We start from the raw sequence: 66,941 nt of genomic DNA on the forward strand, positions 1-66,941 counted from the left end.
ATCTTTGGAGGAGCAGCATTTCCCTGACATTAGCCTCCTTTACCCTTTTCTGGGCTGGGCCTTCATTCCACTATGTGCCGGGCATTAGTCGTGGGGCTGAGGACACAGCAGCAGACAAAACAGATGGAAATCCCCGACCTCGTGATGCTGATATTCTTGTGGGGAAAACAGGCAATAAACACATAGGCAAATAAATAAGAGGAGTTCAGATGAGGACCAGTAACATGAAGACAGCAAGTCAGGAAGCCGCGGGTGGGCCAGGGGAAGACATGGTGTCGTGAACTTGGATGTCAGAGGAACCCCCCGCCTGCCCCAACCACGGAGCTGAGAGGGAAAGGAGGGAGCCACATGAAGATTTGAGGAAAGGTGTTCCTGGCAGAGGGAACAGCATGTGCAAAGTGTGAGTACAAAAGCCCTGAGGCTGGAATGAGCTTGTGCTCAGGGAACAGAGGAGGGCAGGGTGGCTGGAGTGGAGTGAGTAGAGGGGGAGGGGCGTGAGGAGGCTGCGGAGGAGACGGGGATGGAACAAAGGACAAGATTGGGTGGGCAGTGGTGGGAGGGGCAGAGAACTTCCTTACAGAGATTCATCCGGGTGCCAGCTCTGAGGGTGCAGGGAGGGAGGATCGAAAGGAGGAGAGAGGACGGGGGTCTCAGCCCAAATTTACCTCCCCTGCTCCACTTGACTTGTCTCGCCTTTCTCTTTTCCTTGGCACAGTGGAAGCTGTATGCCTTGGGAAAATGAGGCCCAGGCTTGGATCCACAGGCCCTTGGAATGACGGGGGCACACTCCTGCCCTCCTGGAGAGCTTGACGTGGGACAGAAGGAAGGGACAGACAGTGCTGAGAGAAAGGGACCTCACAGCCCCTGCCCTGCATCTAATTTGCTCTGTGACCTGGGGCTGGTCACTGCCCTTCTCTGGGCCTCCCTCTTCCCCTCTGTTTGAGGAGGGGGCTGGTCAGGTTCCACTGTCTCCCAGCTCTCTGTCCTTGGGCAAGCTACTTAACCTCCTTGTGCTGCAGTTTCCACATCTGCACAATGAGGATGGTCCAGTCCCCGGGACTATGGTGAGGAGTAAGGGTACAATGGCCAGGGTGCTCATAACTGCTAGGAATTCCTATTATTCCTATTATTTTACCATTCTACTGCTTTTGTTATTGTTCCTGTTAGCATTAAAGCAGATCTGTTCTGAGGCTCCTTCTGGCTTTCAGTGTGGCCTGCTTGTTGCCTAAACCTCTCCCCCTCGGCCATCGTGAGGGACAGAGTTCACCGACCTCATCTGCCTGGAGCAGGGGTGCGGACAGGGCTTGCTGTCCCTCTTGTGGAGGGACCCACCCCCTCTCTCCCTTGCAGCTTTCCTGGCCCGGCCCCCTTCAGCAGGGACCCAAGCTTTACTCCCTTGAAAAAGATGGTTTCCCGCAGGAGGAGAAGACAGGACCAGAAATCATCCCTGAGGCCTGAATGACTACTCAGGTAGAATTTTTTGAGAGCCTAGAGAGAGCAGGAGGGGGCAGGAAGGAGCTAGGGAGGACACGGAGATGAGCCCCAAAGCCAGCTGCCACCCCTGGTCTTCATCGGAGTCCAAGGGACCAGCCTTCCCCACATTCTTCGTGCTTCCCTGCCCCGCCCTGGCTTCTGTCCCATCCTCCCACTTCTTCCCTCACCTCTCCAGAGAAGATGTTCTTTCTCTCCCTCCATCCTGCCTCAGCCACTGGAGAGCAGCAACCTGGTCTCTTGATGCCCTACTTGATTAAAATGCAGAAGGCGCCTTGGTCCAAAAAATGTGGCTAGGCCCTAATCGCTCCCAGGCTTCTTGGCTGCGCAGCCCCTGGCTGCTGGCTGCCCTCATCCAAGACTGAACAGGACTTAGAGACAAAAGAGCAGAGGCCAGAGTGGTTCACAAGCCGGGCTTCAGGCTCCTGGTCCAGGGCTCAGGCCCAGTGGGAAGGGGTGTGAGAGGAGCGTGGGGTGGGCAGCTCATGGGGTCCCTCCCTGGGCTTCCATTCCTCTATCTGCAAAATGGGGATGATAATGGAAGAGTTCACACTTAGAACTGTGCCTGGCCCACTGTAAGCACTTGATAAATCCTCTGTAAGACTTTGGCCTTCAGACTCCCACTACCCCCTCACATGCCTTTCCCCCCACTGTCCCAGACTTTTATATTATGTGTGAAAAGCAAACCACGTCCATGGAGACCACTGTCAATTGGGCACTCGAGGCCACAGCCCAGGGGAGGAACCCCCAATGGTCCTCTTCCCAGCTCTATCCCAGCACTCAGCAGACCCAGGGGCTCAAAATGCCTTTGTCAATGTTGGCTAAGCCCACTCCGTGCGCTGGGCATTGAGATGCATGCTGTTCTTTGTTTTTTTTGTTCCCATAAAACAACTATTGTGAAAGAGGTTCTAAAAGGGCATCCAGCAAAGAGTTAAAATTGTGTCCGGCCAGTGGCTTGTGGCCCCTTCCTGCCCCTCCCTGGCCGCGCACAGGCAGTCCCGGCACCCTGCGCGCACGCTGCCCTCCCGCGCCCTTTGTCCACTGCCCAGTGGGATCCTGGCGGAGCCCGTCGGCGCAGCAGCTCTGCGTCAGGCTTTTTCATCACTGCAGAGTTGGCCACAGTGTGGCCGGGCCACCGGCTGTGGGGCCAGTGCTCCTGATGGACCTCTGGGCTGTGGCCCAGGTCCTTCTGTTTCTAACAGGGCTGCAGGGAAAGCCCTACGTCTGTGCCTCTTTGTCCACATGGGCACTCTCTCTAAGACAGACTCCTGGACATGAGCTGATGGATGGCACATGCTCTTTATGTGTGGGGGTGCCATCAGATCCCACGTCCCCGGAGGCTCTTCTAGACCTGCACGTTCACTGCCCCCACTGCCCCATCCCGGCAGTCCCCAGCCTGCTTGCCCCCTTCCTTTCCTTGTTCCTTTCGAGGCAACTAGAGGGCTGAGCATCCTCTCCTGGCCGTAGTGTTGCTGCTCGTCTCTTGGTCAGACAATCCTGGTTGAGATCAGCATTTATTTCTACCTGAGGGTTCACTATCACAGGCACCCATAGGAATTGGGGATCAGTGGGGAAGAGGTTTGGGTCCACAGAGGCAGTAGAGGGAGAGCCTTGGAGTGGGGGTTCTGGAGACAGATAGCTGGGGTTCGACTGATATGATATGCCCCTTGCTGATATGCCCCTTGCTGGCTGTGTGACTGGGCAAGTTACTCAACGTCTCTGAGCCTTAGCTGCATTATCAGAAAAGCCCAACCAATAGAATTATCTAGCTCAGATGGTGGCTGTGCAGTTTGGATGAATTAGTGCATACTCGGTGCTTCGAGCAGCGCTGGGCACATTAGCTGTTGATACTATTTGGGCCCCTACAGTATCGTAATGAAACCTGGAGGGGCATGAGAAGATAATCCCAGTGGTTGTTTATGGAGGGCAGACTGGGCCAAGCAATTTGCATGAACTGGCTTATTTAATCCTTCCAACTGGGAAAGCTGAAGCTCACAGAGGTAAAGGGACATGATGGCCTGAAACTGAAAACCCACCGCCCGCGGCTCCTGGGACCTTATTCAGGTCCCAGTAGGGAGGGTGGCTGGTGTGAGGGTGGCCCGGCCCGCCTGGGAAATGGGATTTCCAGAGCTGGAGCCGGGGCCATAGCACCAGTCTTGATGAGGAACAGATGCACACAGAGTCGGGGGCCCCACCCACCCCTCCTCTGCAGCCCCGGATGAGGGGCGGCGATAGCTTCCAGATGGGCCTGGCTCTGAGCAGCACCTCGAGCGATCCCATCTGGCTCCCCATGGGGCGGCGCTACGGGTCTCCCTCCTCCCTGGCTCTCAGCCCCTCTGGTCCTGGCAGATACTGACAAGGTACCTTGCTTTGGGCCAGGTGACCTGGGGAACATCTGTTTTGCTCAGAGCCTCAGTTTCCCCATCTGAGAAACCAGCATTCTCCATCAAGCTGACCCAGCAGAGCAGTTGCATACTGGGAAAGCTGAGGAGGTGCAGGAGAGGATTTCCCAAACTGTGGAGGGCTGTGCACACGGGACCGAATCTCCCAGATCAGGCACCCCTGGAAAGGTGGGGCTTTTTAAGTTGATTTTACTTTTGTATTTGTATTTGTTTTCAGACTCTGCAATACATAGCCATAGTACAAAATCTCAAAGGTACAAAAGGGAGAATAATGAAAAGTGAGTCTCTCTCCCACCCCTGTCTGCCAGACACCCGGACCCACCCCCTTCCCTGAGGCAACTCTTGTCACTAATTCCTTGTCAATCTGTCCAGAGATATTTTATATGCATACTGGAAATACACATTGGAATTTTTTACCCAATGATGGCAAACATCACACCCTATTCCGTACTCTTTTTGTTATTTAATAATACACTTTAGGGATCTTTCTACTTCACTCCATAAAGAGTGCTGCCTTCTTTCTGACGCCCGACCGAGATGAGAGCCAAACATCGGACACCTGCTCAGCATGGACACTGACCAATCAGGATGGATCCCAGCCGTGGCGCAGCGCGTGTTTGCATTGCACGAATGTGCCGACTCGTACTTCACCTGTCTTCGAGTGATGGCATGCGGGCTGTTTCCAATGTTTTACTTTTTTCAATCAGGGTTGCAAGGAATACCCATTTTGCACATTTGTAGGAGGATAGAAGGTAGGATGATTTTCTAGAAGTGAAATGGCATTCTACATCCATATGTTAAAAAAAATTATTTTAGCTCATATCTCACACCATACATAAGAATTAACTCGAAAAGGACCATAGAGCTAAATGTCAAACCGAAAACCGTAAAACATCCAGACAAAAACCTTAGATATCTTAGATAAGACACAAAAAGCCTGAACCATGAGAGACACAAGAAGTCTGAACCATGAAAGAAAAAAAAAAAGATACGTTTGACTTTATCGAAATGTAAAACTTCTTCTCTTCTCATGGCCCGGTTAAGAAAATGACAAGACAAGCCACGGATCGGGAGAAAATATTTGCAAAGGTCGTGCCTGATAAAAGACTCATGCCCAGAATATATATAAAGAACTTCCACTACTCAATAAGAAGACAAATAATCCAATAAGAAGTGAGCGAAAGATTTAAGAAGACACTTCAAAAAAGAGATACGGCTAATGAGCACAGGAAAAGACATTTAACAGTACCAGGAAAACAGCTGATAATAGCCAGCACCAGCGGAGGGTGCACAGCAAGCGGAACTTAGGAAACAATTTGGCAGTGGAGAAAGTTAAACATGTACTTACCACACGACCCAGCCATCATCCCACACCAGCGCATTGACCCGGTCCAAACGAAAACTGTGTCCACATAAAACAATCATACGCAGATGCTTAGAGCGGCTGTTCTTACAATCACCAAACACTGTAAACAGTTGTCCAGGAGATGAACGGATACGTGACGGAATACTAACTGGACAACAAAAAGAGAGGAAGTATTGATACACACAAAAATAGAGATGCATCTCAAAGGCATGGTGTGCGAGGAAAGAAGCCAGACTCAAAAGGCGTCATACTGTAGGATTCCACGTACAGGACTTTCCGGAAAAGGCAAAACCATATGGACAGAGAGCAAGCTGGTTGGTGTTCGCCGGGGGCACATTGGGGGCATGGGGGAGACCAAGTGCAAAAGGGTGTGATGGAAATTTTGGGGGTGACGGGATTGCTCTAGAGCATGATTGTGGGGGTGGGTACCCGGCGGTCCAGTTGACCTTGAACAACACAGGCTCAAACTGTCCAGGGCCACTCATACATGTGGGGTTTTTTGGTAAATACAGTACAACCCTATAAATGATTTTCTCTCCCTTATGATTTTGTTAGTAACATTTTATTTTCTCTAGCTTTATTGTAAGAATACAGTATACTCTATATACTGTCTATAATATACAAAGTAGGTGTTAACTGTTTTTCTTATCCGTAAGGCTTCTGGTCAACTGTAGGCTATTAGTAATTAAGGAGATTTTTTACTGCACCGGCATCATTGCCCTAAACCCCAAGTTCTTTGAGGTCAATTGTATATGTTTGTCAAAACACAATGAGCTCTACATCTTGAAGGGATGGGTTTTATCTACTGTAGTAAATTATATTTCAATAAGCCTTATATTTAAGAAAACTACATGTATGTCTGTACATATGATAACTATTTCCAAGTGCCCCACAGAGGTAGAGGATGTATGGGTCCATTTGTCCACCCTCGTAGTGTGAGAGTAAGGGCCAGGCTTTGAAGGACCAGCAGGGAGTGGGGGGATGGGGCTCAGTGACCAGATCGGAGGCTGTCTGCTGGGGCCTTGGGGGCAGGGGTTGCTGTTTGCCAGATAACACCAGATCTCACTCCGGCCCAGAGCCACCTTGGGGTCATTCATTCATCCCTTCAACAGTGGCTAGGTCCCAACCTTGTGCCAGACTGTGACTGGGCACTGGGACCCAGAGATGAGTCAGATCCAGGCCTCAGCCTCACAGGGCCCTGATCTGGGCAAGACACACATACAGAGTCAGGGACAACACAGTCATGTTGGCACAGAGCTCATGGAAGAGGCCCCTGGCCTGCCTGGGGGGCTGTCAAGGAAGTCTTGCCAGGAGGAGGCAGAATCAGAGCTGAAACCTCTAAGGTGGTTGGGTTTGCCAGGTGAAGAGGAGAAGAAGGGGGCTTCAGGTGGAGAGCACAGCTGTGTGAAGGAGGTGAGGAGTATGGTCAGGGTGAGGGAGTCCCCGGGGATGGTTTACACACTCTGCAACCATGGGCCTCTCGAGTGCAGCCAGTTTCCTCATTAGAAGAATGGGGCCATAACCTCAACCTCCCAAACTGGATGAGATGATTCAAGATAATGTGTATCAAGTAGCCAATGCACAGTTAGGTCTGCAACAATGACAGGAGGACGGGAGGGGGAAGAATATTTGGGGGCAGGGAGGAGGGGGCATCAGGAAAGTCTGGTGGCAGCCCCTTTGAAACTGGGTCAGACCCAAAAAGGAGGTCCTCATGCTCTCATCTTCCTCAAAGGAAACAAAGGTCTAGTATCAGTCCTTTCCTTATTCCTTAGTGTGAATTTTCACACCCCTCCTCCCACCAGTATTTCTTCTCGTTGAGATCTGCATTTTTTCCCCCATTTTTTCCTTTTTTTTTTTGCAGAGCTGGAACTCATGACCCTGAGATCAAGACCTGAGCTGAGATCAAGAGTCAGACACTTAATTGAGCCACCCAGATGCCCCTGCATTTTAAGCTGGGTCTCTGACCAGGGGATAAAATGTTTGTCTCTTGAGGTCAGCCCAACTCCCATTCCCACTTGCTACCTCCCAGCCAGAGTGGTAATTAGCTCTGGATGATGAAATGCAAGCAGAAGTCTGCTATGTGTGTGAGGTGGGGGTGAGGAGTGAGAGAGAGACGGGAGGGAGCAGGGAGTTTTCTGGGAAAGCTTTCTTGGCACATATATAGCCTCTTTATGCTGTTGCCTCTTTCTTCCTGCCTTGAATGTGTGTGCAGAGGCATCTATCTTGCAACCATGAGGAGAAGTTAAAGAGAATCACATTCCTGACATAACTGGATCACTGAACCAACACCAGCTGCCACCTACCTCCAGACTTTTATATTATGTGTGAAAAGCAAACCATTATTTGCAGGGGGTGATTTGTAAACATTGAACAGTTGGCATGACCATACATGTGTATGCTGGGTGCATATTCATCTTGCTTATTTGCTGACTCCTCTATGAGTTTGGGTTTTTCAGTGTTTACAGTCAAATCATTCTCCATTTAACAGAATCTTAAATAATTAGGGGCTTATTTTCCCCATGTAATGGAGGTTTCGAGGCCAGTGGCAACTGGTAACGTTTCAGTGGTTCAGCAAAGTTAGGGCTGGCAGCTTTACTCTCTTAGTCTTTCCCTCAAACTTGTCACCTCATGGACACAAGATGGTTGCTGCAGCTCCAGACATTGCATCTACATTTAAGGCAGGAGTTAAGTGAGGCAAGAAAGAATAGTTCCATCTACTTCCTCTTAAGCAGACCTCCACTGAGGCCTCATTGGCCAGAATTGTATCAGATGGCCACTTCTGCTACCCTGGAGGCTGGGAAAGCGAGCATCTGGGAAAGCCAAGAAGAAAATTGTGTTCAGTTAGCAAGGCAGAAGTATCTGTCACCCTAGTGTCAGGAGCAGGTGGAGAGAGATTGTAGAAGGTATCCTAGAATTCATTAATTTTTTAAACAGAAGTGTAATTTATATACAGTGAAATAGAATTTAACTGTACAGTTGGATGAGCCTAGACAAATGCATCCTCCAGTGGCACCACCAACTGAGACAAGTTATAGGACATTTTCATCACCTCCCACCAAATTCCCTTATGTCCTTGGAGAAGGAGAGATGGGGAGGTATTCGAGATGAAGAGCCTTTGCAAGTGGCCACAGGACTCAGGATGAGTGGTTCTTCTGTTTGAAGAAAGGAAACCCTGCTGGCAGGGGGCAGAGATACTGGGTGACAGGGTGGATAGGGAGCTAGTTGGGACAAGGGGCCTTCCTAGCGCAGAACGGAAAGTACAAGAAACTGTTAAAATGTGCAGGTTAAAACTCCAGCTCCCACCCCTGAGCTGTGTGACCTCAAGCAAGGGATGGAATCTCTCTGTGCCTCAGTTATCCCCTCTGTAAAATGGGCACACTGACGATCCCTTCTCTACAAGGCTATCTGCGGAGTGAACGGCTCCTGGCGCAGAGGAAGCACCCAGAACGTGAGGGATCTGGTACCCCCTCGACGCCTTCCTTCCTTCCCTCTTTCATTCATTCCACAAATATTGATTGACCAGCTGCTCTTCTGAGTGCGTGGGGGCTGGTGGTGCTCGAGGCTGATGCAGCCCCTGTGCATCGTCTGGTGCGGAAGACAAACACAGGTGAGGGGGCAAACATAAAGAGGTCAAGACTTAGACAAATAAGATCATTTTCTTTTATTCTTTGTTTTTCTCTTTCTCTCACGGCGTCTCATTCAGATGTGTCTGGAGTCCTGGAAACTTGACTAGCCTACCTTCTCCTACAAATGGACCTCGAGAGCTTGTTTGGAGCTTCTAGCAGGGGAGTGCAGCTACTCGTATACCCTTGATGGAAGAATGCTCTTCCTCCACCGGGGGTGGGGGGGTGGGGGGGTGGTCATCCTCTTAGACCCAGCAAGCAGCTTCCAGAGGGGAGGGGAGCGGTGAGGGAGGAAGGGGACACTGGCCCAGGCAGCTAGGTCAGCCAAATCAACCCTTGTGATCAAAGGGGTGACAGATGTCACAGCTGGATGGCCCTCTTATCCAAACAAGATCATTTTAAATCACAATGAAGCCTACAAAGGAACATTTAAACAGGCACTAAGCAGAGAATGCCTTGGAGCGGACACAGGCTATTTAGAAAAGATTGTTGGGGAAGCCTCTGTGAAAAGGTGACATTTGAACTAAGACTGAGAAGTAGAGAAGGAAGGGGGTGCCTGGGTGGCTCAGTCAGTTAAGCATCTGCCTTCAGCTCAGGGGGAGCCTGCTTCTCTCTCTCCCTCTGCTGCTCCCCCCTGCTTGTGCTGTCTCTCTCTCTCTGTCAAATAAATAAATAAATAAATAAATAAATAAAATCTTTAAAAAAAGTAGGAGAAGGAAGAAGCCATGTGGAGATCTAAATCTAGAGGGAGAGCATTCTGGGCAGAAGGTTAAGGATAGCAAGTGCAAAGGCCCTGAGGCCAGAATGAGATTGGTGAATTTCAGGAACAGATGAGGCCAGTGTAGCTGGAGGGGGCAAGGAGGACAGGTCAGAAGATAAGGTCAGAGAAGGAGTAGGGGCTGATTTGGTAGGACCTTGTGGCCATGAGGAGTATGGATTTTATTCTAGGAGTGGAGAAATACCTAAGAGGTAACGATGACTGTGACACAGCTGGAGGAAGGGAGCCATGTCTAATGCCAGGGTGAGTGAGCCACAGCGGGTTCAGGAGCAATCCGACTAGACCTACGAAACACCAGGTGGATGAGAGGGGGAAGGAGACAGGAGGGAAAACCATTTCTGCGGCACAAAACCATTTCTGTAAATAAAAACACGCAAACCCAAGGATTCACGCACGTGAAAGGACACAGGACGAACTTGTGAGAGGGGGTACCTGGGTGGGAGGGGAGGGGGGAGGAGCAGGGTGCATCAAGAGGGAAATTAAATAAAGCAAGAGAGGGGTTGGCCTGAATTGAGAATGGTTAACTCAACTCTCTAGACAGCCACAGTCTTAAAAAAAAGGGAAAAGGAGATCAAATGGGGATGGTAGAAAGCAGCCAGTGGGGTAGGGCCTTCCTCCAGTGAGCTAAAGTAAGCAGAGTGCTCTGAGTGGTGTCTGGCACACAGTAGGGCTTCATGGTTACCAGCCCTGCTGCAGGGGTGTCCAGCCCCGCTCCTCGGACGTCCTGGGCAGTGCTGCCCTCTCCTGGCCAAAAGAGTTAGAGCACCCAGGCCATTCCCCAGGGTATCAGACAAAGGGTATGAAAGGAGAGAGGAGGACTGAGTCGCACAAGGAAGGGAGGAACTCCCACGGGGAAGAAACTGGATCAGGCAAAGCCTCCTGGAGGAGGGGCATCTATGCTGCAAGACAGATATGATTTTTTTAAAAAGATTTTATTTATTTGAGAGAGAGCGAGCGCATGAGCAGGGGGTGGGGTGGGGAGGCAGAGGCAGAGGGAGAAATAGGATCCCTGTTCGGGTCTGGATCCCAAGACTCCGGGATCATGACCAGAGCCGAAGACAGATGCTTAACCCACTGAGCCATTCAGGGGCCCCTGGGCAAATATGATTTGGAGTCAAGGAGATTGATGAGCAAATGAAGGGATGGAGTGACAGTATCACAAGCTACGACTGCGAAGCCCTACTATGTGCCAGGGCTTTACATACCCCCTACCATTTCATCTTCCACCACCTCTGGAAATGAGTGTTATTGCCTTCTGCCGCATTTACAGTTGCAGAAAGGGAGACTCAGGGGGTGGGGGTGGGGAGTAAAAGTGACACGCCCGCCCCTGTGTTCTATATCCCCTATTTTGCCGTGGACCAAGCAACCCCCGTGAGCTCAGGCATGATTCACCCCTGCATCTTGGTGTCTGGACCATGTCTCAGCAGAACGTCACGCCAGGTTTGCATAGGGGGTAGACATGGAACCTGCGTGAACAGGAGAAAGCTCACTGTGGGACCCTGCACAGGGTCCCTGCTCTTTGTCAGCTAGGACACCCCACTTGGAGTCAAAAGTGGGCCTCCCTCCTCGAGCTCAGGGCCGTGTCTCCAAGACCCTTTCTGAAAAATGTTTCATTTTGGAGTTTATGCAAAGCCATTTGAATCTTTCTTAAGGGTCTTTAAAGTCCCGTTTGCAAAATGTCTCCAAAGTATTTCATTTTCATTTTTTGGACTTGGTAGTATTTTCCCATGTCTTAATAGTGAAAAAGAGCAAAAGAGGACAGCAAGTCTCCTTCCCCCTGCTCCAATCCCAGCCCCCACACAGACTGCACACGGTTCTGCAGCTTGCTTTTCTCCGTTAATCATGCATCTCGGAAAATGCTCCGTGTCTGTACACCAAACACTTTCTCGGGACCCCTTCTCAGCTGCGTGGTGTTCCATGGAGCTCCATGCGATTATATCTTAAACGGGTCTCCTACAGAGGTTTAGAATGTTGCCAGTTTTTTGTGATCAAAAACACCGGCCGCAGGGAACAGTTATGTGCCACACACACTTGTTCTGCACGTGGATGAGACTAATCAGAGAATTAAATCCTTGAAAGTGACTGGCTGAGCCTGGGAGGAGTGCATTTTCATTTTGATACATGTCATAACTCCTCTTCTATAGAGGTTGGGATATGTCCCCCCCCCCCCCCCGAAGGCAGGAGGGAGCACCAGCTCACCCACAGCCTGACCAAGTCCCCATGGCTTCAATATCTGGCTCTCTGCCACTCAAGTAGGCCAAACACGGTAGTTCTGTGTGATTTTATTGTCATTTAATTTGAGAGAGGTCGACTGTCTTTCCTGTTGTGTGCATAAGAGCCATTTGGAGTTCCTTTTCCATATGAAGCTTTTTCGCTGTCCGGGAGCAACCCCGAGCGGAGGAAGCAGATGCAGGTGCGCGGGCGCATCTCTTGCATGTTGCGCGTCTCCCTGGGAGGAGTGGGATGTGCTCCACGGGGGCCACGCAGGAAGCGGCCACCTGGTGGAGGGTGAGGTTTTGAGTTCCCACTCCTGCTTCCTTTCTCAGCCTTGGGTTCCTCGTCTGTTAACAGTAGGCAAAATAATAAAATCTACTTGGATGAATTTAAGTTTGTAATGTGAAATGCCCGATACAGTTCCAGGCTCCTACTTAGCGCTTAAGAAATGGTTGTTGAATGAATAAATGAAATAGATCTTACAGTAAAAACCTTTATTGAGCTCTTACTGTGTCTAAACTCTCATGTGTTATTAAAACTGAATTAAGGGACGCCTGGGTGGCTCAGTCAGTTAAGCGTCTGCCTTCGGCTCAGGTCATGATCCCAGGGTCCTGGGATCGAGTCCCACATCGGGCTCCCTGCTCCGCGGGGAGCCTGCTTCTCCCTCTGCCTCTGTCTCTCTCTCTGTCTCTCATGAATAAATAAATAAAATCTTTAAAAAAAAACTGAATTAAATCTCACAGAGACACCATGAGAGATACTCCTCTGATCCCCTTTTACAGATGAGGCACACAGAGACATACAGGACTTTGGCTAAGGGCTCAGAACTGGTCAGTGGTGGAGATGACATTTGTGCCCTTGCTGTGTGGCTCTTCCCTGCCTCTTCCCTGCCCTCCACCCTAGGAGAGGGTGCCATTATCAACCCCCATTCCAGTTGTCCATCGCTGTGAAACTAACCTCCCCAACCTAAGGGACATAAAGCAACACCCATTTTATTATGTGTGTGGGTTCTGAGGACCAGGAGTTCAGACAGGGCAGAGTGGGGCCAGCTTTTCTCCACTGGGCCGGAGCTAGGAAGACTCTGCAGCTGGGGGAGGCGGATTTGCTGTCCCTCCTCCGAGATCCTCTCCTCTGCGGGCAGCCTTACTGCACCTTGTAATTGACTTGAGTATAGACCGAAAGCTCCAGGGACAAGGCGGAGGTGTTTATCACCAGCACCCAGCACAGTCCCAAGCACACAGCAGCCCCTTTATGCATATTTACTGAATAGATAATGAGATGAGATGGGTGGATTTTGAATGGCTTTAACTTGAGCCTCAGTTTCCTCTTCTGTAAGTGAGCTTGCAGGCAGAGCTGCAGCAAAGCTTCAGGAGGTGAAGGATGTGACGAGGCCCACACGCAGGAGGAAGTCAGAAAGATGATCTATATGGAAGGGAGAAAAGCAAAGGAAATGAGCTACTGCCCCCAAAGCGCCTAGCCGGCTCAGTACATTTAAGACATTCTTATTATTGATCATCACGATCATTACTATTATTTTGTTATTACAAGAATGCGCATTTCCTGAGTCTGATGGACCACACAGGATGGTTTGAAATGTTCCTATAAGTGAAAAACGGACAAATATAACTCCACGAGTCACTGGGGGCCCGGAGCTGGGATGTCTTGGCAGAAGGTCAGGAACTGCTGCAGTCATGGTAACCGGCTGTGGGATGTGGGGCTCGGAGCCTCCTCCGAATCCATGTCCCCTCTGTGCCAGAGAGGGCCTGAGTCGTGGACCCTCGCTGCTGTAAATGCCACTCGGCAGAAGCCACCATCACAACGGTTGTCGTTCAGCCTGAGGCGGGAGGCAGCCTCCCCCTGTCATCCACCCCCACCGGCCCTGCTGGGAGAGAAGAGCCAGGAGCCCCCCTATTTCTGAAAAGTGCCTGGTTACCAGCCCGGCTGCTGCACCCGTCCTGGTTGGGCAGTGCCCTCTAGGGACAGGAGGTGGGAAGCACATGCAGGGCGGGGCGTGCAAGCGTCAGGCAGAAATGGGGACAGAGCAAGCTCTGGGGTGGGGTGTCTGCCTGCGGAGGGGGACCTCACGTGGCCCCTGGAGCCGGAGTGGGAGGCGGGGGGAGGGTTGAGCAGGGAGCTCTCAGCGCACGCCAAGCCGTGTTTTCTCCCTCTGGAATAGTATCTGGCCGGCAACAAGCCTCCCTCTGGGCTCTGTCCCTCTTTGGCTGGATGACCCTGGCCAGTTTCGGAGATTCTCTCTGAGCTTCACCTGTAAGAGGCGGTTAGATGGGAGAGTCTCCCTCCCAGTCAGGCAGCCCAATCCTCCGGAGAATGTGGGAGAGGCTGGGATGAGAAAGGATTAGGAGCTGGATGGGACAGAAAGTCTGAGATCCAAAGTTTATAGGAGGGGCTTAGGCCCTCAAGAAACTTTTTCTCCTAATTTGAAACCGTTAAAAAAAAAAAAAAAAAAAACCTTGTCCACAGCCCTCATCTGGAGACAGAGGACCAGGTCCCTGAGGGAAAGAAGATGGCCAGGGCATTGCAGGACAGGAAGCTTCCACTCCCATCTTGATTTCTTAGAATGGTGGACTTTAGAACCTCCAGCATCCTAGAATTCAAATCTCACCAGAAAACAAAATAGAGAAGAGATACATACATGAAACTATAGAATCGGATTGCAGAGGCTTGCAGTCAGAAGCAGAAAGGTGAATGCCTCAGACTTAGGCCCCGAGCACCGTGCAGCTGCAAGTCACCCGAGAGAGTCACCCTCTCCACTGAGCTTGTCCTGGAATGAGCAGTTAGCTCTCCCTGTCTGCCCCCAAACTTGTTCACAATTAGTAGGCCTGGGGTAGGACGCTGAAGTCTGAATTTTTAAAAAGAGCCTCAGAGAATGCTGTTGGGTCACTCAGATTTGGGCAACGGATATGACCTGATCATGCCTCCTCTTCATCCATCAAATTGGGGGGGACTGAAGCCCAGAAAGAAAAAGTGACTTGGCCTAGAGCCCACAGACAGCTGGTGCCAGGCTAGGGCTTGAACCTGGGCCCCCAGTCCTGAGGCCACACTCACCAGCAGCCCGGGGGATTCAGATGGCTCCTTGGGACGGTCACTCCTCCTGGGTGTCCCTGGTCATCCAGAGCACAGATGGGTTCCTGTGGCCACTTCTGTGATTCATGGGGCCGAGAGGCACTGGGGGTGGGGAGCACAGCTCTGCTGTCTTCTGCCTGTGGCTAAGCCCCCTTCTTGAGAGGAGCCTGGTTGTGGGGCCTGAGGGTCCCTCCTCTTTTTTCAGCACCCCCTTCGTCCCCAACCCTCCCCTCGTCCTCTCAGCCCTGAGCATTCCAGGGAAAACCGCCCCACATGGTTTAGATTCACTTATTCCAAACTCATCAGCGTCATGGTTTTATAACACCCGCCCGATGCCCAAGAAGCACTTGCAAATTTCTTTTTCCTTTTCTCTTTATTAAAAAAAAAAAAAAAAAAAGTTGGGGTCTTGAAACAACAACAATAGAGCATTTCAGAGGCACAAACTTTTGCAGAGGAGAAGCTGGTGGTCTGGCCAGGCGAGGAAGGGCTGCAGCTGTCCCCAGGGAGGCGAAGGGGGAGCGGGAATGAGGGTGGGCCTTGGTAGTGGGGGGGGCCTCCAAGGGATTGTGCGAGAGAGAGGGAAGCCTGAGGGTGGGCACTTTCTTGGAGTGGAGGGGAGGAGTGCTCCCTTCATCACCTTTAGCCTCTCTTCCAGCCTGCGGACAACACTTCCCCAAGCCACCCCGGGCCTCTTGGGCCTCGGCCTCTCAATGCTCCTAGCTGCTAGACCTTCTGGGTTCAGGCCAGCCCGTCATGCCAAGGCAAATTGGGAGCACCCCTTCCTGGGGACGCAGGGAGGCCAAGGAGGAGGGGCTAGGTACCATGATGGTGGAATGACAGGCAGTGAGAACAAACCGACTTCTGAGCTAAGTCTTACTTGAGACTCCCCGATGTTCTTCCCCCCCTGGTGCAGAGGTGTCACAGTGAAATGCAAGTGCTCAGGGTTCAGTGGTGGCATGTGGGAGTGGAGGAATCTTCCCCTGCTTCTGACCCTTCCCTTGCTACTTCCTTCCTCACCCCCAAAGGCCCCCAGAGTTTCCTGTGGATCTGCTGTGCTGGGCAGCCAATAAGTAGAAAGCATAGCACCTGGATTTCCTGGGTGACCTTGGGCAAGTCCCTTCTTGGGCCTCAGTTTCCCCAGGGGTACAAGGGGCAGGAGGCTCCAGGGTGGGGAATAGAGCTGCTTGGATAATCTCAAAATTCCTTTCGGCTTTGATGGCCTCTTCTGGGCTGGGCCCGTGGTTCCCCCGGGGATGACAGTCCCATCGGATGTGGTGCTTGGGCCCCCAAAGGACACGGGAGTACAGTCAGCTTGGGAAGAAGGCGGCAGGGAACCACGAGGGAGGGCAGTCACGGAGCACCGAGGGCAGACTCTGTGGCCACAGGCAGGCTCTGGGCTGGCTGTCCAGCCAGAGGCCACATCTGTGTCCACACAGGGCACAGGGAGCCCCCAGAGCCTCTTCCAGGGGGTTCCCATGGGAGCCGGTGACGGAGGGCTGCAGAGGTGGCCACCAGGGATTGGCCTGAGCAGGGGGCACTGGCAGCCCCCGGGTCCCGGGTCTCCTCTGGAGCAGAAGCAGGGTGGTCAGGACTCTCGCAGCCTGCCTGGATCGTGGCCTGGGCCCCGCCCGTGGAAACCCCTTCTCTGCGAACGTGGGGTCAAGACAGGGTCAGGGAAAGCCCTAGAGAAAGATGTTTGCTTTCTTTAAGAAGTAGAGAGAGCAGCAGGGGAGCGAGACACAGAGGGTTGGTCTCTCAAAGTGTGCGTGTTAGTGCATGCGTGTGCGTGCGTGTGCGTGTGTGTGAGAGAGAGACGGAGAGAGCAGGACACAGGGAAGAACAGGAAGGAAAACAGGAGAAAAGGAAAAGAAAGGCGGACAGATCAAAGGTTTAAAGAGAAAGAAGGGAAAGGACGGGAGGGAGGAGAGACGGAAGGAAGAGCAGGAATAAAGGAGAGAGCAGGAAAGGCAGAAGGACACAGGGAGGAAGCGGAGGGTGGGGAGACGGAAGGATACAGTCCCAGCGGCAGCAGGAGGGGCTGGCGTGGGGCAGGGGCTGCAGGGGGCGGAGGGGGGGGGAGCTGCAGGTTTGGGGGGGGGGCTCCTCAGGCTGGTGGGCGGGGCCTCACGTCCAGCGTGCGGTCCAGCCTCCTGTCCTTACGCGGACGCCGGTCTCTGCGGCCCTTCTTCTGGCTGGGGTTCCTCTCTGCACCGAGAGCACAGGGCATTGTTCAGCGCGGCCCGGGGAAGCCCCTCCATCCACGTGCTTTTGAACACTCGCCCGTCACTGAACACCCCCAGGCTGCCGGCGTGGGGCCCGTCACACGGCTTACTTGGGCTTTCCTAAGAGTTGGTCCCCCCTTGGGAAGTCGCGTCTTTGCGCCCCGACCAAACGACCGTAGCCCTCACTTTTGCCCTGACTCCGCTAAGTGTTTGCAACGTGTGTTGAGCCCAAGCACGGCCACGTGGGGAAGTTTCTTTTATTTCTCTTTTATATGACAGGGCACTCTACCGATTTTTTTTTTTTAATGACCTGTGCAAGGGGATAACGTTATCCATGAACTTTGGAGTCGTAAAGAGGGCGCTCCGAAATCCTTGTTATTACAAGGGAGGCGGTCATTCTGAAAGGGCAGAGAAGTCCTGATGAAGGCAGGCACATATCCGTCCCGTAGCTGGGACTGACCCCAGCCAGGGAAGCCTGCCTTTGAAAGGATACCAGGGAGGGCAGGACTTAACCCACGGGGAGGTATGGTTAATCTTGGACTTTTGGGCCGCCTTATGGGTGCTGTTTAGGTAGGCGATGTCCCCAGCCCCCCAGCATCCCCCGGGGGGGGGGGTCCTGCCTGCTGCAGCCCCGAATGTCGCCTGGGGCTCACCTGCTGGGCAGGGCCTCTGGATGGGACATTTCCTTGACTCGGACAGCACCTGGCAGATTGCCGCCTCCTCCCACCCGGCCCTGCCAGCCTCCCGCACCCGGGTCTCCAGGCCCCAGGCCGAGCCGCACGTCTTGCCGTTGTGCACGCAGGGGCTCCAGCTGCCCCAGGGGCCCAGCTCACATTCTTCTGTTGGGTGGAGAGAGACAGACAGACAGACAGACAGATCGGGTCAGCTGGCAGGGAATGTCCTTCAGATCCAAGGGCAGGGTCGGAGGGGTCCCTGTCCCCGAAGACACCAGCTCTCACGAGGAGCAGAGGGGAGACACTTAACTATCTATTTATGAGGGCCCGGGATGGGCGCCGTACTAGAGCATGCCCGGGCCAGAAGCAGGAGTGACCGTTGGCTTTAGAGGGGAAGGCTTCCCTGAGGAGGTGACAGAGGAGCTAAAGGGAGAGGAGGAGATCCAGTGGAGCCGGAAGGAAGCAGGATGCAGGCAGGCAAACGTGTCCGAGGGAGGGCAGCTAGAGTGGGGGCAGGGGGGAGGCTGGGAGGAGGAGGAGGGGCAGGCCAAGAGGCCAGAAGGTCGGCTGGGAGGCCCTCAGGGCCAGGACATCGATTTGACCTTGATTATGTGCCTCTGATGGGCTGAGGAAGGCGGAAGCCATGCAGGGCTATTGTGAGGAAAAATGAGGTCATGGGACAAGAAAGTTCTCAGTAGGGAACAATTTTAAAATATACAAAAATGTATATAGTCTTTCACATTTGATTCTTTCACGAGTCCCCGAGAGGTAGACAAAGAACAGGGCAGCTATTAATACCCTCATTTTGCAGATTAGGCCACTGAGGCCTAGAGCAGGTAGGGGGCCTGCTAAGAGAACAGAGAATGGGCTCCACGTCAGAACGTGGCAAGTGTTTAAGACCCAGTCCGGCCCAGAAACCAGGTCTGCAGACCTGAGAACAGTGGTCCTTCTGCTAGATGTGTTCGTTTGATGAGCAGGGACTGAGCACCTGTCGTATGCTTCGTGCTGTGTTACACGCTGATTGGCAGAGGGCACAGGACAGACCTGGCTCTGACTCCCAGAGTTCACCACCCAGAAATGTCAGGCTGGAAGGGCAGGGTGCTTGTGCCGTAATGGGGGAAACACAGGCAGCTGCTGGAGCCCAGAAGAGGCATGGGTCCCAGGGGTGTGAGGGACCTGGAAGGCTTCCTGGAGGAGGAGACTCTTGACCTGAAGCTTGAAGTAGGGGTGGGGAGATTAGCCAGGCTCAGGGAGGGGCAGAAGGGAACCTGAAAAGGATTTGAACACAGGTCTGTCTTATTCTAGAATCAGTACTTTTCTTGTGACCTCTGGGGCCTCCCTTGGTAATAGCAACGAAGCTGGTGTTGGTAGTGATAGTGATCGTAATAATGGTCTCATGATGGCGTTGTGTATTGAAGGGTCCCTGTGTGTACCTGAAGTCACCGGTTGGGCCTCCCAGCACCACATGACATTCTCCTATGGTTCTTCCAGGTCTCCAGACACCCCTCACCAGCCCCTGAAGGGAAGGAGGCAGGGCGAGGAGGCCCCCACTCACCCTGGCACTCCCGTGTGCTGTGCTGGGCCACGGTGCCCAGCGGGCAGGTGGGCAGACACTTCCCCTTGTACAGGAAAAACCGCCTCTTGCACTGGATGCAGAAGTCCTGGCTGAAGCAGCTCTCGCACGTGGCCCCGCATTCTGCAAGAGAGCCAGGGCCACCGGTGGTGAGGGTGACTGCCCAGAAGGGGGCCCTCTGGGCTTGCCTGAAGTGGGAGTGCTTTGAGCAGCCCAAGTTCTGCAGCACTGGGGGCAGGATTCAGTCTCCTTTGAAGCCCAGACCTGTGCGGGAACTGCATTCAAGAACTCCCTTCCTCATCTGCACTAAGGCTCATGGGGGCAGGTGACACGTCCAAGGTAATGTGGTTATTTGGATGTAAAGGTCAAGATTCCCTTTCTCATTTGAGCCAAGGCTCAGAGAGGGCAAGTGACTTGTCTGAAGTCACATAGCAAATCTGGGCTGTGCATGAGGACTTCCTGCTGCATTTCCATCAAAGCTCAAACGTGGTCATGATTTGTCCCTGATCACAATGAAAATTAGAGTTAGGAGTTAGTAGGACTCCTTTTTCCATTTGAGTTAGGCCCAGAGGGTGAGCAACATGCCTGAGGCCACACAGCAAACTAGGGTAGATAAAGGTGAAGTTTTCCCGCTCTATTAGCGCTGAGACCAGCCAGGGCACTGACTTGCTTAGGGCTTCTGAGCCAGCCTGAAACCAAACAAGTATCTCAGGGTCTGGACTCAGGCACACACCACTTGCCCTGTGGCTGTGTTGGGGTGAGAGGTGGGGTGTGGGCCAGAGGTCTCAGGAGCCCAGTGCTAGCGCAGGATCAGGGAGGAGCCACGTACTTTTGCACCTGTTGACCTCCTGGCCGCGGACGCCGAAGTAGCCGGAGGGACAGTCGTGCACGCACTTGCCGTACTGGCGGATACCTTCCCGGTGGATGAACAGGAAGAGTCTCTGCTGGCAGGTGGAGCAGCCGTTTTCCTCCGAGCAGATGACACAGCCTGTGCAGTTGCCCCCCAGACCAGTGCCCACTGCCAGCCAGACCAGGGTGGAAGGTGGGGGAAAGGGGGAGAGAAATAGTCAAACCATATATGTGAGCAGATCGGACTGTCTCATGGGGCAGAGTAACTGAACACATGGCCACCCAGACAAACCACTACATTTCCCAGACAACTAGATACGGTCATGAAACCCCAGTCTGGCCAAGGGATATAAGCTAAAGCAATGTGTGCAACTTCTAAGAAGCTGCCTTAAAGGGCAGGGGCGCGCCCTTTGTCATCCCCTTCATCCTTCCTGTTGGGTGGAATGTGAACACGATGGCTGGAACACAGGCAGCTACTTTGGATCATGAAGTGGGAAACGTGTTGAGAATGATAGAGAAATAAGAAAAAAGAGCCCAGGTCCCCGAGGAAGGTAGAACTGCTATAGCAGCCCTGGGCTGCCCGTGTAGACTTACAGGATGGAGAAATCACTCTGTTTCGTTTAAACCACTGTTATTTGGAGTTTTCTATAACTCACAGGCAAACTTAGCCTTCATGGAAATAGTGTGTCTTTTTCAGGGTGTGGGGGGTGTGCATGCATGTGGGGGTGGGGGAGACCCTTGTCCCCCTGCTGTGTTTCTGAACAAGACTCCCTTCCTCCCTGTCACCCTCATCAAGCGCTCCCAGCATCATCAAGGGTAGTGAGTTGAGGGAAGGAAACTTTTGTTGCCTCGGAGTCGGCCACCAGGAACCAAAGCTGGGAAGAAGGAGGCAGAGAATACTCTAGAAAGAGAGCCTCTCCAAGGCTCATAGGGGGTTGCTGCTATCCTGACCATCACCTGATTAAGCCCACCACTTAGAGAGAGGGGCTCATGGGAATTCGGAGTTGTCTGCCTGGGGCGGGGGTGGGTGCCTGTGGCTTTCCCTCTGTTCCCAACTCCCAAAACCAACGGAGAAGAGAGGCAGGGTGCCCCTCACAGAGACGGGGTGCCTGCAACAAGGGGTGGCCAGCTTCTCATGCCCCAGGTTGGGCATTCACTTCTGTGGCAGCCCTGCAGATCTGCCCCTTCCTGTGGCTCTCTGAGCAGAGAAAAAAGGGCAGGGGAGAGACGGGCAGAACTGGGAGGAGGGGCAGAGCTGGGAGGAGAGGCAGCAGCCGAAGAACCCGTGCATCCTTCATGGCAAGCACGAGGGGCTTCTCAGCGGCAAGGGCCCGTTAGAAGTAGCTGGGCTTCGATGCTAAGGCCGCGGCCTCACCCAAGCGGCCTGGTTGCTGGCAAGTGTCCCAGCCAGAGGCAGCAGGGAAAACCACTGGAGGTAGGAGCTGGGGAGAGTCAGAAAGTGACCGGGGGTCGGGAAGGACCAAGCAGCTTCTTAGGGGCAACTGGGGACACGTGAAATGGTTCCACGTTTATACCCAATCAAGGTCAGACTGTTTAATAAGCCAGTTACATACCTTGGCTCCCCTGAGCCCACGGCCACCCAGCATGGGACATTCTCAACTCTCCAGGTCTGTTCCCCAACTTTCTATTGGTGCCTCATCTGCCTTTTAGAGGAATTGCCCGTTGTGTGAGGACATGGAGAAGGTCAAATCCTGGTGCCCCTCCCTCCAGAACAGAAACCAAGGAAGTTCAGCACTTCTTCAAGTTGGCAGTGATGGGCATTGACCAATCAGATACTCATTCCTGTGACCCCGAGTCCTGGGAGTTGGACAAAATGAGTGAGGGGCTATGTGGGGATGAGGGTCACGGTGAGGTCTGTGCAGACAAGTCTGGGGCCTTTTCTGCCTCCCCTCCCTCCCGCTCTGGGATGGGTCCTGCCATTTCTTCAAGCCTGATCTCCAGCTGCCTGGATCCCGTGAGCCCCCCCACATCCGGCTGATAACTCCCATTACTGTCGCTTACACCCGAGAACCCTGACTGATCCAGCGGCCTCGCTAATGCCCCTGGGAAGAGAAACGGCCACAGAAGAGCAGAGGAAAGGCTTGTGTGTTTCCAAAGCTGTAGCCCCGCAGGGACCTGAGGGCAGAGAGAGAGCGTGATGTCGTAAGAGGGATCCCCAGGGCCAGAGAGAGAACATCAGCTGAGAAGCGAACAGAGCCCAGATCTCCCACCCAACGGGAAAAAACTGGTTAAATTCTAATAATACAGAGGCCCTGGCAAGGAGGAGAGGAAACTCCCTTCTGATAGGAGTGTAAATAAACCCTGGGGAAAAATCCGGCAACATCTAGTAAATCTGAGGATGGGTCTTTTTCTGAACATAGCAATTTGGCTTGTGGTCAAAACCCTAGAGCAGTGCTTCTCAAACTCTTGTACCAGCCTCTCCTACAGGTCTTGTTACAACACACAGCGCTGGGTTCCACCCCGAGTGTCCGAGTGTCCAGCAGAGTAGATCTGAGCTGGGACCTGAGACTCTGCATTTCTAACAGGTTCCAGGTGATGCTGCTGATCCGTGACCATGCTCTCAGAACCACCGGCACAGAGAAACTCTTGTGTCTGTGCCCAGAGGAACATGAGCAAAGACGTTCGCTGCAGCATCATTTAATAGCAAACAAGTATAAAAACCTGTCTATCAAAAGAAGAGATAAGCTCACTGGGGTGCAGTCCCGTACCCCAGCCATAGCCACATATACGACCCACTATACGTGACCGAGGCGGAGGTGCGGCTGACCTCGTGGATACATCTCAAAGACAAGGCTGACAGCGAAAACGCAAATGGTACAATGAATCATAGAGGAAGAAGCCATTGGTATAGAGTTCAAAACCCTGCAAAACGATACTCTGGGACATGTATGATACTTAAATTTGTATTAAGAGCAAAAGACATAAGGGACTGATAAACACCGAATTCAGAATGTGGTTCCTCCGAGGCAAGAAGTAGGCAAAAAGGGATTCAGGAAGAAGTCCTCTTGAAACTGTAATATTTCATTTCTTAAAATCTGAAGCAAATATTAAGATGGCAAGATTTGCAACAGGTGGCTGGCAGATACGCAAATGTTCATTGTATTTTTTATTCTTGACTGTAGGTTTGAAATACTTTACAATAAAAATATATTTACAAAAATGTCTAGCCTCTATTGTGTGTGTGGCTTGGGGGAGGGATAAGGAAGGGGAGGGGACTATCTTCTACTTCTACCCCTCCCAGCTTCCTGCCCCGAGCCCCGGCCCATCCTCAAGCTGGGGTTTTGGGCAGGAGAAGGTGAGAGAAGTTCTGAGAGCAGTGGAGACCTGCAGCCGTGAGCACTATGTTAGTTATGCCCCCAGGTCCGTTCTCTCCTCAGTAAGGGAACCCTTAGGTTTAGCGGAAGGCTGCCTTCCAAGGACAAAGACTACACTTCCCAGGCCCCTTTGCAGAGGTATAGGGTGCGGTGCCTAAGTTCTGACCAGTCGGCTTCAAGTGGGAGTGTCCTGTGCCACACTCAGGGAATGACCTTTAAAGAAGGGCGGCTCTATTCTCCTCCCCTTCTTCCTCTGCCTGCAGGACTGGGGACTTGGAAGACGGAGCCAGGGCCGATGCAGGGGGCAGAGGGACCTGGCAGAGAGGACAGCCATGCTAACCCAGGGCTGTCTACTTCAGATTCTTGTATAGGAGAAGGAGGAAAGTGTCGCCCCTCTTGTTTAGGCCATTGGGCCTTTCTGACAGGTACTGAGGACAGCACGAGAATGACTGATGCTGTGGGGTCTTCAGCCTCGCAGGTGGGCACAGAGTGATGTCAATGGAGACCAGGGTACCTCTCCTCAGCGCCTTGGTGCTATGTAATCCTGCTGGACCTGATACGCAGCCCCACAACAAAGGGCAAAGGGACCCTCAGTTGGCTTGAGGTGATCTCTGCCACCTGGCAGAATAGGAGTTCAAAGTAGAAATTACGTTCAGTTACAGAAAAACAAAATAGTATTTCCTGCAAACTGAGCGTGTCGACAGAGACTCACACCCGACACGGCTGTCCTTGCCCACCTTGCAGCTGAGGAGGCAGGCTCGAGGAGGTGAGATGCGCTTCCAGGATCCTGCAGCATCAGTGGAGGCGGGCCCCCCGTCAGCCAGCCCCCACTGCCCTCATGGAGCATTTGTTCAGGGTTCCTCTGTGTCAGGCAGAGCCCGGGGCGGCGGGGATGAGCCGTGCTTGGCCCCTGCCATCATGGGACCTCACAGCTGGTGGGAGGGCTGAAGCCCACAGGAGTGGCTGAATGGTAACCCAGATGGGACAAAGCAAACTCTTTCTAACCGGTCTCTGGGAAGAGCTTCGGAATCATTCAGCCTGACCCCTGCAGTTGCACTGGGCATCCTGAGGCCAGAAGGGTGGAGCCTTCCCCACGGTCAGGGGGCCAAACGGCAATTAGAGCTACAGCATTATTTGTACAGTGGTATTTCGACATGCTGAAGACAAAAGGGGAGGGGAGGACTCTCCCCTGATAAGGACCCTCCCCTGACCCTCGGATGGTGTCCGTGTGTGTCCGTGTGTGTGTGTGTGTGTACACATGGGTGTGCATGCAGGGGATGGATCGCAAGTGGCTTCTTTCAAATCCAAGTTTTTGAAGAGTTAGTTCTGCCTCCTGCTGCGTCCTTGGTCCTGGTGGTGGGCTAGGGTGCCCTCTAGTGCCTCTATGTTGTAATGGCCCTCCTGACAATTCTGATGGCCTCGCTCTGGCTTTTCATTACATCTCTGTAACTTGTTGGCCAGAGCAATGCTATTTCTCTCCTCCCCAAGGTCATGGGTGTAGAGACTTGAATGATAATTCTATGAATAATAAGTGATGACAACTAGAGTTTGTACAATGCTGCTTTAGAAAGATCCAAATGTGATAGTTCTTAAACTTGACTGTGCGTTAAGAATCCCCAGGGAGGCTTGTAAAGTGTCTGGTTCAGGCCCAGGAATGTGCATTATAATAAGTCCAAGATAAATGTAATAGGCATTTTGGATGTGTCTTCCCTGCTCAACATCTCCTTTCCCTGACAACCAGACCTGGCAACCGTGCTTGAATTGCATGACCCTGTCTCCTGGCCAATGGTGGACAGACTGAACTAGGGACTGATGGCTCTTCCTGGCTGGGCCAATTAGACCATCTTTCTTGAGAATTTTGACTTTGGGCCAACAGACAATGGTCTGGGTTGGCCTCTTGATCTAAGGACATTTGCAGGAGGGCAGGGTAGTGCCCATGTGTGAGAAGCTTTGGTGGTCACTAGCATCTGTGGCCCCTCTCTTTGCTAACAGAGACCCCATCTGTCTGCACTCTCTGACTTTGAGGTTCATGTGGAGTCTCTCCAGCCAGATGCACTTCACCCCAGGTCCCCTTGACCGTAGTGGCTGGTGCAAATATAGACACATGTCTCAGCAAGAGCAAGTCTTAAGATTTGGGGGGGGGGGGCGGGTTAACAGGTGTGTGTGTGTGCATGCACATGCATGCACGTACATGTCTTTTCTTTTCCACTCTACTTGGATTTGGGAGGATGTAGACAGAGCTGGTGGGCACCACATGACGGGAGGGTGCCTGAGAATGGAGGCCACAAAGCAGCAGCGGGGCCAAGAGATTATGTGTGCACCTGGATGCACCCCGGGGGGCCCATAAATTCTCTTCTTTCCTCAAGCCACTTTGAGTTAGGTTTCCTGTCACTTGCCACCAGAGACTCCTGACTAATATACAGGAGCACAGAGAGAAAGAAACACATCATATGCAGAGGGAGTAAAGCAACCAGAAACCTCATGGGCCCCCAAAGACAGAGTTTCTGACCATCCTCTAAGCCCAGGCTCCAGTTCCCTCAAGGCCAAGGGGCTTGGAGCCCCAGCCACCCAGCCTGCCTACCATGGCTCCCCAATGGGCCCTGGGTTTTAGGGAGCACGCTTTGAAAGCCCCTGGCTTCTTTTACACCCCAACTATCTCCTGGCCTTCATCACTGGCCTCTCCCAGCTCAGACGCACATTTATAAATGAAAGCATTTGAGCTCTACTTACAACCCCCTGGGTTTTTAGGGGGCATGAGAGGGGATGGCACTCCACGTGATTTCCTTTATCAATTGTCTCCCATGATCACCACCATCCTTCCCCACTCAAGATACCAGGCCCCAAATACATGGCCCTGTTTTACTCCAGTATTTGGATGGGTTTGGAATGACATCTGAGTCACTCCGTCTTTCCCCAGGAAATGACAGTGGAACGGATCACATCAGGCTTGGCAGTGTCCAAAGGGACGCAGGCTTATAACAACTCTGAATGCATGCTCTAGTCCGGGGTTGAGTGATCCATTCATTCATCCATCCATGCATCCAACCAATATTACTCTGGGTCAGGTCCAGTGCGAGGGGCTCTATGGTCATGAGCTTTGGGGGGCAGCTGTGTGATCATGGTCAAAGTGCTTTAGCTCTCTGGGCTCAGTTACTCTAGTGTAAAAGGGAGGGATAAGGCTTATCTATAAGGGATAAGGGTTGTTGTAATTAAAGGAGACGGTTCCTGCAAATCTCTTGGCTTTGAGCCCAGCACAAAGCAGGCCCCTGATTCTCTGTGGCTACTGTTGTCATATTGAAGCGATGAGCTGTTCTGTGCCCTCAAAAATCTAAGGACGTGTGTTATGGGTACTGGTGCCCAGGTTCCAATCCTGGCTCCACCACTCATGGAGTGACCTTGGACAAGTATCCTCATCTCCGTGCGCCTCAGTTTCCCCATCTGAAAATCTGTGGCAGCAATTCCTACCCTCATGGGCTTTGGTATGAGGTGTGTGCAAACAAACTAGCAAGTGCCTGGCACATAGTAAGTAGGTGCTTCTTTATAAATGTAAGTTCAAGGGTGCCTGGGTGGCTCAGTTGGTTAAGCGACTGCCTTCGGCTCAGGTCATGATCCTGAAGTCCCTGGATCGAGTCCCGCATCGGGCTCCCTGCTCGGTGGGGAGTCTGCTTCTCCCTCTGACCCTCCTCCCTCTCATGTGCTCTCTCTCATTCTCTCTCAAATAAATAAATAAAATCTTTAAAAAAAATAATAAAATAAAATAAATGTAAGTTCAAGTTCCTTTCCTGTTCCCTCACTGTTACGGCCCATGGTGGGGTGTCAGTCCACACTTGGACCCTCTTCCCTTTCACAGGTGAGCAAACAGAGACCAGAGGTACTGGTGGACAACAGGGCCCAGGGAGATGGTCTTCAGGCAGGCATGAGGAGGCAGCTTTGGTCTTGGGTGAAAGGCAGGTTTATCCTTTCTGTTGGGATCAGGGAATGATCTGTGTCTTCCTACAAGGGTTCCCAACCTTAGGGTGACCCATATCTTGAGAACAACCCCAGGCACCTCATTGCAACAGGAGCCAATGGCTCAACGTTTGCAAGGGATTTCCATATTTTTTCCATTTGGGAATTTCGAGTGGATTCAGGGTCATCTCTGTGATATCATGCCTCCCACCCACCTTCAGCCTGCAGAGCTTTCCTGGAGGGGGTCAAAAGGCATAGGGTGACATCTAAGACCCTGAAGATCACATGTTCTCCCACAGGTTCATGTCCTCAGCAGCCCACAGCAAGTCTGTCACTGAAAAATCCTTAACACCCAAGTCGAGAAATCCAGCCCCACACTTAAACAAACAAACAAACAAAAAACAAGATACAAACAAAAAACCCTAATTTGGATAGATTGCTAACATTTACAAAAAAGCAGATTTCACATAAAAAGCTGGAATTTGGACCTCTCTGGAAAAAATCAGAGTATCTACTAACACTGGGCCTGCATTTCCATAAGGCAATAATTGATTGAAGTTACATAGATGGGGCACAGTCAGGCCAGGCTCCCCCACCATTCCCTTTAATGATCCCTGACACTGAGGGCAAAGGTCAGCTGCCCTGAATTATCATCCTTGAGCCTCCTTTTATCTCACACCCACTTCACTCACTGGTGCTAGGAGGCAATGTAGAGCAGGGGTTCTCAAATGTGGGGGGCATGCGTCGGATTCACCTTGGACTTGTTAAAACACAGCTAGCTGGGTCTCCCCCACGAGCTGGTGATTCGGTGGATTTGGGCCGGACTTGAGAACGTGCATTGCTAACAGTTTCCCAGGTGCTGCTGGTCCTGGGACCACACTTGAAGACTGGAGTAGGGTTAAGAGCCGGACTGTGTGGGTTAAAATCCCAGTTCTGCCCCTTGTCCTTGCCCATGGGACCTTGAACTCATGCCTTAACCTCTCTGGGCTTCAGTTTTCCCACCTGTTAAACAAGCATCATACTGGCTGACCTTCCAGTGGATGTTGTGAGGACCTGAGCAGGCCTGACACCGATGAGGGGCTCAGGATCATTCTTATCGCCACCTGCCATGCGTCTGTGGGAGTCTGTGGTTTGGGACTTGCTTGGGCAATCAGTGCAGAACTTTTTATTTTGATGTCGACATTTTTGGGGGGTGGAGTTTCTTCCTGATTGGGGTGTGCCCAGGGAAGTGTGCCTTGCATGAGAACATCGTGTGTCATGGTTGACTGAGGATTTAACACAGCTGTCCTGAAGGCCTCCCTGGGGGGTGCGAAGGATGGGGATGGAGAGAGACTACTGCCCCTTGCCCCAAGGCCATGCAACCTGAGGAGGGCCAGTCCCTGCCCTGAGTCCTGCTCTGTCCCTGGGGAGGATCCAGAACCATCGTGGGGGTGTGGGGGGACATGCAGAGAGTGTTGGGCAGTGCATCCTCTGATCCTTGCCTGGCAGTGGGGGACAAATGTCACCAATGACCAAAGGAAAAAAACAACATCTGGGCTCTCGCCTGTCCGCTCAGGCCACCACATGTGGGAGGCAGTCGCTGCCCCTAGAAGCTGGCTCAGAGGAGCCCCGTGGCACATCCCTGCCTGGGGGGCAGATTGCACCATCCCCAGCAAGGGATGGGCCCTGGAGATGACTCCCAGCTTGTAGTCTCCCACGGGGTGCAGGGCTAAAGGGCTCCAGCCCTCCACCCAGCCTCTTCTCAGTACCCAGGGGGGAACCTAGAGGGTCTTACGTTCAGCAGAATGTTGAGGTGGTCTTGGTTTTGGAGCCTGAAAAACCACCACTTCCTGGCCGGGTGAGCTTAGATGAACGGGCTTCACTACTCTGAACCTCAGTCTCCTCTTCTGCAAAATGGGGACAATAGCAGCAACCAGCTCCCAGGCACTTGTCTGAATGACACGAGCTCATCCATGCAAAGTGCTTAGCACAACTCATGGCAGACGAATGGGCACTATTTTATTATTTGATTTCTGTGAGATGCATGGGAGGCACCCCAAAGTGCTCCCTCGAGGGCCGGGGTGCAGTTTGGAGTGTTCCTCAAGTTTCCATAACTTTGCACTTTGTCCTCAGAGAGCTGCTGCTGGGGTGGGAGGGCCAGGCTCATATATTGCAAAGGAAGTTGATGATGTCCCTTTTCTGCCGCTGGAGGGTGAGCCCCAGGAGGGCAGGGAAAAACCACAGCACCCCACACAGACGAGTCAGCACCTTGCTTTTGCTCATCCAAATTATCCTGGCAAATATTGCGCTCACGGCCTCATTCTTTTCCAGAGCCGCTCACCATCCCATGTGGGGATGCTGCAAAATTCATTTAAGTACTATCGTCATACCCACTTCAGCGACAAGGAGACTGAGGTTCAGGGCAGTGCTGCTGATTGCCCAAGGGCACATAGTAGGAGGTGGAGTGGACAGTCAGACCCGGGCAGGGTGACTGCAGAAACTGAAAGCTTCACCTCGAGGCCACACCGCGTCCCAGGCGCCAGCGTACCCCATGCCTTGTTCAATCCTCCACACTGAATAACACGTCCCCTTGTCCCCCGACTACAGCCTTGCTGAGTTCCCAGGGCTGTGCTAAGGCCATTTCCTCCTTCCATGCCCATTTGGCCTTGACTGAGACAGGAAGTTGGCCCAGCTGTCCAGTACTGCCCATCCGGGGACTGAGCCCGCCTCTTCTGTATGTCTCCTTCCTTCTCCCCTGTGCCATGCTCAGCCCCGGGACGTGGAGCAAGTTAGCATGTGTGCATTCACCCAGGGGAGCAAACACCTGTCCCCGCTGTTCTTCCTTCAGGTCTCTTCCAAACTCTCTCTGAGGGATTTTCTTTTTTTTTGTTTTTTTTTGTTTTTTTTTTATTTGATTTATTTATTTGAGAGAGAGAATGAGAGAGAGCACATGAGAGGGGGGAGGGTCAGAGGGAGAAGCAGACTCCCCGCCGAGCAGGGAGCCCGATGCGGGACTCGATCCTGGGACTCCAGGATCATGACCTGAGCCGAAGGCAGTTGCTTAACCAACTGAGCCACCCAGGCGCCCTCTCTGAGGGATTTTCTTGGTGCGCCCACCAGGGCTCCGGGAGGTGGGAAAGTCGGCGCTCTAAGCCGCCCCAGCCACTGCTTGGGATCCAGAAGGAATCCTTCACAGACACTGGTTTACACCGCAGGGCGAGGGAGGGCGGGATGGAGGGGGTGGGGGGAGCCAGAGTTCACACCCACATCTGTTCTTTCCCAGCCCATGGTGATCCTCAGATTTCAATCCACGCAGAATCACCTGGCGCTGCTTATTAAAAGCAGAGGCGTCACCACCTCTCAATACATGGGGTTGGTTGAAAACTTACGGTGCTGTGCCTGGTGTTGTATATGTATGAGCTCAGGCGATCTCCAAAAACCACTCTGCCGGGTCAGCCAGGGCTTCCCAACAGTAATACTGCCCACAGAGTGCCCAGGGGTCTTGGCTTCAAAGGTAGATTTTGATGTTAAAGGTCTGGGGTGGGGTCTGAGATTCTGCTTTTCTATAAAGCTCCCCCCGGGAGGCTGATGATACTGGTCCCTGACCTCATTTTAAGAAGCAAGGAGCTTGGTACTGTTATTACTCCTCGTTATACAGATGAGCCAACTGAGGCTCAAAGGCCAACCCCTGGACAGAGCGGAGCTAGACAGAGTCCCCAGAGAGCACCTTGCCCTGGGGGCCTGATGATGGATGAGAGGCTGGGGTAGTATTTGGAAGGGGCAACCCAGCTCCTCTTCCCACTCATTGGAGGGCTTTCCCAAGGAGCCCAAAGTTGGGGATAGTCCCAAGGTCAGCAAGGCAGGAAGGGAGGGGGCCGGGTTTGTGTGCTGCCGGGGCAGTGGTGGGTGTGGGCTGGCTGGTGAAACCCACCTCAAAAGGATTCTAGTGCTCAGGGTTGAAGCATGAAGTCTTTGCCCTGTGTTGCCCCTGCCTGGCCCTCCTGCTAGGTCGCGGGGTGGACACAGTTCAGAGCAGGCTGCTTTGTGCCCGGCACACCCCCACCCTCACCAAACCAAGTCTCTGCTTCCCTATCCCTTAATGAGCCACCCTGACCCCGGCAGATGCATTCTGCCCTCCGTTAACCGCTCATCAAGGGCGGTCACACTTGTGTTCCTCGTGGGAGCCCTGCGGGTGCAGCCAGAAACCGCATTTTCAAAAATCATCATTTTTTTGTAAAAAAGGATTGTTATTGGATTCCTCATCATTGAGCAAGCTACACGTGGCACAGGAGCGGAGACTGGGACCGGTGGCCTCTCTGGGACCCATCTCCCCAGAGTTCAGCTCCCTGTTATCCATGAACATAGAATCATCATGCAGTTGTCCTGAGTGTAAAACCGTCAGAAAATCAATCTGCCTCTAGCCTTGTCAGAAAACCGTCCTGCGTGTGGAAGTGTCATCATGTTGTCAAGCATGTGAAATCGTCTAAGAAACTGTCTTGCAACTGTCCTACATGTAGAACGGTCACAAAATTGTCAAGGAGATGCAGATGCCACTCTTGAAAAAAATATTGAGAAAACAGTTCCTTTTCTTTTCCGGCGACAGGCACAGGTTTGCTGTGTGAGCGGCCCTGGACAAGTTGCTGAAATACTCTGTGCCTCAGTTTCGTCTGTATTTACCTCATAGGGCTATTTTGAGGATCAAATGCATCCTGCTCCAAACCATGCAGAGCAGGTGCTCAAGAAATCTCACTGTCCCTCCCGTGAATGGTGTCCCCCTGCAGCAGGTGCGTTTCTGGCAGACTAGGTGCCTGGTACACAGTAGGTGCTCAGGGAGGACTTGTCAGCTGGGAGTGGACTCAGGTTCTGGCTCCTTCCAGTTCTGGCTCTCTGTGGTTTGCTGTGTGACCTTGGGCAGGTCTCTTTCCTCTCTGATCCTCTCTAAACCTACTTGCTTGCTGTGAAGTACCCTGAGACCTGCGTATAAAGTACCTGGTAGTGCTGGGGCTCAGCCATGGGCTAGGCGTCTTCATGGACCCGATTCTGGGTCTGGCCTCTTCCCACAGGCTCCCTCACCCTCTCGAATCTTAGCAGAAGGGAGAGAGCCCCAGCTGTGGACTCTTGTCTCAGATCTTTGGGCCCTAGGGCAAGTTCCTCCCTGTCTCTGTGCCTTAGTTTCTCCATCTGTCAAAACCCATTGTATGTAAGGGTTCAATATTCATTTATTCATCTGTCCATCAGATGCCAATGTACCAGGCCCTTTTCTAGACTCCAGGAACGAAAGGGTGAAAACAAGAAACCACAAAAAAAAAAAAACCCTCTCACTTGCTTTTATTTGATTTATTAGACAAAGTTAAAAGACAAATCACAGACTCGTTGAAACATTTTAGAAAGATGCACAATATGATTCTAGATTGGAAGGTAAATTTCCCAGGCTCTCTGTCTTTTTCAGCCCTCCTCCCAGTGCCATGCACAGTGCTGGGTAGGCTGGGTGCTCTGGAAATGTGTGTTGGATGAATGAATGAACAGGACTGATCTCGATGTTCCAAAACTAGTGACAAAGGGCGGAAACGGTCTCTGAGTCCTCCCCTCCCCTGCCACCATGTTCTAAAGAGAGCTGCCTCATGAGTATGAAATTGGGGCCTGATATCCGCTCCAGGGCTTAGTGAGGGGGCCAACTGTCTTGGGGGGGCAATTATCTCCTCCCCAGCCTGTGTAAGTGGATTTCTGAATAGGATCCCCAAAAATTGTCCTGCAGGGGCTGGGGCAGGGCTAGACACTTCCCCATCTCCCTAAACCCGAAGACAATGGAAATAGCATTTCATCCCCTGATGGATACACATTTGCTGACTCTCCCCATGTCTACTAGGGAGGAGGCGGAACACGTGAGAGCTGCTGAAGGGGCCAGAGCAGGCCTGGGGAAACCCGCACTGACACCATTTGGCCAATTCTCTGCCAAAGGGACTGAAGAAGGCAGCTGATCTTGATTCAAGCTGCAGATTCCCAACCCAAAGAGGCAAGAGGCTGTGGGGGCACCAAAGGGTGGAGAGGGAGCTAGGAAGATAGGAAGAAGTAGAGCCCATGCTCCTTCCCCAATAAATCACAGCCCTGCCGCAGTGACACCACCTGCGGGGTCGGGGGGCATGAAGGGAGGCATAGGAACATTTAGACCTGACCCCTTGCTCTCCTGCTCACTGGTGATGGGGCCTGAGTTTATTCACTGATGAGTGTTGCGAGGCCACAGCAGTGCCAGAGAAGTAAGAGGCCGCTGTCCCTGTCCCCATCCCTCTTTCTGCTCCCCAACATGCAGGGGAGGGAAGGAGGGAGAGAGCATGATGCATCTCTCCACAGGGCAGAGAATGGAGTCAGGAGCCAAGTCAGTGATGGGGAAGAAGAGAGCTTGGAATTAGACCTTTGTGTTTAAAATTTAGCACTGGGCTGGGTTTTTGAAAACCAGAAAGCTTGGAGATCTGTCCAAATAATTAAGGACTGGGTTTTAGAGATGTAACAGAGAAAAGAGAGAGGGAGAAAAAAAAAAAGCACATGTCATGTTTGCAACCCTCTGTTACATGTTCAGTCTGATCGTTAAGCCACTTACACACAAAGTAGGCCAAAGATTGTCATTCTTAATATACAAAGAGCTCCTAGAAATCAATAAGAAAAACAGGAACAACCCGAGGTGGGAAAATGGGCAAAGATATTACAAGTAATTTAAAGAAGAAAGACAAATGGGCCAGAAACCACATGAAGAGCTGTCCCACCTCACTAATCATTTTCAAAACGAAGATTAAAACAAGAAGGAAACACTACTTGTGACCTATGGGATATGGAAACTGTGTAAGGCTGAAGTCATCCAGACCTCCCCTTTGAGAAGGGAATTTGGGTAGTGTCTATTAAAGTTTAAAATCTGTAGGATGAGGGTAGTAATGTCGTTTTAGAGATGGTGCCCTGATGCCCAGAGAGAGGCGGGCACCTGTTTGGAGCCCCGCAGTTGGTCACCAGAGGACAGGGCTGGAACCCTGCTAACTGGATAGGTGCCTTTGGCCCTTTATCTCTAGCCAGTTGGTCCCCTCCCCCTGGCCTTATGTATAATCTGGCCCCTGGCACCTGACGTGGGAGGCTAGGCCTGCTCTGCCCCCCGCGGCCCCGGGGCTGAGGATGGCTGGGGCCTTGCTGTTGCAGGTGACACCCCTTCCCCACTATATATGAGGCTCCCCATCAGTCCTGCTCAGTAGTGAGGTGCACAGGATGGAGGCGGGAACCTAAGGTTTGGGATCAGACAGATCTGCTCTCAAATTCCAGCTCCATACTTACTCCCTGGGACCGTTATTTAACCTCAGTTTGCTCACTTGTAAAATGGAGACAATCATCCACTCACTGGGAAGCTTGATCCTTCCTATCAGGGGCCTCTCTGTGCCGGGCATTGTTCTAGGCACTGGGGACGCATCAGGGAAAAAGAGGGTCCTTCCCCTCATGAAGTCTGCCTCCTGAAGGAGAGAGCGATTATTTGTGGTAGTGACAGGGAGTGAATGAAAGTTAAGAGAGTGATGGGAGGAGGGTCTCGTCCAAGAATGGCCTCACTGAGACATATAGGAGACGTATTCTTGGCATAGGGACCAGCAAGCATGGAGGCCCAGAGGCCGGAAAGAGCTTGTTATGGAAAAGGGCAGTGGCGGTGGGGAGAGCCGTGGCAGGTGAGGTCAGAAGGGTGGACGGGCCAGCCCAGGGGGTGTGGGCTCGGAAGCGGTTTGCATGGTGCTGGATCTTCCTAGAAGCAGATGAGGGTCTGCCTGTGCTCCAGCAGGTGCGAGGGGGGAGGGGGCAGGGCGCAGGAGCGGGAGCCGGCCGGGGTGAGGCTGGCGGTCGTCCGGGTGGTCTGGACAAGGCTAGCGGCTGTGGAAGCAGGCAGTCTGTGCGTGGGCTACCCCGAAGGTACGTGGCCCAGGCCTGGTGTGGCACATGGTTGGTGCTTACCGATCTGTTACCCGGCCTCAGATCTAAGGAGACCTAATCTGAGAATCCCAGAACTGCGTCTACCCCACAGTCTCCTCCGTGAACGCCCAAATCGCTTCTGCTTCCTCTTGCCATCACATCCGGTTAGGCCTCCTTGTGCTACTCTTTTTTTTTTTTTTTTTAAAGATTTTATTTATTTATTTAACAGAGAGATAGCGAGAGCAGGAACACAAGCAGGGGGAGTGGGAGAGGGAGAAGCAGGCTTCCTGCCAAGCAGGGAGCGCGATGCGGGACTCGATCCCAGGACCCTGGGATCATGACCTGAGCCGAAGGCAGACGCTTAACGACTGAGCCACCCAGGCGCCCTCCTTGCGCTACTCTTGACTTCCACAGGCCTCCAGGACCAGGTCCCTGTCCTGGGTCCCCTCTAGCTGTGAAGCAGCCTCGCCGCTCAGTTGTGCTCCCTACCTCTGCCACACATGCACCACCCTCCAGATGCCGTGAACCCTGAGGCCCCGACAGGGTGGCTTCCTAAGTCAGGCTCCAAGTTGAGACTAGGTGGTGAGTCACAGTGACATCTGCCCGGCCAGGCCCCCAGACCAGCTGCCCAGCAGCAGGAAATGGGGAGAGGGGAGGCAGCTCCAGGCAGGTGGGAGCCCAGGTCACACACTCGTGGGTTTGGATCCCAGCTTTGCCACCTTGACCCACAAATGCCCTTTGACCTCTCTGAGCCTCAGTGTCTCATCTGCAAAATAGAATGATGCCATCCAAGGTGGCCTGGAGGGTAAAGGGGGGTAATAACCCGCAGAGCACCTGGCCGTGTGCCCGGTGTGTGTGCCAAAAGCACTCACCAAATGGGAGCCAGACTTAGCCTTATGCTCTGCTCTGGGTCTAGCTAACCAATTCGTGGCACAGTGAAAAGGAGCTCTTTGGAGGCCCAGCCTGCGTTCCAACCCAGACCCTGTGAGGGCTGTGGGAACCTGGGTAACTGACTTCCCCATCTGGGTCCTACTTTCCCCTTCTGTAAAATGGGTACCAATCTCCAAGGTTGTAATGCACACAAAGCATCTGGCCCATAGTGGGTGCTCGATCAATGGTATGATGCCAGGGGGAGGGACTGAATGGAAGAAGGGGAAACAGGCACAGCATGTGGTGGGGGTAGCCAGAGCCCGGGGAAATGGGGACATTGATGATCTTGGTTCTAACCCTCTCCTGGCCCCGAGGCACTGTCTCCGCCAAACTGAAACCCAGGCAGTCAGAGCATCAGGGCTTGCACAGGCCTGAAAATTTAACATCCACTGTCAGTGGGCCTCAGTTTCCTTATCTGCAAAATGGAACCATCCTTCTTGCCCAGTTAAAACCAGGACAAAGGTCTGGAACCAAGATGGGCAGCGCGGAGCCAGAGATGCTGGTCACTGTGAGCTCTGGCAGGTCCTCGAAGGGACCAGGACTGCGAGTGGGCAGGGCCCGGCTAATGCTGGCTGAGCCTCTGCAGTTTGCAGGAACCCGTGTCATCCCAGTCCTTGTGTTAGATCGTTTCACACACACCGCAGTTCTACAAGGCTGGGGTTACACATTTCCCATTTTCACGGAGGAGAAAACTGAGGCTCAGAGAAATGAAGTGGTCGACCCATGAACTCACAGCCAGGAGTCAGGTGGATGCAAACCCGAGTCCAAGCTCCGAACTGCTGGGGCTCCCGCCTCCCGGATGGCTGCAGACTCCTGCCCTGTGGCTCTCCAAAAGCAGAGGAAAGCCCTTGAAAGCCGTATGTCTCTCAGGGCCCAAGGTCAACCCAAGGGGCCCTGAGCTGTTTGTGAGGACAGATGGGAGGAGGACTGACTCCAGTCAGAAGAGAGGACCTTCAGTGAAGTCAGCTGTGCACACAAATGTCCTGAGTGCTCGTATTCTTTCTTCTTTTGGTGGTGGTGGTGGGGTAGGGTGTGGATGGAGGAGAATGAGATGATCCACAAACTGTGGCCCTTCAGCCAAAGCAGCCCTGGGAGAACGGCAGCCTCAGGCTGGGGCTGCTCAGCCCATGGGGAGGACCCTGAGCCCCTCAGGATGCCCTGCAAGCCAACTTCACTGTCTCCAGGAGTGGGGGCTCCAGCTGCCGTCTCTCCTACTCATATGTTAAAACCCACTCTGGTGGGCCCATCACCTCCACCAGTCTGGAGCCCCTAAGAACAGGGTCGGTCCAGCTAACAGCATGTGCCGGCTGGAATGCAGTGACCGAGGGTCACTGCAGGGACAAGGGTGAATGGAGGGGTACCACCTGCATTTGAGACTTCCAGAAACGTCCTTGGGAGGGGCCGAGGCCTGCTGTACCAGGACTGTCAGCCTTGTCAAGGAAGCTCGGCTCACGGGAAAGGGGGTCCGCTGGAGGGATGGAGAACCAGAGGCTCGCACCCTTCTAATGAGACCTTCTTATAAGGACACTTTCTTTATTTCTTTTTTAAAGATTTTATTTTTAAGTCATCTCTACACCTAATGTAGGGTTCAAACTCACAACCCCCAGATCAAGAATCGCACACTCCACCGACCAAGCCCTCCGGGCACTCCTTATAAGGACATTTTCTAAGATCAAAAAGCCCAGACCATAAGGCAGAAGGAAACCTCCTCCCCCAAAAAGCTCATATGAGATTTGACCACATGAAAGTATCATAAATAGTGATTTCTATTCTCCAAAGGACATACAGAGTTAACGGATGGGTGTCAGACTGAAGAAAGATATTTTCAGTGTCAAAACCAACAGGGGGTCAGTATGTAGGCAACACAAGGAAGTCCTATAAATTGACAAGAAAAATTCAGGAAATGTAATACAAAAGTGGACAAAATAAAAATAAAATATAATAAAATTTGAAAAAAAATAAATGAAAATAAGGGGAAAGAAAATCAAATAAAAATAATTAAAATTGACAAAATATAAAATAAATAGCATTTTAAAGCTAAAACAATAAAATAAAAATAATTTAGAAAAGCAAAATGTAAGAGTAAAATTAAATATGCATTTATAACGTAAACTTAAATGCATTAAAATTTTTAATTACAAGTCAACATTAAACTACTAATAAAGAAAACTTTAAAAATAAAATTTAAAGATTTACATAAAATAAAGAAGAACGAATTTTAAATAAGTGAAACAAACTGAAGAATCAAATAAAAAGTTGGCAATTCGTAACAATTAAAAAAAGAAAGAGAGGAAAATAAAATACAAAATAAGAGCAGGATTTTGCGTGATGGGTGCTGATAATGTGCTATGAATTAAGGAGTCTGATTGACTCAAATGCCTGCCAGAAGGGGGGCAGGGGGGAGGAGGAAGGAAAAGCATGTCCAAAAGACAGCATCTGACGGGGTTTTTCCAGCCTGCTGTGGGCAGAGGGTAAGACGTCAGGCCCCAGGACGGCCTCATCCACAAATGGCTGTCACATCATTCATACATTTATAATGCACCAGCATCACGCACACATGCCACACACATCCTTCCATGCTCGCTGCTGTCCTCTGAGGTCCGGTTTCATAGAGGAGGGAACAGAGGCTCAGAGAGAGAGCAATCATGTGCCACAGTCTACCCTCTGAACGCGGGCTCCTTAGAGTAACCTTCTTTTGACAAGTTAGGTCTCCCGAGGACTTCCAAACACAGACAGGGACATGTCTGTCATCGGGCTAGAATGTTCTGGATGCTAGAAAGAGCCAATCTCCCATGGCACGTGACAGTTACCGCCATTAACTGAACACCTACTCTCTCTCAGGTAGGTTACAGGCATAATCTCGATCCTCAAGACAACCATATGATGTAGATGCTATGATTGTCCCCATGGCACTGACAGATGACATTGAGATTCAGGAGTGGAATGTTTGCACCCAAGCATGGCAGTAGCAGAGGTGGGAGCTGAGCCCATGCATCTCACCGCCCAAATCCCACCCTTCCCGCCTGGCGCTGGAACTCTTGAGAGCACCCCCTATTTGCTAGAAATGTCCTATTTTGCAAGTTAGCCAACGGAGGCACAGAAGGGAGAGATAACCTGCCCAAGGTCACTCAGCTGGTGAGTGGCAGAGCCCAGGGCCTTTGTGACAGCCTGCTGACCTCCCACTGCTCATCTGGGACTTGCTAGAGACAGCCGTGCCCACTTGCCAACACCAGGGCAGGCTCTGGAAGGGCAGCCGTGACATTCCTTCTCTGCGAGTCTCCACCCCTGCGGATGTAGGCACCGCTGTTGGGCTTCAGGGAAAGTGGAGGCTTCTGGCAAAAGGGAGTGGTTTTCTCCATGTGGTCTGCGTCCCCCAGGCTTGGGAATGCCTTTCTTTTGAGCTGGTGAAACAGAACCCCCACCACAATGGCGCACTGGAGCCCCCACCGTGGACCGCAGGGCAGGGGCCCTATGAATCACGTGGCACGACTCCAAGAAATCATCCCAGGGCAGGCTGTGGTGGCCCAGCCTGAGGCAGCCGTGCCCGAGAGGAGTGCCTCGCCCATCCGCGATGGGAACCAGACCGTTCCCTGTGGGACCTGGAGGGATCCCCGAGGTTGGGGCTGAAGGCATGCGTCCGAGTAACACTGCCTGCTGCCCAGGCCCATGGAGACCTGGAGACCTATCCCAACTTCTCCCCGTCCTGGCTCTGTGCCCTTGGCAAGTCAATTGCCCTCTCTGAGCTCGGAGGGCCTCCTCTGTAGAATAACAGAATCACACCACCTCCTGGGCTATTCTGTGGCTGAATTGGGAGAAGGCCTGAAGGGGTGGTTATGCACCCAGCTTTGGAATTAATTGTCTGGGTTTAAATCCTGGTTTTGCCAAACTTACTCTGCCAAGCTATTGGGCTGAAGCATATGAAATTGCTAATATTGGGCTGTTTTTCTGACCTATAAAAATGGCAATATCATATATTTTCAACTAATGTCCCTTTCTCTTAAATCAGTTTCCTCCTCTGTAAAATATGGATAATAGTCTTCACAGCAACCTATGAGGATTAAACAAGGCTGGGAGGCAACTGAGCTCAGTAGAGCTCGGGCTCTGGGACCACGCAGGATTTGAACCTTGGCTGTGTGACCTTGGGTAAGTTACTTAACCTCTCTGTGCTTCAGTCTTCTCATCTGTAGAACAGGAATAATAGGTTTATTAAGAAAATTTAACTAGTTCATATGTATAAAGCACTTAGGACAGTGCCTGATATTGTTACATAAAATAAAATAATACAGGTAACAGCATCTGGCATAGAGTAAACGTTCAACCGTAAAACCAAATCAAAAACAGACTTCTAAAAACCTTTGATGCTAGGAAAAGTTAAGTATTTTTAAAGACAAAAATGTATGTTTTTAGGAACATACATGTGTGTGGAAATGAAAGTGAGGAACATGCTCCTGGGTATCCACTGCACCTGGGGCCTTCTGTGTCGGCCAGGGTCCACAGCCCGCGGTTCTAAGGGAAGGACTGGCCCCGAGGCCGTGGTGGCTCTGAGTCTGGCCCAGGCCTCAGCCTGCTCCCTCTCTTGGAAGCCCACAGCCTGTGGGCCACACACGTCATTCCAGGGGCTCATTCGAGGCTCCCAAGCCCGGGCTGGCCTCTCGTTCTTAAGAAACCTCTGCTAGCTATGGATGCCCTCTTCATTCCATCCCCCTTGTCTGACATTTATCCTAGACCTGGGACAGAGGCACAGCAGACCCAGCACAGCCGAGTCATCCAGGGAAACTGAGGCTCTCAAGGGCCCAACACCAGGACTTCCAGGCTCTGGAGCCGGCTACCTTCCTCTACCTCTCCAAAGCCGCGCTCCCCTGCTCCCCAGTCTCAGCTGCACCCTCGCTTCCACCCATTGCCTGGGGCCGGGGGGCTGAGGTCCTGCCCTGCTTGAGCCTCCATCTGCACAAGCTTTGGTCTCAAAGGTCTCAACTGGCCTTTTTAGCCCAGCATTCCATTATTCTATAAAAAAGGAAAGTGGAACCCTTCCACAAACTGTAAAGAGCTGTGTGAACCAGAGGGCAGTTCGTGGCATTGGATGGGTTTTCCAGAGAAGTCTCTGGTAGGCAGGATTTGCTCCTGTGGGTCTGGAACCTGGAAGACCCAGGCCACACATCCGTTTCCTCTGTGACCTGGGACAAACCAGGTCCCCTCTCTGAACCAGCCTTCCTCTTCTGGAAGGGCAGAGGGAGGACCCATGTCCGCCCGGCAGGATCAGTGCAAAAGGCCCACACTATGTCTGGCGCCCACCGGCTGCTGAGGGGTGTCTGATGCAGGAGGATATTAAGGGCTCTGACTGATCGCTCCATCTTCTGGGGCTAAAAGTCCCATGCCTTGGGAAGGACGTGGCCACCAGACTCAGGGCCACCAAAAATAGGCAGACGACTTGCAAAATGTGCCAGAGGCGGTCACTGCTCATTGAGGCAATTTGGTGTAGCACGTGGAGCTCTGCAGTCAGACTCCCTGGGTTCACATGCCTCCTGCTCTGGGGCCCACGGGGCCTCAGTCTCCCCATCTGCGATACAGGGACCCTCCTACGACCTGTCTCTGAGAGATTTATGAGGACGTTATTGGGCTCAGCTGATCCAGCAGCCTCCACACTTCCCTGACAGAGGTAAAAATTCTAGTTTTATATCAGTTCACGCACAGCATGCAGAATACACAGATCAGTACAAACACACACTCTCACACATCCCCATCTATGTGCACACACATGAGCATGCACACTCACTTACTCATACACACACTCACATATATGTGTAAACAGAAACACATTTCTCAAAATAATGTTTAATCTTAAGACTTGCAATACATTCTGATATTTTCTACAAAGGAGGTTAGCTAACTCTAGCCTATGGGCCAAATCCGGCCCTTGGCCTTGTTGTATGGCCTATGAACCGAGAAGGGTTTACAACAACAGCAACAAAGAAGAGTATGGGACAGGTCATATGTGGCCTGCAAAGCAGGAAATATTTACTATCTGGCCCTCTACAAAAAACGTTTCCTGACCCCCTGACCCCCGTTTTATTCTATCCTATACTGTCGTGTTCTGTTCCGTTGCACTGTATTCCACTTCATTCAAAATTGTTGTCTGTACTTACTAAATTTAGTTCCCCGATCTGTTGATGGGTTGCAAACCTCAGTTTGAAAACTTTGCATTCATACAAGCGTCAGTTTTTTTACTAGATGGAAAAGTGGATGAATAAACAGTGAACTGATAGACGGACACAAAGACACAGGAGAACAAAATGGATAAGGTCACCTTCGCCAAACAACGTCCCCTCGTTGAGCGTCAGATTGCTCAGCTGAGACCAGGAATGCCCCTGACCTGCCGCTGAAGGCTGTGTGGAGGGGCAGTGGGGTCCTGTCCTTGTCAGTCTTTCTGATGGGTCTGTAACTGACATCTCAAGGAGACACTGAGCCCTTTGGCAGGTGGGACAGTGGAGCGCATCTCTACCGTCCTTGTCAACACCTAGTCAGAGCCTGGCCTAGGGGAGGGGCTCAATGCATATTTCTCTGGGATAAAGGTGACATGCAAGTGGCGTCCAAGGCCCCTCTGTGACTGGACTCTCACCCTGTCTGCAATCGGACCTCTACTTCCTCCGGCCACACAGCCCCTTCGGCCTTTTCCACCTGACCAGACCCTCCCTTCCTCCTGCTGGAGTCCCCATCCCCATCCCAGCTACCACCTTGCCTGACAAAAGCCCTGTGATAAGGCTCCTCTCAGATGCCTCCACCTTGCAGTCCCTGGCAAGTCATCAGCAGGACCCATGTGTATTTCCATGCACAGGCTTTGGAACTTCCAAAATGCTGGGTCCATGTCCCCGATGTTGGGAGTTCCTGGACAGTTCTCTGAGCCTCAGTTCCCTTGTCTGGGAAATGGGTGTCCACCAGACAGCGTCATAGTGAGGATTCCCACTGTGCAGAGCTCGTGGCACATGGCCAGCCCTCACTAAGTGGCCTCAAGGTCTCCTCTGGTGACGGGGCGGGGGCTGGACAGGGAGGTGGGTTCCCCCAACGGTGGGGGCATGGGAGGTGAGGCAGCATCTCCTCTGAGCCCAAGCTTGGCTCCAGAACTGGCCACAGAGGGAGAGGGCATGGGCGCAGAGACAAGTTTACTGAGTACCTACTATGCACCAAACATACTGCTTTCCTTTTCTCAACCAGCTGTATTTTATGAAGAAACCCAGGCCCAAAGGGGCCAAAGTGCCTTGCCTGAGGTAGCGTTCTACTGACACATGATGCCTTTCCTGGGCCCCCCACGTGCAGTTAAACCCCTCACTCCATCCTCTAGCAGTTGGTTCTCCTTCCAGAGCTGCCCCTGACATACATCTTGACCTGGTACAACCTGGAGGCCAGCACTGAGGGGGATGCACCTTGTTCTGGGCCCGCCCGGCCCTGGCCCAGCCCTGCAGACAAGAAACCTGGGTCCTTCCCCATCTCTGCCACTGCCTTGGGCACCTGCCTGCTGGGGCTCAGCTTCCCTGCTATAGACAGGGGACAGTGCTGCCTGCCCGGCGGTTGCAGAGAATGATCACACTCACCCCACCCAAGGGAGGCGCTGCTCACTGAGCAAATGAAGAATGAAGAGGCTCACCGAGGGGACAAGGGCAGAAGTCAGGTTCAACCCACACGAAACCGCCCAGTCCAGAGAGCATCCCAGCCTGCTGTAAAATGGGAGGAAGAAGTGGTAGAATCTTTATAAAGCACCTACTCTATGCTTCCAGACACCTTCCCTCTGGGACTGTGGTGAATCTTCCCAACTATTAGAGGGGTATATACAACTGTTCCCATTTCACAGACGTGGAACAACAGACTGGAGAAGGCATGTGGCCTGCCCAAGGTCACACACCTAGGGCAGGAGAGGGCTCGGGATTTGAACCCAGGGCTATCTGAATTCCAGAGTTGAACTCCCCGAATTCCCTCTGCCTCTTGCTGCCTCGGGTCTAGAAGGATCTGAAATCACCATGTGAATGTGGGGGGGACTCTTGCCTCCACCAGACCCCCTCTCCAGCCTTGAACGTCAGGGAAGTCCGTCACAGCCTGTCTTCTCCTCATTGCCTAAATGAAGCTCCGTATCATGGGTTGGGGGTTGCAGACCAGAGTTCCCTCACACTCCCTGCCTGTCCCATTGCCAGGACACCCCAGCATGTCTCAAGAGAAATGTTTCCATCTGGTTCTGATTCATTTACACTTAATTAATCAACATGTTGTTTTGTAAGAGACAGTTGAGATCCAAGAATCTTTCTCAAGCTTTTTCTTTCATTCTTTCTTGTCTTAGAAACAGAAAAATTGAAAAAAAGAAAGAAAGAAAGAAACAGAAAAATTGGGTTTCATCAGAAAACAGTGACGCCAGAGCTTGAAGAAGCATGGGTCTGCGGGTGCCAGGCCCCGAGGGTGACAGCTCAGCCTGGGCAGCTGCTGGGCCTTGCAGAGCAGGCCGAAGACTGAGGCCTGGGACTCGGGCATGGAGGGGAGGCTGGGGAAGTCAGGGAAGGGCATCCCTCCACCCTGGTAACTGCTTAAGAGCAGGCCCCGGGTCCGTGCACCTTGGCATCTCCAAGTTTCCCAGCACAGAGCCTGGCACAGAGCCTGCCCTGTAGCTGTTGTTGAATGAACAAGTGAAGAGATGGATGCATGGAGCACGGCCAGGGCTTAGGTGCCTTCAGGACACATTCTCCTTCTACAGTGACAGCAAAATGTCAAAGCCGGTAAGACCCTCAGGGATGTCGTGTGGAGTTTCCTAAGCAGCTGTCTCATGAAAAATAGCCCTCTGCTGCATAATTAGTTTGGGAAAGGTCCTGCTGTCTAGCCCCACCACTTCACCATGAATGCTCCGATAAGTCCTGCAGTCAAGAAATCTGCCAAACCCAACATTTCCCAAACCTATTTGGCCAGGACGCCTATGACCACTTTGCAGAATATGCTACAGGAAGGGGTTTCCTACCCCTCCACCCTCACCCCAGGGCCAATGGGGAAACAGGCCATTGGCAGGAGCTGAGGAGTCCACTCACCCGAAGTCACACAGTACAAAGGGGCCTGGGATGGGACTGAAATCCAAGACTCTCCATCGCACCTGACTGATAAGTGGAGCTATAAGCTTCTCTGGAAACGCTGGATGGGCATGTTTACGTCCCATAAACAAGGCGTCAACTACGGTGGGGAGGGGCACCGAGAGCCCCCTTGCCAAACTGGGGCAGCATTGGGAGCAGCCATGCCCAAGCTCCTGACCGAGCAACTGGGGATGGGGAAAGGATTAGAAGTTTTCTTTTTCTTTAATCTTTGTGTGTGTGTGTCTTTTTAGAACTGTGAAGCGTCTTAAAGATCTCCCCAACGAGCTCCTCTTCAGATGGGGAACGGAGACTCTGGGAGGGGAAAGCCAACACAGCTCAGGAGCCATCCTGACAGATGGAGTGGGATTCTAGCCTGCATTGCTACTCACCCGTAGCAACCTTGGACAAATCAGTTTCCCTCTCTGAATCCTCATCCAGATCATAAGCAGCCCTCCCCCCTGCCCCCCCCCCGACCCCAACGAGGCTGTTGTGAGTAGCCAGGGACACCATGCACAGGAAATGAAGACGACTGGTACCTACAAGTGCCCACTAGGAGCCTGTGTACTTGGCTACTCAACAAACACACTAATTCAGTCTTGCCCACATCTGCCTTCAGAGTTGGATACTTCAGATTATTATTCCTCTTGTTAAAGAGGAGTCAGTGAGGAGAAAGTTTTTATTTTTATTTCTTTGGTCCGTTTTAAAACAGAAAAATCTTAGAGATGTTCTAAAAGAGCCTTAGATGGGTAAACCCAGGCTCAGAGAGGCAAAGTGACTTCCCCAAGGTCACTCAGCTGGTCACTGGGGAAGCTGATTCCAGAGACTATAGACTCAGCCACTATACATGGGACATTCACAGAGGAGCATCCCCATGAAGTCCCAAACTTGCCCCAGCTCACCTGAAGCCCACCCACTGCTCGGACCCCTGGGTCCCTCCATCCAGTCACACGGGGGATTGGAGCCCTTTGGGCCAGTCACCCCCACCCAATCCCACCTCTGCATTCTCCCATAGCCCCTCTCTGCTTCCTGCTCCAGTCCAGGAGTGAGTGTGTCCATGCAGGGCTTTTCACTCAAATGGACTAGAAGCTCCTAGAGGGCAGACTCTCTTATTCCCATGTAGCCTTGTTCAGACCTAACACCACAGCTGGAAAAAAAGAAGACACTGGGTCTTCCGCTCACCTGCTGGACAATTTAGCAAATTTACCTAACCTGTTGAGCCTCGGCACCCGGCTTTATAAAATGGGATGAGTGCTGTCATGAGGATGCGGTGGGGATTCCCTTGGCACAGTGGCTGGCATTCCAAGGTTGGCTCTCAGACTGGTACCAGCTCAGGAGACTTGCTGGCCTGCTTGCCCTCCTCAGCCCCACGGGCTTTGCCGACCCCCACACTGCAGCGACAGCCTCAAACCCATCTCTTGAGGACATTCTGACTCTCACAGTGAGCGGCTGTGGCATAGGACCCTGAGGGTGCAAGGGGCCCCTCTGTGCCCCAGGTCCATTTACAGTCTGAACCTTGGTTTACCTTCCGAGTGTTCCCAGGAGGTCAAGATGGAAAAACGGAGGGGCTCTGGGACTTCTTCCAGGTCATCTCAGAATAAATGGACGTAAATTCAGGTCTCAGGTCTCCCTGAATTCACAAAGCTCATGTCCTTGCCAGAGGGGGTCCACTAAGGAATACTGCCTTCCTGAAGGTGACATGGTGAGTCATGGTCAATGATGGGCCTGAGACTGGGTCATCTGGACTCCCAGCCCGGGGCTATGTATGTCTTCTCCCAGCTCAGCATGGATACTTGGCATGGCTTCTAAGTCACTAATTCTGTTCCCCAGTCCCAGTGTCCTCTGGCCTGGCACCTGAGGCTTCCTGTCTCCGCACAGAGCCACCCTCTTTCTTCTCAGCAATGGGGCTACTACAGGGAGTGGGTCAGTGAGAGAGCCCTACCAGCCCCTTCCTTCCTTGGAGAGCCTCCTTGGGCCAGCTTGCCAGACAGGTGTCCCGGGGCCTCAGTCTCCCCGTCTGTAAAGTGGGCCTGATGGCTATCTGCAGGAGTTGCGGTTCCAGGGGCCAAACCCCTGTCTGCCCCGCTGTGCGTGCCCTGCCACCCAGCCCGCTGCACCCCCCCCCCCCGTACCTTGCTTCTTCCTTCGGTTCACGGGGAGCATGTCCACGGCGTGGGCGACGAGCAGCAACAGGCAGAGTGGCGCCCGCATCTGGGCAGCCTGGTCGGCGCGGGCGCGCGGGGGCTCCCCCGGAGGCCCGATGGCTGCTCCGGGCGCGCGGGCGCATCCGCGGGGCGCGGGCTCGATCCGCCGCCAGGGACGCGCCGTCTGCGCGGGGCCGGCCGCCAGGTCGAGTGAGGGCGTCGGCGGAGCGGGGACACTGCCCCGGCGGGGAGGAGCCCGGCGCGCGGGGCGGCGCGTTAACCCGCTCGGGCGGCGCGGGGGGCGGGGGTCGCCCGGTGGGGGAGCGGAGGTCGGTGGGTCCGGCAGTCCGCGGGTCGGGCGTCGTTCCGCCCCCGGCACGGCCGCACTCAGACCCGCCGCCGCCGGCCCGCCCGACGCAGGTACACGGGCGCGGCCTCCAAGTGACCCCCCCATCCTGGCGCTCTCGGCACCTCCCGACCCGCCACTCCCCGCCTGCCCCCGATTTTCTCCCTTCTCCTCGTTCGCTCCTGGCTCCTGCGCCTGGCGCTTCGGGGCCACTCCTGCACTTCCTCTTGTCCTCTCTCTGCCTCACCGTCCCCTACTCTGCGGCCTGACCGTCTGCTCTGCCTCGTTCTTTCAAGAGAGTCCCGCGTCCCCTCTGGCCACGGCCCCTGCATGTTTCCTGCGCAGCCTGCGGGGAGCCCCTGATCTTTGATTCCAAGTGACCGGCACCTCATAAATTCGCTGGACTGTGTTTCCTCCGACCTCATCTACTGAATGGGGAGCAGTTGGGGCCGTTTTAACGCTTTCACAGCCAGACCCCTCCTCCTATCCAGCAGACAGGGCGCTCAGAGAGGCCAGTGACTTGCCCAAGGCCACACACAGCAGGTCAGCGCCCTGTCTGCATCCAGCGCCTGCCCTCTGGGTCACTACTCAGGGCACAGAGGAGCTTAGCTCGGACAGCCTCTTGCTGAACAACTGTCCTTTCTTTTTCCTGTGTGTGTGGCTTGTCTCCTTCAGCCCCTTCTCTCCATCCTCAGTGAGTCCCCAGTGCAATGAGGGCATTTGAAGGCATGTCCATGGGCAGGAGACACACAGGGAGGCAGCTCTGGCCTGGCCATTCTTCTGTAGGGTTCCACGAGCACACCCGCAGACAAGATTCTGGCATCTTGGTGGAATGTCAGAGCCAGTCCACCCAAATGGCTCCATTTCACAGATGGGGTCACTGAGGCCTCAGGATTGTGGGTTCTTAGCTCAGGCAGCCCAGCAAGTCTAGGACAGAGGCGGGATGGGTGTCCAGGGCTTCCAGCATGGATCCCCTCTCTCTCTGCCTACAAAGCCCTCTTGTTCTGACCCCTTTGATCTCAGTCTTCCCCATCACCCCACCCCTCACACCTTTGATCCCAGAGATCTCAACTCCTGTAGTTTTTTTATTTTTTATTTTTTTAAAGATTTTTTTATTTATTCTTTCGAGACACAGAGATACAGAGAGAGAGAGAGAGAGAGCATGAGGAGGGGGAGAAGCAGAGGGAGGGGGAGATGCGGGGCTCAATCCCAGGACCCTGGAATCATGACCTGAGCCGAAGGCAGACGCTTAACCATCTGAGCCACTCAGGCACCCCTCAACTCCTTGCAGTTTTTGACAGACACCTCCAGACCCTCCACACTTCTGAGCCTTTCCTGTGTGGCCTCTTTATGGAATGTCAGCCTACATCTCATCCCCCTTCTTCTCTGACTCGTTTCAGGACCCTGCCCTGGATATGCCCCTCATCCAGGAAGCCTTCCTGGATTCTCAGACCAGGTTCAGTGCCTCCCCTGGGCTCCCACAATCTCTTTATCACAGTTTGGCACTAGGTGGTAACTATTGATGTCTCTGTCCCTCTCTCTACATTGTCAACCTTTGAGACCAGAGATGAGGTCATATCTGGGTCCCTGGAGTACTAGCCCACGCTGGACACAGAGCAGGAGCTCAGCATGTTTGTAGGGTGAACGAACGAATGCGTTCTCTGCATGCAGGAGTCTCCTGGTTTATATATGGAATTCACATGCTTGGAGAAATGAGGTGACCCTAGAAGATCAAACATTAGGAAGTTGGAAAGTCAGCCCCTATCCATCCATCCCCAGTCCTGAAGTCTCCAGAGTCCAGAGCAGGACAGCCCCCAAGTGAACAGGGCTGGGAAGAGCAATGTGCACGGGGGAGGGGGGGGGCGGGCTTGCCGAGGCCGTGACTACTGGACAGACACAGACAGCTACCTACTGTAGCCTCTCAGCCCTTCTCTTCCCACTCCTTCTGCTCCAGCTTCCCAGCCTCCTCTGTTTCTCAGACTCTGCCGTGTGCCTTCAGCAGGGCTTTTTGCTGTTCCTGCCATCTGGAAAATCCTTCCTGAGGTATCTTCAGGGCCTGTCTCGGCTCAAGATTACTTCCTCAAAGAGGCCCCCTCTGACCACTCCAGATAAAGCAGAACACCCATTTCCTTTATCCCCTTACCTTGCTTTATTCTCCACAGTACCAAGTACATAGTCCTGTTAGTGTTTGCAATTTGCTTGTTTCTAAGTTCCATGAGGGCTGGAATATTCTATTTTATCTGTGTGCCTAATTCTATTTTATCTGTGTGCCTAACACACAAAGTGCTTAATAAATATCTGTGGAATGAATAAAAGAATGGATGAATGAGGGCTCACTCACCCGCTGATTTACTGTAGGACCTCAGGCACCTCCTGCTCTCTTGGGCTCAGTTTTCCCATCTGTTCGGTGGCACAGATGGGATTTTGTGTCTTCTGAGAGTCTTACAATCCTTTCAGAATCCGCTATTTCTAGGATTCTGTGAGCCAGAACTAAGACCTCTACCCGGCTCTGAGATGCACAGAGGGTCTTGGGGTCTCTGTAGCTATAGGAGGCTGTCTGGGAATCCTGCCTGCCTGCAATCTGGTCAACCTTCCCCAAGACAAGCATCCAGAGAGGACATCGAGGCCAGTGGTGCTGATGGCACACCAGGGGCATCAGTTAAGGAACCACAGGACACTGTCACAGATAGATGAAGACTGGTATAATGGCTATAACACATTACAGTCCTATTGGGTATTCCAGATCAGCAAATCCTTCCCCTCCATTGACAGCCGGGTCTCAGGTTCCTTTCAGCTTGTGCTCTGCTGTCTCTGTACATGGCTTAAAGCTTGCTGTGGATGGGGCAAGGCATGGAAGATCACCTATGGGAGGTACAGATGTCCTCCCACCTCCCATTGGCCAGAAGTCAGTCCCATAGCCACACCTACCTGCAAGGGTAGCTGGGAAATGTAGTCTAGCCATGTACTCGGGAAGAAAACCAAAAGAGTTTGGTGAACATCAGGCCATTCTATCACACTGGACCCCTCTCATTCTTGCCTTAATGATGCAGTAGTTCTTGCCTGTGTTGGTTCTGACCCCTACAAGTTCTTTTTCCTAAGTAGCCGGAGGACCTGGATTTTCTTCCAGGTGAAGTCCAAAATTTTTCTCGGGACTGCAAGGGCTACAGGATGGCCCCTACTAGAGTGACCAGTTGTCCCACTTTGCCAGGGATTGAAGAGTTTCCTGGGATGCAATTTTATCTCATGTACAGTTTTGTGTAACCACCACTACATCAAGATACTTAACTGCACCAACACAAAACTCCCTCATTACCCCTTTATGATTGCACACACCCCCTCCCCTATACCTTAACCCCTAACGACCACTAATCTGTTCCCCATTCCTACAATTGTGCCGTTACACAGCTATTATATAATGGAATTATGTCTTATGTGTCCTTTTGAAATAGGTTTTCTTTATTCAGCATAATTTCTTGAGATTTGTCCAAGTTGTTGCATGATTAACAGTTGCATTTTAGGGGCACCTGGGTGGCTCAGTCAGTTAAGTGTCTGCCTTCGGCTCAGGTCATGATTCCAGGGTCCTGGGATCAAGCTGTACATTGGGCTCTGGGCCCTGTGCTCAGTGCAGAGCCTGCTTCTCCTTTTGCCTGCCACTCCCCCTGCTTGTGTTCTCTCTCTGTCAAATAAATAAACAAACAAATAAATAAATAAATAAATAAATAAATAAATAAATAAATAAATAAAATCTTTGAAAGAAAAACAGTTGCATTTTACTGCTGAGTAGTATTCCATGGTATGAATGTACTAGAGTTTTTTTAGCCATTCATTCATTGAAAGACATTTAGATAATTTCCAGTTTTTGGTTATTAAATACAAAGCTACTATGGATATTTGTGTACAAGTTTCTGTATATCCTCTTTAGCAAAATGTCTGTGCATGTCTTTTGCACTTTTTGACTGGAATTTTTTAGTTTTACTGTTGCATTTTTTTTTAAAGATTTTATTTATTCATTTGAGAGAGAGAATGGGAGAGAGAGCACGAGAGGGGGGAGGGTCAGAGGGAGAAGCAGACTCCCTGCTGAGCAGGGAGCCTGATGCGGGACTCGATCCTGGGACCCCAGGATCATGACCTGAGCCGAAGGCAGTCGCTTAACCAACTGAGCCACCCAGGCGCCCTTACTGTTGCATTTTAAGAGTTCTTTATTCCATACAGAAGTCCTTTGTTGGATATGTGATTTGCTAGTATTTTCTCCTAGTCTGTAATTTGTCCCTTCATCTTCTTCCCAGCATCTTTCGCAGAATGAAGGTATTTAATTTTGATAAGGTTCACCTTATCAATTTTTCCTTTTATGGATCATGCTTTTGGTTTCAAATTTAAGAATATTTGCCTGGTCTCAAGTCTCAAAGGTTTTCTTCTATTTTTTTTCTAGAAGTTATATCATTTTACATTTAAGTTCATGATCCATTTTGAATTAATTTTTGCATAAAGAATGAAGTTTATATCAAGGTTCATTTTTTGCCTGTGGATGTTCAAATGCTCCATCCGGTATGATTTATTGAATAGGCTGTCCTACCTTAACTGAATTGCTTTTGTTCCTTTGTCAAAAATTAATTGGTCATATTTGTGTGAATCTATTTCTGGGTTACCTATTCAGATCTGCAGACTGTGTTGTTCTGTCTGCCAATACCTCACTGTCCTGATTACTGAAATCTTGAAGTTGGGTAGTCTGATCTCATTTACCTTATTCTTTCTCAAAATTGTTTTAGCCATTCTAGTTCTTTTGCCTTTCAATATAAATTTTATAATAATTTTGTCTATACCTACAAAAAGTCTTGCTGGGAATTTGATCAGAATTGCATTAAACATGTATATCAATGTGGAGAGAATTAACATCTTGACTATATTGAGTCTTCCAATCCATGAACATGGTATATCACTCCATTTATTTAAGTCTTCTTTGATTTTTTTTTTTAAGAATCAGTGTTTTGCCATTTTCAAGTCCTAAAAAGTTTTATTTGATTTATACCTAAGAATGTTTCTTTCCTTTTAAAAAAGAATTGCAAATTGTATTGTATTTTTAATTTTGTTGCCCTATGTGTTCATCCCTAGTATATAGAAATACAACTGATTTTTATGTATTGATCTTGTATTCTAACACGTTGCTGAACTTATTAGTTTTAGGAGTATTTTTGCAGATTTCTAGGGCTTTCCAACAAAGATAACATGTCACCTGTAAATAGGAGCAGTATTCTTTCTTTCTTTCTGATTTATGTTCCTTTTATTTTCCTTTCCTGCTTTATTGCATTGGCTAGAACTTCTAGCACTGTACTGAATAAGAGTGTTGGGAGCAGACATTCTTGCCTTGTTCCCAATCTTAGTGGGAAAGCATTCAGTCTTTCATTGTTAAGTATAATGTTGGCTGTAGGGTTTTTTTGGGATGCTCTTAACAAATTGAGGAAGTTCTCTCTATTGCTATTTTTCTGAGAGTTTTCAATCAGAAACGGTGTTGAATTTTGTCACAATTTTTTTTTGCATCTATTATTGATACAATCATGTGATTTTTCTTTCTTGAGCCTGTTGATGTAGTGCATTGATTGATTTTTGAATATTGAACTAGCTTTCCCTCCCTGGAGTAAACCCCATTTGGCCATGGTGTAGGATTTTTTTATATTTTGCTGAATTCTACCTGGTAATATTTTATTAAGGACTTTCACATCTATATTCATGAAAGATATTGACCTGTATATAATTTTTATACTGTTTTTGTCTGGTTTTGGCATCAAGCTAATACTAACCGCAGTAGCACCAGAAGAACAAAGCAGACCAGAATAAAAATGCAAAGTTTCTGGAAACTAAATGGTCATTGCAACTCCAGCCTCCAAAAGCAGATGAGAACCTACACATTACACCTAAAAATGAGACTGCCTGCTAAAATAAAAGACTTAAATAGGACCTGAAGTTTCCTAATATACTAGCCCAAATGTCCAGGATATACAGAAAATTACCTGTCATGCTGAGAACCAGAAAACCACAGTTTGAATGAGAAAAGACAATCCACTAATGCTAAAACCAGGATGATGCAGATGTTGGGATTGTCTGACAAGGACTTTAAAGCAGCCATCCAAAAAGTGCTTTGGCGAGAAATTATACATTCTTTTGAAATGAATGAAGACATAGAAAATCTCAACAAAGAAATAGAAGTTATTTAAAAAAAACAAATAGAAAGTATAAAACTGAACAATACAATAATTGGAAAAAAGAAAAAAGGAAACCTTGCTGATGGACTCAGTGGAAGGGTAGTGATAACCAATGACAGACAATGAGTCCAAATTCCTCCTTCAACAGGTGGGATAGCCTGGGCTTGTTCTTTGCTGTTTCTCAGAACTCCCCAGCAGGGTTGAGCTCCAGATGTCCCCAGTGGTACCTGTCTTGATGGCCTACCCTTCATGGGCTGGCCTCCCACTCTGTTTCACAATTTACTCCCAGCCCTGCGTTTCCCAGGATCAATTCCCAAATAAACTTCTTTTTTTTTTAAGATTTATTTATTTATTTATTTGAGAGAGAATGAGATAGAGAGCATGAGAGGGGGGTGGGTCAGAGGGAGAAGCAGACTCCCTGCCGAGCAGGGAGCCCGATGCGGGACTCGATCCTGGGACCCCAGGATCATGACCTGAGCCGAAGGCAGTTGCTTAACCAACTGAGCCACCCAGGTGCCCCCCAAATAAACTTCTTGAACTCCAATTTTGTCTCAGTGTTTGCTTCACAGCAACCCCAAATGAAGACAGCATCTTAACTGTCATGACCTTGAATGGGGTAGTGCCGGTAAAAACAATGTCTAATCCAGAATAAGTTCTCACTAGCAGTTTTCATTGTTCTCACTAGACAATTTCAGGTGTCTCAGTTTCACCTTCTATAAAAGACAGGCATTGAATCCTCCACCTTCCTCTGCTGAACTTCATCTTGTTCTCCTGTTAAACCACAACCTCTGCCTCATCCCGTCTTTCATTCTTCACCTCGTCTGGTTTTTCCCAAGGGAGGGCAAGCAGCCTCGTCCCTGGGTTGTTCAGGCAAACAAAGGAGCTGCTTTAGGCCAGCCACCCCTCCCTCGCCAACCCCAGTGGAATCCCAGCCTCCGTGGTGGGTTGGGTTGTTGTTTTTAATACCAGTGTGAAATAAATTGAAAAATTACCCATAAAATACAGGTTTTCAGCAGCTGGCCTGAAATTACTTTCCATAAACAAACAAGTTTAAAGAGATGCCTTAATGCCACCCACCAACTCCTCCCCCAGCCTTTTATGTCCCCTTGTGGGAGTGGGGTCTGCTAAGAGACAGCCTCCTGGGGAAAGGCAGCTGCTGGAGGCCACAGGTCATTGCTCGGCCTGCCGCTGACTTGCACCTCTCAACCCTGTCTGTCTGCTCCAGGAAGAATCCCCCGGATTCGTCTCCCACCCCCAGTGCCTACACTCAGCAGGGACTTGGGAGCCAAAGAGCCTAGGTTCGGATCAGAGATTTTCTATATATTAAGTGTGACTTTAAGCAAATTACTTAACCTATCTCTGCCTCAGTTTCCCCATCTGAACATAGGGATAAAGTCAGTACCTACTTCATAGGATTGTTTGAAGATTAAATTAAATATACATGAAGTTCTGAGAACAGTGCCTAAGACAAGGCCATGCTGTGTAACTGTTAGCTATTATTAGTTTTACAGGGCGGAAGAGAAACTAGGATAGAAGGTGGAGTAGGAGGCTTAGTGACATTTGGACTTTTCCATGATCAGCCTTCTTTGGGGTTTCTCCTGGGGTGTTTATATAAACATCTGTCCAACACCCTGCAGTTTGCAAAAGCTTGCTGACATCCGCTATTTTGTTTAGCCTGACATTTAACTATGGAAGTATTTACGTTAGGGGTTATAATTATCCCCAGCCCACAGAAGAGGAAACTGAGGCCTAGAAGGTGAACTGACTCACCTGTGGTCTCAGGACTTTCTTTTTTGGGGGGTTTGAAGACCCAAGATGCATCCTGATCCTGGTCACACATAGAACCCTGACTCTCATTGTAGACTGAGTGCTGCTCCTTCATCACACACTGAAACTTGACCCTGATCCTAGACCAAATATAATCCTGGGCCTAGGTGGGGTTCTGATCCCATTCTCAATATGGCCTGAGCCCCAGACTAGCCACATCTTGGTTTCAGTCAGACCCTGAATGTTGTTTTCTGCTAGGCCTTGACTCTAGCTTCAGACTGAACCCTGGTCCTGAGCTTAGATGGAGCCCTGACCCTGTGGTAGACTGAGCCCTGATCTTTGTTATAGACTGAGTTATATTCCTGGTTCCATGCTGACTCATGATACTGGTTTTGTACTGAGCCCTAGCTCTGGTCCCACATGGAGCCCTCAGTGGGGTCTCTAACCTGGAACTCCACCTGTAGCCCCATTCTGGATCTGCCATCAGAACCCAATTGCCCATCTTCCCCAGGCTCCAGTCTGTCACCCAGGAAATGACAGAGAGGAGAACTTCTCTCAGTACCCTTAGGAGAAGGCCCCAGCATCAGAGCAGGATTTATACCCCATTACAGAAGCAAGACCCCCATCCCCTCTGTTTTCAAGGCCCCCAATCCCATCAGGGGGACAGCCTCAAAGACCCATGTCCTCCTGATGCCAGAACTCTGAGGAGTTCCATTGTTAGGGTGGTTTTCAGTTTTGATTTTTTTTTAAGCTTTTATTTATTTATTCATGAGAGACAGAGAGAGAGACAGAGGCAGAGAGAAGCAGGCTCCCTGCGGAGCAGGGAGCCCGATGCGGGACTCGATCCCAGGATAGTGGGATCATGACCTGAGCCGAAGGCAGACGCTTAACCGACTGAGCCACCCAGGCGTCCCTCAGTTTTGATTATTTAATATAGTCATTTCTGGTTTTACATTTGCAGCCCTGGTCCTCTGGGGTAAGGTTTTTCTTCCCCCTGCGGTTGGAGCTGTAGCACTCTTTCAAACAAAGAAAAAAAATTTAAAACAGTGAAAATATTTCCAAAATATGTCCACAATCAAGTTGATCTCTCAGTCATTTGCTGGGGGAGAGAAGGGAAGGACAAAGAGAAGGTTTTTGTAACGAAAGTCTGGCAGGTCTCTGGTGGGCTGGGGGCAGGGGTGTGGGGCCAGCCTTGGCTCTGGGTCAACACAGAGGTGACCGTGGGGCGGAGAGATAGAGAACGGAGTGCAGAAAGGTGGAGGAGAAAAGCCAAGGTCCAGGCTTCCAGACGTTCCCACTCTGGAAGAAGCCAAGACCCAGAGCCTTTTACTTGCTATGCACCCTTAACTCTGAGCCTCAGTTTTTTCACCTATGAAATGGAGGCAATCCCACTTGCCCAAGGAGGACTCTGGAGATCAAAAGAGCAGGTGACTGTAGAGCATCCAGCCCAAGTCTGACACTGAGCAGGAGTGCATGACAGCAGTTGTTACCCTTGTGATTATACGTGTGCATTGTGTGTCAGCTGGGAGGCGGTAGAGACTGGTGGCACATGGAGGCCGGACTCAAACTGCCCGGGTTCGGGTCCCATCCTACTACTTACTACCTGTGTGACCTTGGGCAAGTTGCTGAACTCCTCTGAGCCTGCTTCCTCATCTGTAAAATTGGGGTGGTAATCAAGTTATGTGAGGATTAAATGAGTTATACCATGCAAAGCGCTTAGAACTCTGCCTGGCGCAGAGTAAGTGCCTAGTAAGTGGGAGCAACTGTTCAAAAAATATTTCATGCGTTCCTACCATGTGCAGGCCGTAGCGGTAGAAAAATTACTTCCCATGAAGAGCAGTGAGGGACACTGGACCCCTAAATTTTCTTGCCGCATATTTCCCATCTTGATTCTGACCATTAGCAGTTGATAATTGATGAATCTATAGATTCATCGTGACCAATCACCAACTGTATGCCAGGGAGCAGTGAGAGTTAAAGACATGAGACCCTCGCGGCCTGGTGGGAGACAGAGAAAAAGCAGAAATCACAACCAACTCGGGGGACTTCTCACATCCAGGCACGTGGGCGGGGTTGCGGGAGCTCAGATGAGGTGCCAGAAAGGTGCCTGCAGGAGCTGATGTCTGAGCTGAGTCCTGAGCGGCTCGCAGGACTTAAACAGTCACTCACTGAACTCATGTTTACTGAGGGATGGTCCATGTGCCAGGACTCAACCAACAGTACAACAGGTCCAGATCTGGCCCTCCTGGAGTTTCTGGCCCAGGAGGGAGACTGGGAGCCATAACCACGTACACGTGGAAGGTGACCTTGGTGATGGTGAGTGCAGTGAAGAAAGCTGGAGTTGGACCAGCACGGGGAGGGGAAGGCTGCTCTGAGAGGGGACATGGAAGAGACCTGAATGAGGTGAGGGAGTGAGCTGTGTGGAGATCTGGGCAGAGCATTCCAGGCAGCGGGAACAGCAGATGCAAAGGCCTGGGGGCAGAAATGAACTTGGGGCCAAGGCAGTGAAGGGAAGCAGAGTGGCTGTAGCAGAGGGAGCGAGGGATGTGTGGGAAGGGGTGCAGAGCCGTCGCAGGGTGGAGGGGTTGGGGGGCAGGGCCTTGTCCGAGTGTCTTCTCCCTTAATCCTCACAACAAACCATTTCACAGGTGGGGAAAAGGAGGCCCAAGGACACAGATCTGAGAGGACACAGATCTGACTGCCTCCAGCTCGCCCACCTTCTCTGGCCTCTGCCTCCCAGCCCAAGGAACCTCCAGACCCACAACCACCCCCTGCCCACCAAGTCCTTAGCCACTTTATTTCCAGCAGCTCAGCCAACACTGGACCAAGGAGGAAGTGATAGGCACTGCCCCTCTGGTCTTTCTCAGCCCCTGAATCCCAGGACCACTCCCCCATTACCCTGAGGCTACCGTTACCCACTCCAATCCCTCTCGACTTACCGGTTCCGCTCCCGAGAGGTCCTGGCCAAAGTATTCACTTCCAAGTCTCTCCCTTGCCACTTCTCTAGCTCCTTCATTGGCTGCCCTGCACATACCAGCTCGGCATTCACCATTCAGGTACTTGCTGGCCAGAACCCAGGAACAACCACCCTCCAGCGGACTGGGAGAGCTGGTAAGTTCATGCCCTGAGGAACAACCGGACCAGGGGTGCTGGGAGTGCGTGGATAAGCCCCCAGCTCCTGGCCATTTGTAAAATGGGGTTTGTGCTCTTACTGCTTGTGCCCCTGAAAGCAGGGACCTGGTCTGCACATGCTGGGCCTCTCGCCCCGGGCCCTGTGCTGGCCTCAGTGTTTAGCTGTGAGTTTGGTGATGTCCCCGCCCTCTTGGAGGGAGCCGTCTGGCTGGTCAAGGGTCGGGGAGGAAGGCAGATGATGGGTCAGTTATGGAAAATGCCTGGGGGTGAGGGGAGAACTGGGAGAGAGGGACCCCCATCCTCCAGCAGGGAAGCCATGCTCACTTGGGTGGCTAGATTCTGTATAAGAACAGAGAGCAGGGATAGAATGATTTCAGTGAGGTGCAGGTGTAGCTCTCTCCCTCAGCTGCCCAGATGTGAGTAAAGCTGCCGGTGGAAAGTCTCCATGATACCAACTCATTTCACATGGTAGATCCATGGCTCCTTGGGGGCTGCCTGAGATAGCCCCCAACACATCCATATTCCAGCCAGTGTGGTTGGGACATGGCCATGTCCAGTCCCAAGGGAGGCTGGGAAATGTAATTTTCCACAGGGCAGCCATGGGCTCAGCTAAAATGCAGGGGAAATGCTATTACCCAAGAGAAAGGGAGATTGGACATGGGGGATGCCTGGCAGCCCTTGCCTCAGGTGTCAGTCACTGGTCCCCACTTCCTGTTCTCTGCATGCCCCTAATCTGTCCTTGTTGGTGTGAGGTGGAAGGAAGGATGGCTGCTCATGGTCCTGAGCGAGGCTGAACCCCACCTGTGAACCCCCACACCCTCCCGCAGGGCCCCAGCCTGCCCCGCGCTCCGTCGCCTGCAGTCTGTCCTCTCTGTCCATCTTTGCTCCAACCTTCGTTCCACTTCTTCCTTCTCACGAAACATCTCAGGAGCTCTGCCCACGCCTGTGGTGGCTGTGCTCTCACTCTCTTCTCTCTCCACCCCATCTGGAAGCTTGGCCTCTCTAGTTCCTGCTCCTAGGTGTAACTTAGCTACTCTTCTCCCCAGTCTCTGCCCTGTTGGAAAACTTCCAGATATTCTCTGGGACACTTCACACCCAGTGGAAACAGAACGTGTGCTCTGCATTCAGGCAGAACAGGAGCAAGGTCACTTCACCTCCCTGAACCTCTGTTACTCCATCTGTAAAATGGGTTAAGAACATCCACTAACTAATTTAACAAATTTTCACTCACAGCCACATCTCACCAGACATTTACATAAACCCATATAAATGCATCTGAAAGGGGGATAACAAAGCCAATAACTCCACCACCAAGTGCTTGAGAGTCCATGCTAAGCCTTTGACAGGCATCAGCTCAGAATGCCGCCCTCCCCAATCCGTTTGCACTCTTTCTTCCTCCTCTGCAAATTCGTCTTGCCCTTCCAGCTCCTTGCTGCATGACTTGTTGTATTTCTGAGTCCATTTGGGCTGTGTTCTCCCTCCCTCTGCGATCTGATGGCTCCACTGGAGGTCCTGTGGGCACCTCAAACCCAGGATGTCTGGGGCCGGACTCAGTCTCTTCCCCTCCTGGCTTCCCGCCCATCCACCCACTCACTGGGTCTGTGCAGCCAAGCTGGCCCTCAGTTCCCCCTTTTCCAGCCCGGCCCCCACAGTAGGGCCCCAGTGTCTGCAGTCACTTCCCTGCGTCTCGCGTTCTGAGTGCTCCTCCTGCCCTCTGTGCCCGTCCCACCCCGAGCGCTCAAGCACTCTCCCTAACCCGCTACCTTGTGTCACCTTACCTATAGCACTTGCTGTCATTGCTCCCTCAGTACTCGCCTTTCCACACCCAAGGAGCCTCTTGAAAACACCTGCAGCTCTCCACTGAGGCCAGAGGTGCGGGGGAATTAACAGGGCCAAGCACCCCCAGCCAGTGACCAATGGGAGTTTGTAGATACATGCCCAGCTTCCTGTCCTCGGTTGGGATACCGCTGAGGTATGTTCTTTACTGTCTCCTGGAGGTCCCCAGTTGAGATCCAGGTGGGATGGAGCTCCCATAGCCCACGTCAGCAACCTGCATGATTATGCATCATTTGGGCTGCCTTTCCTTCCAGGCCTCGCTTCCCTGTGTTTCCCTGAATCACCTCCCAAATTAACCACTTGCTTGATTCCTCATCTGGATGTCTGCTTTGTGGGGAACTCAAACCAAGATGCCTCCCTCTTCTGTTTAAAATAAAACATAAATCTTCAACTTACTGCAGTGTCTTCATTGTCTCTTGGTCATGGAATTTTATGAAAGTCACAGCTTCTCTCCCCAGAGCCCCTCATTAAAGCCCATTTGCCTCTGTTTGCAAGGTCCTGGTCCCCAGGATGACAGCCAAGCCCCTTACTGGGCAATCAAGTCCTGAATGCACTGACCTTTCTACCCTGTGCCTGCCCTTCCATCCTTTGTTCATGCTGTTCCCTCTGGTGTGACATGATTGTCCTTGTGCTTAATGTTCATATGAATTATACCTACCATCCAAGGTTCAGCTCAAGTCCTCCTCCTTCAGGAAGACTTCCAGATCACATTAATCCTCAGAGTATTTCCACAGCCCCAGGAGTCAGCTCCCCTCTTGTGGCACAAATACTATCTTGAGTTTTACTTAGTTCATTCTTCCAGAAAACAGGTTAGCATTTTCTTTGTGCATGGGTCTGAGAGCTGGGAGAGGTGGAGACATGGAGGTGAGTCAACATAGAGCCTGCCCTGAGGTCCGAGCAATCCAATGGAGATGTACAGGAGACGGGGTTGGCGTTCCAGACAAGACTCTCAACTCCACGAAGAAAGGAACTATTTTTTACACTATGAGAAAGGCATGAATCCTTTATATTAGTGGCTTAAAACAGGGATTGGCAAACCATGGACCCAACTGGGTCCACCATTTGTTTTTATAAATAAACTTTTACTGGAACACGGTCGCATTTATTTCTGCATTGCCTATGGCCAACTTTTTGCTACAGTGACAAGGTAGTTTCAACAGAGACCACACGACCTGCAAAGACTAAAATATTTGCTATCTGAACTTTTACAGAAAAGATTCACTAACCCCTGGCATACGACACCAATGATTATGTATTATCTCACATAGCTTCTGGGGGCCAGGAACTTGGGAATGGCTTAGCGGGGTGGTTGTAGCTTGGGGGGGTCCCTCAGCACGTAGCAGTGCTGATGTTGGCTGGGACTGCACACATCCTAGAGTCTGGCTGGGAGCGGAATACCTGCCTCCAAGGTGGCTCACTGACATGGCCAACGAGTTACTGCTGCCTGCCGGCTGGGATCTCAGTTCCTCGCCACAAGGTTGCTTGAGTCCCCTCACAGTGTGGCAGCTGGTTTCCTGTACTATCTGTGCTCTTTATACAGAGCCTCATCGAATCCTCACAACATTCTTGAGGGACAGAAATGACTTCTATCTACATTTCTCAGCTGAGGAAATTAGAGCTCAGAGACAGGAAGCAACGTGCCCGAGTCAGAGACAGACCTACCTTGCACTTGACCACCAGTACCTCTGGTTCCAAAGCCCTCTTCCTAACTACTGGGCTGCCTCTCTGAATCATCACACAGTTCCAGTGGATGATCTGTGGCTGGGGAGCCAGAATGATTTTGGCTTGATGTAGACCTCCCCTTGCCGGGGGAAGTGGTCCCACCCTCCCTCTAGTTACCAGATCCATGTGTAGGCTCCACCCTCTCGCAGACTCTCTATCAAGTGAGTCACTGGTCCTATCCAACCTCCCTTCCCAATATTTTTGCCATCAACCTCTCCTCTTTTCCAGCCCCATGGCTTCAGTCTTATCTCAGCTGTCTGGTCTCCCACTTGAAGACAAAGTACAGAGGAAGCAAGGCTTCCTGCTGATGTCCCTTGATTTTACCTGGCTGGTGTACCCTCAGCTCTCCTCTGGCCATCCTCTTGGAATATCAAGATGTAAAGGATGACCACAGAGCCATAGGAAGGCCCCTGATATATTCCAAAGCACCACAAATTGTACTTCCTGGTCAAGTCCTATCCCTGATAATAAGATTAATAATGATAATAATATAATGTCCTTTGTTCTCCATATTCACAATACCTGGATCCTGATATCAGGTGAACTGCTTGGGTTCCTGCTTGGTCTTTGCTAACATGTATCCACAGTCAGGCCATGTCTTTTACTTTGGCCTCAGCCTCCTCATCTCAGGGTCGTTGAGGGGGTTAAAGGCATTTGGCATTGCACTTGGTACAGAGTAATTGCTAGACACCTGATGCAAAGAAAAAGTTTGCGTATTTTGCAGATGTGGCAACAGAGGATCAGAGAGCATGAGTAAGTCAGCTGAGGTCACATGGGGAGTGGGGAGAGGATTGGAACAAAAACCCAGGTCTGTCTGATTCCAAGTACAGTGCTCTCTTTACTCTATCCATTGACCTTGCAGCCCATTGACCCATCGAATCATGAGCCCATCCTTCCATCCATCCATTGACCCATCAACCCATCCTTCCTTCCTCCCATCTACCCCTCTTCCCAACCACCAACCCATCATTTTCCCATCCACCTATCTTCTCACCTACCATCCACCTATCAACCCATCGACCCATTGACCCATTGACCCATAGACCTATTCTCCCATCCATCCATTGACCCATCAATTTTTTAGACTTATTTATTTATTTATTTATTTATTTATTTATTTATTTATTTATTTATTTATTTATCAGAGAGAGAGAGCACACAAGCAGGGGGAGCGGAAGGCAGAGGGAGAAGCAGGTTCTCCGCTGAGCAAGGAGCCCGACGCAGGACTCAATCCCAGGACCCTGGGATCATGACCCGAGACAAAGGCAGATGCTTAACCAACTGAGCCACCCAGGCATCCCATCCTATCAATTTATTATCCCATCCTCCTGTCCAACCATTTTCCCATCTACCCACCCACCATCTTCCCATTTATCTATCTCCTCATCCACCATCCACCCATCAACCCATTGACCTATTGACCCATCCTCCTATTCTCCTATCTTTTCATCCACCAATCTATAATCACCCATCCTCCTACACTCCCATCCATCCATCCATCCTCCAATCCATCTATTCTCCCATCCTCCTATTCACCCATCCACCCATCTACCCATTTATTCAATTGTTACTAAGAGCCTGCCATCCATCAATCACTATTCCAGGGAATGAGATACAACTTTGAGCCAGATCACATCTTGTTCTCATGGAGCTCACATTCTGGCTGTGGGGGGCAGACAACAAAAAATAAATACATGCTATACATGAGATGTAAATGCTACAAAGAAAAATAGAGCAGAGGACCAATGTTGGGAATAACCCGGACAAGATGGCAGTCAGGGAAGTCCTCTTTGACAAGATGACATTTAAGCAGAACCCTGAAGGAAGTAAGGGAGCAAAGCCCTGTGACGACCTGGGAGAAGAGCTTTCCAGGCCAAGGGAACAGCTGTGCAAAGGCCCTGAGGACCAGCAAGGAGGTTAGTGGGGATGAATCAGGGTGAGGGAAGATGAAGAGGCCAGTTAGAGCTAGATGGCATCAGGCCCTGTTGGTCATCATAGATGGATTTTATTTCAAGTGAGCTGACCAACAGAATCTCCCCAATAATGGGGTGATTTCTCCTTTTCCAGGGAAGGGGCCACAGAGTTCCAGGCATCAGTACTTCCTGATATCCCCTTCACCAACCACCCAGCCCAGTGGCTTTCGTGAGCGCAATTGAAGCTGGTGCCAGGGATGGGGACTCAGGAGGCTGAGATCTGTGTACTGGCTTCCATTGGAAATGAGCTTGTCCTTTGTTAGGTAAAGGAAGAGAGGGGTCGACCACCATGAAGCACCAATCATATACCTTAGCCTGTCCTATCTTCACGACTTTTTTTTTTTTTAAGATTTTATTTATTTTTTGACAGAGAGAGACATAGCAAGAGAGGGAACACAAGCAGAGGGAGTGGGAGAGGGAGAACAGGCTTCCCGCGGAGCAGGGAGCCCGATGCGGGGCTCGATCCCAGGACCTTGGGATCATGACCTGAGCCAAAGGCAGACGCTTAACAACTGAACCACCCAGGTGCCCCTCTTCACGACTTTCTAAAGCTGGCATCATCAGCTCCATTTTATAGAAGAGGAATTTGAGGCTCAGTGTGGTCATGAGCTTGCTGGGAGACACATGGCCAGGAGGCAGTACCAGATTGGCCCTGCCTTTTCACTCTACTCAATTAAACATCTCAAAAGATTTTTAGAGTTGCTATTGGGTGCTGGACTCAGAGTAAGAGACACTTGTAGTCTCACAGCCAATTCCAGAAGGACCAACCTGGCGCAGCCCACCAGTCTACCAGTGCGGGGGACGAAGGCTCTGAGAGGGTTCATCCTTTAGGTCACCCAGATTAAAGAAGAGGAAGCTTTTTTTTTTTTTTTTCTTTTTTTAACCTCAACTCTACATGGAAGGAAAGGGAAAGAGCCCATATTTTTCTCCACAGTTTTAGTGGCTTGATTTGGAGCTTGACAACAGATGTGTTCTCAGACTGTTGGCTGTAAAACAGAGCAAGTTACCCCCCTGATTGTCACTGTGTTTTGTGGGATGGAGCCTCGGACTTTGCTGTGTGTACTCTGGGTCAATAACTGCCCCAAACAAGCGTATCTGATAAAAGTGGGAATTTATTAAATTCATCAACAGCCTTCTTAATCGATTGATCAACTGATTTCTATGTCCCTATTACACAAAGGGTTTGAGGCATCTTAGGAAGGAAGGCCAAGGGTAGAAACTGGTCATCTTCTGGCTTCTGGCATTTCACTCATGGGGAGCATCAAGAAATACAAAAAACAAACAAACAAAAAAACTAACAAAAAAACAAAACCAACCCAGCTGTGCCATAGCTGGAGAACAAATTTTTGGTATGGAAGCAATTCTAAGGCTAGCCTCCTCAGAGTACATTCCAAATGCTTTTCCTATTTTCAAATTTAATTAGGAGACGTTTCTGTAGTATGAGTCATCACTTAATAGCGGGGGGTAGTTTATTAGGGAATGGGTAGAAAGAAGACAGGACAGTTGGACAATTCAATCTGGCTTCTGCAAGTCTTTCACTGGCTGTGTGATCTTGGGAGGCCACTTTGCCTCTCTGAATACCAGTTTCCTTGTCTGTATATTAATATTTACCTGGCAGAGATTTGGGAAGGTCTAAACACATAAAAACTTGCCACACTTTCACTGCCTTCTCTTCCTATGTCTCTTCTCACTTAGTCTCCTAAACAACCCCAGGAACCATTGTAGGAGTGTTGGTTGCTTTCTCCAGCATAAACTCCAGCCTTCGAGAAGCCATTCAGCCACCTCTCTGAAATGGCATTTCAGGTCAAAGCTGGTGCACCTTCTTCCACTGCCATACCTTTGTCTCTCCCCATGGAGCTGAGCACATAGTCGTTACTGTAAAAATGTCTTCAGATGGTGTGGCAAGTTCAGAAGGGGGAGACATTCCTCAGAAGGGTTGGGGACTCCAAGGAGGAAGTGCTAGGATTTCTCTAGGAGGCAAGAAAGGGGCATTCAGGAGGTGGAAACAGCAAAAGCCTGTGTATGCCATCAGGACTGCCATGAAAGATGCTGTGGTTGGCAATGATGATGGGATATCAGCCCCAAAGCCACCGAGAGCTCAAGAGCAGGAGGGAAAAAGATGAGTTTCCATTAAATCAAGACCAGTCACTCGTGGGCTAATTTATTCTTGGGGCGAGCATCTCTTTCCTCCTCCATGGGGAGATCTGTTTCCCTGGGACAAAAGCCATGGGTCCACGCAGACTTTGTTTTTCCCTTTCCTCCGTCTCTGGGGAACTCTCTCCAGTTCCGGGAGCCTGGAAGGCCTGTCAGTCAAGATGCCTGCCACTCTGGCTAC

At 51.3% G+C, this 66,941-nt stretch overlaps 1 protein-coding gene across 1 annotated transcript; it reads right to left on the reverse strand.

Moving 5' to 3' along the window:
• Positions 1-17,062: 17,062 nt before the first annotated feature.
• RSPO4 (R-spondin 4) lies at positions 17,063-47,700 on the reverse strand. The gene is made up of 5 exons (XM_035005621.1): positions 47,622-47,700; positions 20,257-20,445; positions 19,410-19,550; positions 17,834-18,019; positions 17,063-17,163 (listed from the first exon to the last, which is right to left on the reverse strand). The coding sequence occupies exons 1-5, from the start codon at positions 47,698-47,700 to the stop codon at positions 17,063-17,065; spliced, it is 696 nt and encodes a 231-aa protein (XP_034861512.1).
• Positions 47,701-66,941: the final 19,241 nt, after the last annotated feature.

The sequence above is a fragment of the Mirounga leonina genome, unplaced genomic scaffold (assembly GCF_011800145.1).
Source record: "Mirounga leonina isolate KUSES-001 unplaced genomic scaffold, KU_Mleo_1.0 Mir_150, whole genome shotgun sequence".
Lineage (NCBI taxonomy): Eukaryota > Metazoa > Chordata > Mammalia > Carnivora > Phocidae > Mirounga > Mirounga leonina.

What these genes read in the sequence shown, in the direction of transcription:
- RSPO4 (XM_035005621.1), bottom strand. Translation starts at nt 47,700, where the DNA reads ATGCGGGCGCCACTCTGCCTGTTGCTGCTCGTCGCCCACGCCGTGGAC. An exon ending in GAACCGAAGGAAGAAGCAAG is followed by an intron (nt 20,446 to 47,621) that starts GTACGGGGGGGG and finishes TCTGGCTGGCAG; the next exon opens with TGGGCACTGGTCTGGGGGGC. An exon ending in CCAGAGGCCCTGCCCAGCAG is followed by an intron (nt 17,164 to 17,833) that starts GTGAGCCCCAGG and finishes CTCTCGGTGCAG; the next exon opens with AGAGGAACCCCAGCCAGAAG.